Genomic DNA, 60,948 nt, shown 5'->3' with positions numbered 1-60,948 from the left:
ATGTTTCTCCAAAGTCAAGACCTTCAACTTGTGTATAGCCTTGTGCTACTAATCTTGCTTTGTTCCTTACTACTATCCTATATTGATCTTGCTTGTTTCTAAAGACCCATTTGGTTCCAATCACATTGTATCCCTTTGGTCTTTCTACCAACTCCCATACTTGATTTCTTGTGAAGTTATTCAATTCTTCATACATAGCATTTACCCAATCAACATCCTTCAATGCTTCATCTATCTTCTTTGGTTCAATGGATGACACAAATGAGAAATACTCACAAAATAAAGCCAATCTTGATCTAGTTTGTACACCTCTTGAAATATCACCAATGACAGTGTTTCAATGGATGATCCCTTGCAATATTGGTTGGTTGGAGGATTGGAACTTGATTGTTTGCACTTGCTTGATCATTGGGTTGAGATGATGTACTAGCCACTTGATCTTGTTCATTATCATGAGATCCACTTGCACTAACTTGATTTGTACCATCTTGCACATTTGAGTTAGAGGGCACTTGCACTTGATCATCTTCATCATCATTCACTTGCCTAGGCCTCAATTCACCAATATCTATGTTCTTCATGGCATTTGAAAGTTGAATACCTCTAACATCTTCCAAGTTCTCATTCTCTACTTGTGAACCCTTGGTTTCATCAAATTCAACATCATGAACTTCCTCAAGAGTACCACTATCCAAATTCCAAACTCTATATGCTTTGCTTGTAGTGGAATATCCAAGTAGGAATCCTTCATTACATTTCTTGTCAAACTTGCCAAATCTAGTGCCTTTCTTTAAGATATAACATTTGCAACCAAAGACACAGAAATATGCAATGTTGGGCTTTCTACCATTCAAGAGCTCATACGGTGTCTTCTCTTTCAATGGGTGACAATAGAGGCGGTTGCTATAATAGCAAGCCGTGTTGATAGCTTTGGCCCAAAAAGATTGACTAACGTTATACTCACTAAGCATAGACCTTGCCATATCAATGAGTGTTCTATTTTTACTCTCAACAAGGCCATTTGATTGTGGAGTGTACTTAGCTGAGAGTTGATGTTTAATTCCAAATTCATCATATAACTCATCAATTCTAGTGTTCTTGAACTCACTACCATTGTCACTTCTCACTCTCTTGATGGTTGTTTCAAACTCATTTTGAATGCCCTTAACAAATGATTTGAATGTTGCAAACACATCACTTTTGTCCACTAGAAAGAATACCCAAGTGTATCTAGTATAATCATCCACTATCACAAAGCTATATTTATTTCCACCAATACTAGTGTATTGTGTTGGCCCAAACAAATCCATGTGTAATAACTCAAATGCTTTGCTAGTGCTCATCATGCTTTTCTTAGGATGAGTGTTTCCAACTTGTTTGCCGGCTTGACAAGAGCTACAAAGCTTATCATTTTCAAACACAACATCTTTCAAGCCTTTAACTAAGTCATGCTTAACCAATCTATTCAATTGTTTTATTCCAACATAACCAAGCCTTCTATGCCATAACCAATCCATGCTAGACTTAGTGAACAAGCATATTGATAATTTAGCTTCACTAGCATTGAAATCAACCAAGTATATATTATCATATCTAAAGCCTTTGAAGATCAAGTTAGAGCCATCCACACTTATGATCTCTACATCATCTACCCCAAATATGTATTTGAATCCAAGATCACACAATTGAGCCACGGATAGCAAATTAAAGTCCAATCTCTCTACTAGCAACACATTGGATATGCTCATGTCATTGGATATTGCAATCTTACCAAGCCCTTTGACCTTGCCTTTGCCATTATCACCAAATGTGATACTATCATAACCATCATTGCCATTGGTGTTGATTGAGTTGAACATTCTTGCATCACCGGTCATGTGTTGAGTGCACCCACTATCAAGAACCCAATGTCTTCCTTTGGCTTTGTAATTGACCTACAAAAGAAGATCAATTCTTTTTAGGTACTCAAACTTACTTGGGTCCTTAAAGGTTAGTTACTAAGCTCTTTGGTACCCAAATAGCTTTCTTCTTTGAGCCCATCCATGGTTAACCAATAAACTTAGCCTTTACACCAGTTGTACCCTTAGTAAGCATATAGCATGAATCAAGCTTAAGGGAGGATACATTAGCATTTTTGCTCTTGTTGGTGCATTCATGCTCTTTATGACCCACTTGCTTGCAACTAATGCAAAATCGACCATTGTTCTTCACAAAACTAGTCTTATGAGGAGCAAAGGCCGCCTTGCCTTTCTTAGGGTTATAGCCCAATCCCTCTTTGTAGAGAGAAGCTCTTTGGCTATCTAAGCATATAAGCAAGCAGTCCTCACTACCATAGGCCTTAGCCAAAGTGTGAGTGAGCTTATTAACCTCCTTCTTAAGATTCTCATTCTCAACCACTAGTGAGGCATCACAAGTGAGACCATCACTACTAGATGAGGTGGAGGTGGAAGTACTACAAGAAGGGTTAGTGGGAATAATAATGATAGGCATAGATAATGATTCATCAATTATATTACAAGTTAAGCCTGTATTGCAAGTTTCAACATGCTTCTTTTTATTATGCTCATTAAGCAAAGAAGAATGAGCTTTTTCAAGCTTCTTGTGAGCCTTGCCTAGTTTCTCATGGGCTTCCTCTAGCCTCTCATGAGTTGCTTTGAGCTCATCAAGGGCTTGCTTAAGGGCTTTTACCTCCTTATTCAAGCTCTTGCATTCTCTTCTCTTAATGTCAAAATGTTCTTTAGCATCTTCTAGCATGTCAAACAATTCATCTTTGGTAGGCTCATCATCATCACTATCACTATCATTTTCATTTTCATGTTCATTTTCATCATCATGTTCTTCATCACTTTCATCATCACAAGATTGTACCTTAGTGGCCTTAGCCATGAAGCATGATGAAGATTCGAAGAGAGAAGGCTTCTCATTGATTGCAATGCTTGCAAGAACCTTCTTCTTGGTGGTCTTGTTATCATCACTATTATCATCATCACTTGAGGAAGCATCACTATCCCAAGTAACTACATATGAACCACCCTTCTTCTTGAATGCCATCTTGTCCTTCTTCTCTTTCTTTTCCTTCTTCTTGTTCTTCTTGTTATCATCATCATTGTCGCTATTGTATGGGCATTGAGCAACAAGATAATCTTTGCTTCCACACTTGAAGCACCTTCTTGACTCTTCTTTGTTCTTGTATGAAGACTTCTTTCTTCTAGCATGATATCCCTTCTTCACCATGAACTTGCCAAATCTCTTGACAAAGAGAGCCATCTTCTCATCATCATCATCATCCCATGAATCATCTTCTTCACTTAATGTTTCTTGCTTGGCTTTACCCTTGAATGATGTGGCCTTGAATGCCACGCTCTTCTTCTTGTCATCCTTCTTCTCATCTTTCTTCTCCCTCTTTTTTTCCTTCTCATCATCATCTCTATAAGCATCATCGGTCATAATATCTCCCAAGATTTGATTTGGTGTCATTGTGTCCAACCTGGTCCTTACTAACAAGGTGACCAACATGCCAAATCTTGCGGGTAAACATCTCAAGAACTTATTAGAGAAATCCTTGTCCTCTATCTTCTCACCAAGTGCTTTGAGATCATTGGCAATCACCTCCATCCGATGGAATATGTCCGACACACTTTCACCCTCCTTCATCTTTGTCGATGCGGGACCCATAGGATACCCCGCAAGGGAGAGAGAAGATCTAATCCAACTAAGATTCTTCCCATGTAATCTTAGTAGTATAACTATCAAGTAATCCTACTAGGAAATCTCATTATAAACCGACTAGGACTCTAGCCTCCTGACTATATAAAGGAGGGCAGGGCTCCTGAGACAGGGACGACAATTGTACAACACAACTCTTGACAATCAATCTAACGCAAAGGCTAATGCCGACTGGACGTAAGGTTATTACTCGATCCACGATCGAGGGCCTGAACCAGGATAAATCGACTGTGTCTTGCGTTAACCATCGAGTTCGTCATACGCCGAAGCCCGAACATACTGCCCCGGGTACCCCCGTGGTAGGCTATCGGTGGTGAAACATCGACAGCTGGCACGCCAGGTAGGGGCCTTCGGCGACTTTGCATCCGAGAACTCGATGGACCTCGACAACATAATCTTCCCAACAGGATCAACTTTCATCTTCGGCTCATGGATCTGCGAGGCAAACAACAACGGCAAGCTTCAGAGCCATCTCCTCAAAGATCCAGATCATCATAAAGAACTTCATATTTCACCAAATACAACGGATCAGCTCACCAGAAGATTCGCACAGCTCACAGTATCCGATTCAAATCAGATTTCACGGCCACTCGTATCCGATTCGAATTCAAACATCAAGGTGAAGTTTTATCCGAGTGCTTTCAAGAAACCGAGTTCTTTTTTAGCAAGATTCCGGAGCACATCTCAAAACAACTCGGATTACCCTCAGAGTTCTTCCAAGAAGTCGAGTTCTTTTTTATTTGGGCTCGATAACATGGCAAAATCCTATCAAGGACAGTTCGAAAGACCTTTCAATCCAAGATGCGGGATACCACTGACAGGAGCTCAGGAGGGTCTCGTGCTAACAATAACATCCCAAGACTGCATCATCCACTGGCCAGGTTCTGTTCCTGAAGACAGCAGTATCCAACTAGTCGGCACGACGACGACATCAATTCTACCCTACCAAGAAGGAGACTCGATCTATGACACCGAGGCATCCACCAAAGTTATTAGCAACTCCGACAGTGTGAAAGCTAACGCCAATAACAGAGCGACTCATGCGCGAGAAGTGCTCATGGTTCGACGACCGCGGTCACCATTAAATCCCCCAGAAGCACCCGATGTCAGATCATCAGATGAATCTGAATCCAACATATCACCTTTTGCCCAAGGCTACGACGGAGAAACAGATAGTCAGAAACAAGCTAGAGAAAGAAAAAACAAGTTGAAGCAAGGGCGTCAACACCATGCTAGGCAGCGCAGGGAAGCTTGGATCAGATACGAGTCAGAATTGGCTGAGTACGACAAAAGAAAATCGCAACGGGAAGTCGAAGGGAGACGCACGGTGAATACACCTTACGATAAGATTCGAGAAGCACTAGAAGAACTCGGAAAAACTTCACACCCCAGTGAGAAGTATGAACAGCTCCAGGACTTGCTCCGATCGACGATCCCAAAAACACACGAAGAGAGAGCTCGATCAAGACTACCCGCAAGATCAACAACCCACAGACAAGAAGATCAAAATCAAAGGAAATCCGCTTTCGAAAGACTTGGGCCAGGTGGAAGCCATGACAAAGGAAGTAGGAAGGAACATAATCAGGGCCACCGATTTGAACAACCCAGGAAGACTAGGAGTAGGGTACCTACCCAGACAATCTCGCAAGATTATCTCCGTCAGAACGACAGCTGGCCAGAAGAAGGTGCCGAATCCGAATTCAAAGAAACCAAGACACACGGTAGATTCCCCTGTTTCGCGAACAGGCTTGCATTAGTACGATTACCTCACAAATTCAAACCGTCTAACCACTCCAAGTATGATGGCAAAACCGAACCAAGGCAATGGCTCAGAATATATTCACAATCAATTGAACTAGCCGGAGGAGATGACGATATCAAAACCCTTTTCTTTCCCATGGCACTGGAAGCCATGCCTCTCCAATGGTTCGACAAACTAAACCCAGGATCTATCAGAAATTGGGAGGATTTGCAAAGAGTTTTCTGTGAGAATTTTGCAGGAATCATTACACATCCAATCACCCATGCAGAATTAAAAGGACTCAAGCAAAAGGGAGGTGAAAGTCTCATAAATTACTATCGACGATTCGGCGAACTACGAGCTCAAGTGCATGACATAACCGAACGAGAAGTAATTGAAGCTTTCTCTCACGGAATCATGGCTAGGTGGCAATTTCAAGATTTCTGCAAAGAAAATCCGAGAAACAATGAAGAATTCAGACGAACAGTAGAAAAGATGATTACTGCAGAAGAAAAAACACGGGAAAGGTTCCCGGACAGAAACAACCAGGACAACTCGGACAAGCAAAATCATCGAAATAGCAGACATCAAGAAAGAAAACGTAGACCAGACAATACTATGGCAATGGCCAACAAATCAAAGAAGTTTACCAAACCTAGAAGATATGATGACATTGAAAACATACGTTGCCCATTGCACCCTAGTGGGAGGCACACCATCGGAAATTGCTATACTTTCAAAGATCGATACACAAGAAAAAATAGTAAGGAAGACACCAAGGAGGACAATCAGAAAAGAGAAGAAGACAACCACGAGGACAAAGGATTCCAAAAACCTAGGGGAACGGTAGCAGTGATTTTCTCAGGGGCTCCGGATTGCAGAAGCAAACACCAAGAAAAACTAGCACTACGGACCATTATGACAGCAGAACCGGCTACACCAAGATACCTCAATTGGTCACAGTATCCTATCCAATTCACCAGAGAAGACCAATGGACTAGCATAGGAAACACAGGCCATTATCCATTGGTTCTGGATCCAACTATAGCTGGTATGACCGTCACCAAAGTACTAATCGATGGAGGAGCTGGGCTTAACATCATCTTTTCAGAAACTCTAAGGAAAATGGGACTACAACTCGCCGGGATGATTACACCAACAAGCACACCTTTTTACGGAATAGTACCCGGCAAAGCAGCCATACCACTCGGACAAATTACTTTACCTGTTACCTTTGGAACTCCTTCAAACTACCGAACAGAGTTTATCAAATTCGAAGTCGCCGACTTCGATTCATCATATCATGCAATCCTAGGACGTCCGGCACTAGCCAAATTCATGGCAATACCACATTATCCATACTTACTGCTTAAGATGCCAGGACCCCACGGTATCCTTTCTCTTCGAAGCGATTTAAAGCGCGCTTTTGACTGCGACGTTCAGGCGATCCAAATTGCAGCCAAAGCACAAGCTGACAATGGAAGAAAAGAAATAGCCACAATCGCGGCGAAAACAAGCCAAGAAGAATTAGAAATACCAGCTAAAAAACCCAGTATCATCGCACCACCAAAAGAAGCCGACGTCAAGCAAATCGACTTAGGCACGGGCGACACCTCCAAGACAGCAACTATCAGTGCTCACCTCTCGGAAAAATAGGAACTCGCGCTCACCAACTTTCTTCGGGACAACAAAGATATCTTCGCTTGGAAGCCAGCCGACATGCCAGGAGTCCCAAGAGAGTTGGCTGAGCACAGAATTGATGTTAACAAAAGCTCCAAACCTGTAAAACAACGGCTACGACGATTCTCACCCGACAAGAAGGCAGCAATTAAAAAGGAAATAACAAAACTGATGGCAGCCGGATTCATCAAGGAGATCCTACATCCAGACTGGCTAGCAAACCCGGTCCTTGTACAGAAGAAAAACACGAACGAGTGGCGCATGTGCATCGATTACATAGATCTCAACAAACATTGCCCAAAAGATCCGTTCGGACTACCACGCATTGACCAGATAGTTGACTCGACAGCAGGATCTGCGTTATTATCTTTTCTCGACTGCTATTCAGGGTATCACCAGATCGCACTAAAAGAAGAAGACCAGAGCAAGACATCTTTCATCACCCCGTTTGGTGCCTACTGCTACAAGACCATGTCGTTTGGACTAAAAAACGCTGGCGCCACGTACCAAAGAGCTATCCAGACTTGCCTTGGGAATCAAATCAGTGAAAATGTGGAGGCATACGTGGACGATGTGGTGGTGAAAACAAAAAACCCAGACACTCTAATTGAAGATTTATAGCAAACGTTCGAAAACTTGAAGAAATGGAGATGGAAATTGAATCCAAATAAATGTGTATTTGGAGTTCCCTCAGGGCAACTACTCGGATTTTTGGTCAGTCAGCGCGGGATTGAAGCCAGCACCAAGCAAATTCGAGCCATAACAGAAATGGGCCCACCTAGAAGTGTCAAAGATGTGCAGAAACTAACAGGATGCATGGCGGCCCTCAACCGTTTCATATCAAGACTCGGCGAAAAGGGGTTACCTTTCTTTAAACTACTAAAGAAGACAGACAAGTTCGAGTGGACAATAGAAGCCGACGAAGCTTTCAAAAAACTTAAAGAATACCTCACTTCATCGCCTATCCTGACACCTCCAAAGAAAGATGAAGATATGATGCTATATATCGCGGCAACTTCCACAGTAATCAGCACAGCAATAGTCATAGAAAGAGAAGAACAAGGGCGTGCGTATAAAGTACAACGTCCAGTATACTACATCAACGAAGTACTGTCAGAATCCAAAATCCGGTACCCACATGTACAAAAACTACTCTACGCTTTACTCATTACCTCTCGGAAGCTTCCCCACTATTTCGAAAGCCACAAGATTACCGTAGTGACAGATTTTCCACTCGGAGACATCCTACACAACAAAGACGCCACAGGGCGCATATCCAAGTGGGCAGTTGAAATTGGAGCTCTGGACATCAATTTCACCCCACGGAAAGCAATCAAATCTCAAGCCCTCACCGATTTCATGGCCGAATGGACAGAGATTCAACAGCCCTTATCAGATACAATCCTCGACCATTGGAAGATGTACTTTGATGGATCACTCAAACTAGGCGGAGCCGGAGCAGGCGTTCTCCTCATTTCTCCAGAAGGAAAACAACTCAAGTACGTCCTTCAGATATTATGGCAAGCTACAAATAACGAAGCAGAATATGAAGCCCTCATCCACGGGCTACGAGTCGCGATTACCCTCGGAATAAAAAGATTACTCGTATACGGCGACTCAGCAGTGGTCATCAACCAAGTCAACAAAGATTGGGACTGCACCAAAGAAAACATGGGTGCTTATTGTGCCGAAATACGGAAACTTGAAAAACACTTCCAAGGATTAGAAATTTTACACGTTCTACGCGATTCCAACATTGCAGCAGATGTCCTTGCCAAGCTCAGATCAGACAGAGCAAAGGTTCCACCCGGCGTATTCATAGAAGAGCTATCAGTTCCCTCTATCAAACAACCTGGTGAAACAACACATGAAATTCAGGCTAAAGGCATTCAGATCTTGGTAATCAACACTTCATGGACTCAAGTTTTCATCGACTATATCAAAGAAAACAAATTACCAGCAGATAAGGCAGAAGCCACCCAAGTCATTCGCAGAAGCAAAAACTATGTTCTAGTAGGAGATAAACTTTACAGAAGAGCAGCATCATCAGGAGTACTCCTAAAATGTGTTTCGTTTCAAGAAGGTAAAGAGATCCTAGACGAAATACACTCAGGTTGCTGTGGAAATCATGCCGCTTCAAGGACACTAGTTGGCAAAGCATTTCGCACCGGATTCTACTGGCCAACCGCTTTGAAAGACGCAGAAGAGCTTGTTAGAAAATGCAAAGGTTGCCAAATGTTTGCAAGACAAGCCCATGTACCAGCTCACAATCTTATCTGCATCCCACCCGCTTGGCCTTTTTCCTGCTGGGGGCTAGATCAAGTAGGACCCCTGAAAAAAGCAAAAGGCGGCTTCGAGTACATCTTTGTGGCAATCGACAAGTTTACCAAGTGGATTGAATACAAACCACTGGCGAAATACAGCGCAACCAAAGCAGTCGAGTTCATCCAAGACATTATGCACCGCTTCGGCATGCCAAATCGAATCATCACAGACCTAGGCTCACCCTTCACGGCTACGGAATTCAAAAGCTGGGCTCAAGACTGTGGTTTCAGTATAGACTATGCGTCCGTTGCACATCCAGAAGCCAACGGACAAGTAGAAAGAGCTAATGGACTCATACTAGCCGGATTAAAACCAAGGTTATACGAAGAACTAGTGGACTATGGGTCCAAATGGATTGAAGAACTACCGAAAGTAGTGTGGGGGCTACGAACTCAAATAAGCAGAGCAACAGGCCACTCACCTTTCTTCCTAGTTTACAGGTCAGAGGCCGTACTACCCGCCGACTTGATCTGGACATCCTCGAAAATAGAACAATATGATGAAGGAGAAGCAGAACACACAAGAAGATTAGAACTTGACAGCTCAGAAGAAGTCAGAATAAACGCTACCCTCCAATCAGCTAGATACCTACAAGGTTTAAGACGGCACTACAACAAGAGTACCCAATCTCGATCACTACAAGTTGGAGACTTAGTGCTAAGAAGGATACAAAAGACTGATGGACGACATAAGCTACTCAGTCCTTGGGAAGGCCCGTTCATTGTCACAAAAGTCACTGGACCCGGCACATACAGGTTAATGGCCGAAGATGGAAAAGAAGTCAGCAATACATGGCACATCAGCCAGCTAAGAAGATTCCATGCGTAAAAACAACTTAGGAAAAAACAGACATGCAAGCCACAAGGGACCTACGTTCACAATCAACGAAAGACAATACTCTCCAACAACATATGTATTAGTTTATACTCATGATCAATAAAGATGATATTCATCCACAGCATGTCTTGTCACGAACTCCAACGAGTTGTTTTCACAAAAAGCAAAATGGCTAAAAATATGCCTGAGCATTCCGGCCGAGAGCAAAATAGCTGAAAAGACGCTTGAGCCCGCCGATGAGGGTAGCTAAAAGCTAACACCCGAAACAAAAAGCAAAATGGCTGAAAACATGCCTCAGCATTCCGGCCGAGAGCAAAATAGCTGAAAAGATGCTTGAGCTCGCCGATGAGGGTAGCTAAAAGCTAACACCCAAAACAAAAAGCAAAATGGCTGAAAACATGCCTGAGCATTCCGGCCGAGAGCAAAATAGCTGAAAAGATGCTTGAGCTCGCCGATGAGGGTAGCTAAAAGCTAACACCCGAAACAAAAAGCAAAATGGCTGAAAACATGCCTCAGCATTCCGGCCGAGAGCAAAATAGCTGAAAAGATGCTTGAGCTCGCCGATGAGGGTAGCTAAAAGCTAACACCCGAAACAAAAAGCAAAATGGCTAAAAACATGCCTGAGCATTCCGGCCGAGAGCAAAATAGCTGAAAAGACGCTTGAGCCAGCCGATGAGGGTAGCTAAAAGCTAACACCCGAAACAAAAAGCAAAATGGCTGAAAACATGCCTGAGCATTCCGGCCGAGAGCAAAATAGCTGAAAAGATGCTTGAGCTCGCCGATGAGGGTAGCTAAAAGCTAACACCCGAAACAAAAAGCAAAATGGCTAAAAACATGCCTGAGCATTCTGGCCGAGAGCAAAATAGCTAAAAAGACGCTTGAGCCAGCCGATGAGGGTAGCTAAAAGCTAACACCCGAAACAAAAAGCAAAATGGCTGAAAACATGCCTGAGCATTCCGGCCAAGAGCAAAATAGCTGAAAAAACGCTTGAGCCCGCCGATGAGGGTAGCTAAAAGCTAACACCCGAAACAAAAAGCAAAATGGCTGAAAACATGCCTGAGCATTCCGGCCGAGAGCAAAATAGCTGAAAAGATGCTTGAGCTCACCGATGAGGGTAGCTAAAAAGCTAACACCCGAAACAAAAAGCAAAATGGATGAGAACATGCCTGAGCATCCCGGCCAAGAGCAAAATAGCTGAAAAAACGTTTCAACTTGCCAATGAGGGTAGCTAACAAAAAACAAATTGGCTGAGTCAACCGAAATTTAACTTCAAAGGATCCTCCAGCACTTCGTTCCGAAAAGCAAGAGGCTCGGGGGCTACATCCAGATAGGAATACTTTTTCCTCACAAAAGCACAAGCGCCACTCAAGAAAGCACTCGGACAACGAAGTTTGTCGAGGCAACTTTCTATACCGAGTTGTTTTCTATACCGAGTCGTTTTACACAGCGCAGGCGAAAGGTTGTTAACACAAAAGATCTACATCTAACAAGTCATAGCACGGACAAAGCACTCGACGAATCACAAAGGAAAGAAGAAAATAAAAGTACTCGACAAATCGAGGGGCCTCGTCAGAATAACACACAGAGTTGTCTTACGAAGCAGAGACGGGAACAAGACAAGGTACTCAGCAAGTCAAGTAACTTCAACCACACCCATGCAAAGAATACATCAACAAAGATAAAGAATCTTCATTTAAAAAGAAGTGTAATATTACAAGAGGACGCTCAACCGAGTCAGGCGTTGTCATCAGAAAGAGAAATATCAATATTTAGACTATCTACAACCCTACTGGCTAGATCTTCAACCTCAGGTTCCATCCTTTCAACGGTGTCAAGATATTCTTGGCTTTCAGCTTCTTCTGCTATTTTGGAAAGAGGTGCTTCTGGAGCAAGGACCCGGACCTGGGCCAGCACATTCTTGGTACATACTTGGGCACACCTCTTCGCGAACTCTTGGAAACGAGTCGGAATCCGGGGAATAAACTGCGCTCAAGATTGCCCATCATTCGCTGGAGTCCGAAGGACATCAGCCACCGAGCGAAAAGATTTCCACAAGGCATTCCAATTCTCGGTAGCCGTCGCCAGCTTCCCGGACAAGCCTTCAATGGTTTTTTGGGCCTGCACAAGATCTCTGTCAGCTCCACGCCTAATCAGCCTAGCAAGGGCGAGTTCTTCCTCAGCATGAATGTTTACCTCCTCAGCTCTATTATGACTAGAATGGACAAGGGCCTTCATTTCATCAATACTCTCTGAGAGCTTTTGTTTCTCAACTCGGAGAGCTAAACAGAACATCAAAGAACAAGTCAGCGGAAAAAGAAGTCAAAATACAAGAAGAAATAGGCAGAACCCGCGGCACCTTTGCATTCATTCTTCACAGACTCCACCGCAGCATCTCTCTGTTTCTCCGTCTCCACTACCCGGGCGCGAAGGGCTTTCTCCTCCTTTTGGTGCAATTGACGCTCCGTTTCCAACTCAACCCGGAGAAGGTCAAGATCGGCTTTCAGAGCATCCACCTCCGAAGACAACTTCCTCTCATTTTCAGATGAGAAAAAGAAGCCAGAATGATCACGAGAAAAAGACTGAGCAGAAAGAGGCAAAGAGAAACAAGGCGTAAGGATAGAAGAAAAACAAGCATGCGAAAGAGAAGTGGCAGTAAAATTTACCTGGAGCTTTTCACCAAAAGAAGTCGTGAGGGTCGACAAGCTCCCCCCGGCTGCGGTCAGCTCCGATAACCGATGAGTGGCATCAAACTGTTGCACCACGTCATCGGACAGGGAGGGGCCGCCGGAGGCAAAAGAAGGGGAAAAAGAAGCCGGCTGGGGCGAAGCAGGAGCGACCAGAGCAACCTCCAGGGAAGCCGGAGCCAAACCCCTAGAAGAACCCGGCGCGACGGCCACAATTACCTCCAGAGCGACCAAGTCCGCGACTCCGCCAGGTAGCTCTGAAGCCCCCGCCGTGACTTCATCAACAGAATGTTGTGAGTCTCGAGGCTCAGAACTCGTTGGCATGGCGGGAGGCAGAGAAGAAGTCGATGAAGAAATTAGAGAAGACGAAGCACTGAAAAGTGATAAGAGAAAGCACCAATAAGAACCAGAGGAAGGAAGATAAAAGCCAAAAAGATGAAGCAAGAATCTACTCACCCGACTACTTTTTTCTTTGCGAAGCCAAGAGAAGGCCTCGCAGGGGGAACCACGACGGCGAAGACGTCCCCGCCACCCAGCGACGGGAGCGGGACAACCGACAGCAGAGCCGCGGAAGAAGTCAGAGCTGGAGCCGTGGAAGAAATCCGCGCCGGAGGAGCAGTACAGCTCGGGGCAGAAGCAACCAAAGAACTCGACCCCGGAGCTTCGGAAGAAGTCGGCGCGAGAGCCTCGGAAGAACTCACACCCGACCTCCGATTACTTCAAAAAGTTCAAGACTAAAATTAAAAACAAAGAGGAAAAATTCAATGCGACAAGGATATGAAAAACAACTCACCGCCGCATGATGAGGGGAACTTCATCATCCTCTTCTTCCTCAGCCAGCGAAACCAGAGCACCTGCTGAAAAAGAGATGAAAAGTACTCGGTTCAAGAGAGAAACATGAAAATAAAAGAACAAAGAATACTAAATGTGCTCACCTAAGAGCATGCTAGCAACAACTGGAGTACCTGAGGGAGTACTTGGTTTGCGAGGCTTCTTGGAGACAGGCAAGCCAGATGAGGACCCGTCCATTCGCCCCCTCTTCGGGACACTGCGAGGACCGCGAGGGACTAGACGAGGAACATACTCTTCATATACATCATCAAATCTGAAAGAAACCCCAGGAAGGGCTGTAAAAGTTTGAGACTTACTAATTGCAGAAGTACCGGCTGAACGATCCCCAGTCTCCGCCACAGCAGGGAGAACATCAAGGGGGATCGGATCAACAAAGTTCCGCCCAAGCACCTACAAAAAAAAACACACAAAACACCAAGACAAGGAAAAACTAAGCAAGAACGGACGCAGAAAGAGTACATAAAGAACTCAAATAAAAAGAAAAAGGAGGATAGGCAACTCACAGCTGGGGGCGGGTTGTTGGCCGAGTACTCAGGGACGGCAGGAGGAATGACGCTCACTCCTTTCAGCATTTTTTGGAGACGCTCGAGTACCTCCTCATCAGTCAGCTCAAGAGCTGGGACCATACGTGAAGAATCCTCGGCCCCAGAATACTCAAAGCCGAGATGTCCCCGCTCTTTCAAGGGCTAAACCCGACGACGAAGAAAACTTGAGACAATACCAAAGCCGGTCAATCCTTGCTGTTTCAGCATGCTAATCCTATCAAGGAGTGGTTGGATTGCTTGAATCTCAGCAGGAGACTCAAGCTTCTTGTCCCACCGGTCGTTCGCCACAGGACCAGACCCAGAATGAACAACAAGAGAAGGGATCAAATTGGCAGCATAAAACCACTCGGCGCGCCAATCCTTGACAGAATCGACCAGGTCATAATCAAAAAACTTGATTTTGAGACCTTGGCGAAACTGAATCCCGCAGCCGCCAAGGACACTGGTTTCCTCGCGGCGGGGTTGAGGTTTCAGGCGAAAGAAAAAACGAAAAAGAGATAGAGAAGGAGGGATCCCAAGGAAGGCTTCACAAAGATGAACAAAAACAGAAAGATGGAGAACGGCATTGGGGGTTAGATGGTTCAAACTAACCCCGAAATACCCAAGAAACTGATGAAGGAAGACGGAAGCAGGAAGACAGAGACCAGCGCGGACAAAAGAAACAAAAAGGACAATCTCACCAGGACCCAGGGCCGGAACCCGATGCTCGCCCGGAACTCTCCATTTAGCGATGACTTTGTTCTGGATCAAGCCATCACTAACGAGCTCGCGCAGCTGGTCTTCGCTGGTTGTTGGAGCCGGCCAAACCTTCTGAGCTGCCCTCATGGCCACAAACTCCTGGTTTTCAATCAAAGACAGCGACGACTCCTCGTCCACGAAGGTCGCCTGAGATTTGCTTGCGGTCTTCTTCTTTCCCATGAATTGGCGGAAGCAACAAAGGAGCTAAAGAGGATGAAGCTAGAATGATGGTGCTAGGGCGATAACGACAATGACGGCGGCGGTTTTCTGAGAACTAGGGTTTAAAGGAAAGAGCTAGGTGACAAGGAAAAGGAAGATAAAAGGTCTTTAAATAGATTTCTCAGTAATACAAACGGCCCATAAGGCCCGTTAAAACACATCGTGGGAAAGCAACGGTCCATTTACCGACGCAGCTAAAACGACGGAGGGCACGAATCCACACAACGATACGAACCAACGGGCAGATTTCAGACTTATCCGCAACAACGCAGCAGGGTTATCAGATGACCACAGGAACAACTCGTTGAACCAAGAAGAAAGAAAGGGCTACCTCACGAGTAACAAAAGAACCCGGTTATATAAGAAAGAACTCGGTAGTCTCATGAATGATAAGAATCACAACAGAAGAGTCAAAGACAACTCAGAAGACAAGATTCGTTACATTACAATCGACTTCAAAAATAGAAGATTACAAACCCTACAAGACCCAACGAACTCGGCACCACGAAAAGCAAAGTAGCAAAGAGGAACACGGGCACGACTAGGCTCTGGAACGACTACGTGTCCCAAATTGCTACTCGGAAGGACAGACCGCCATCAGCTACACTGTTTTCTTCAAAGGACGAACGCAGTGCATCCAAGGCGGAAATCGGCAGCACGGCAGGGCAACATGGAGCAGAGAAGGTCGGCGGGCATCTGTCTACCCAAGACCGATGTGATGCTGGATATGGTGTTGATCTGCACCGGACGGTCTCAAGACAGGCGACGAGGATCAACCCAGAACTGCCGGATGAAGGAACGAAGCCCACATCACAAGACTTCCTCCAACTACCACCATGTACATCCTGGCACAATGCTGTCGCGGGATTAGCCTACCTCTAATCCCTATCACAAGACTTCCTCCAGCTACGACAAGACACACAGGAACTACAAAATACGCCCGGGGGCTGCTCTACTTCACAAACTACCATGTTCACAACCAAGAAGGTTTCAACAGAATGTCCAATGGATGAAAGCAAGCACTCCGGGACAGTATTTATAGGCCAAAGGATCGGCGCACATGGACCAAGAGTACCAACGAAATAAGCCCAACAAAGGACACAGTGAAAAGATAGGACCCAATAATGGATGACTCAGGCAAGAAGAAACAGTACTCGAAGACGGGCATATTCGGAAGAATATACCAGCACAGTACAACCCGTGAACAAAAGGCATTTACGCTCAACCACCACCATACAATTACATCTGGCAACAGCAGACTATCAAAGAATACGCCAAGACCTCGCATCCGAGTTCTTCCTGAAACCAAAGAACCCGGACATAAGCTCGGAGGCTGCATGCCGCGAAACTACTCGGATAACGAAATAATTCAAGTCTCGGAGACTACTTCAGAACACAAATTCTTCAAACAACATAAAGGATCAAGACCCTCCAACTTTTTATTCCAAATAGCAAGAGGCTCGGGGGCTACACTCAGTGAGTGCACTTTTTCTTTGAAAAAGCGCACGTCACCAAAAGACTTCCTCAACGCAGACTACTTCAAGACATTACGACAAAAGAACCCGGAACGATCCATATTCGAGTTCTTTTTAATAAAACTTCAGCGAACAATCAGAGCAACTTCAAGACAAGATCCTCCAGCTCCTTGTTCCAAATAGCAAGAGGCTCGGGGGCTACAACCAGATGGATGTATTTTTTCTTAAAAAAGCACTCGCGACTCAAAGATCCCAAGAAGCGCTACAAGGTTTCACTCCAGAAAGCACTCGGATGACATTTTGTTCCTACCCAACAAGACTTGAAGGAGCAAAGCGAGACTTTCAGAGCTCAACCATGAAGTGCTCGGGGGCTTGTCGATGCGGGACCCATAGGATACCCCGCAAGGGAGAGAGAAGATCTAATCCAACTAAGATTCTTCCCATGTAATCTTAGTAGTATAACTATCAAGTAATCCTACTAGGAAATCTCATTATAAACCGACTAGGACTCTGGCCTCCTGACTATATAAAGGAGGGCAGGGCTCCTGAGACAGGGACGACAATTGTACAACACAACTCTTGACAATCAATCTAACGCAAAGGCTAACGCCGACTGGACGTAAGGTTATTACTCGATCCACGATCGAGGGCCTGAACCAGGATAAATCGACTGTGTCTTGCGTTAACCATCGAGTTCGTCATACGCCGAAGCCCGAACATACTGCCCCGGGTACCCCCGTGGCAGGCTATCGGTGGTGAAACATCGACAATCTTGAAGCTTGCAAACTTCTCTTTGAGAATATATGCCTTTGCACCCTTCATGGCTTGAGTGCCCTCAAATGATTCCTCCAATTTCTTCCAAGCCTCATGAGCTCTCTCAATGTTCTTGATTTGCTCAAAGGTTCTCTCATCCAAAGCATCATGGATGGCACTAAGAGCAATGTCATTGTTTTGGAGAAGTATTTCTTCGGCGGTGGTGGGAGCATCTTCATCTTCAATCTCAATTTTTGTTTCTACCACCTTCCAAATCTTCCTATTGATTGACTTGATATATATTGTCATCTTAGCCTTCCAATAGGGATAATTTGAGCCATCAAATTGGGGTGGCTTCTTGGTGTTGTTGATTTGAGCCATTTTTGCACCGAAGGTTGTTAAGCCTCAAATCACGGCGACCTCGTCTCCGATACCACTTGTAAGGTCCTAATGGCTAGAGGAGGGTGAATAGCCTAATAAAAATTTCTACAACAACACTTAACAAAATGGTTAGACAATTATGAGGCAAAGCAAGTGTTGCGCTAGCCTACTCAAAATGCAAGTCACCTACCATAATTATAGTTTAGATAGTATCTATTCACACAATAGCTATGACACTACCCTATGTTAGTGTGCTCTCAAAGGCTAACTAAAGAGCCACACCAACCAAGCTCTCACAACTAGCTACACTAAAGAGCTTGACAACTAGTTTGTGGTAATGTAAAGAGAGTGATCAAGAAAGTTATACCGCCGTGTAGATGAAGGAACCAATCAATCACAAGAGTGAATAACAATGAAGACCAATCACCTCGGAATCAAAGGATGAACACAATGTTTTTTTACCGAGGTTCACTTGCTTGCCGGCAAGCTAGTCCTCATTGTGGCGATTCACTTACTTAGAGGTTCACGCGCTAATTGGCTTCACACGCCAAACCCTCAATAGGGTGCCGCACAACCAACACAAGATGAGGATCACACAAGCCACGAGCAATCTACTAGAGTACCTTTTGGCGCTCCACCAGGGAAAGATCAAGAACCCCTCACAATCACCATGATCAGAGCCAGAGACAATCACCACCCTCCGCTCAATCATCCTCGCTGCTCTAAGCTATCTAGATGGTGGCAACCACCAAGAGTAACAAGCGAATCCCGTAGCAAAACATGAACACCAAGTGCCTCTAGATGCAAACACTCAAGCAATGCACTTAGATTCTCTCCCAATCTCACAAAGATGATGAATCAATGATGGAGATGAGTGGGAGGGCTTTGGCTAAGCTCACAAGGTTGCTATGTCAATGCAAATGGCCAAGGGAGTGAGCTTGAACTAGCCATGGGGCTTAAATAGAAGCCCTTACAAAATAGAGCCGTTGTACCCCTTCACTAGGCACAACACGGGCTGACCGGATGCTTCGGTCATGTTGACCGGACGCTGGACCTCAGCGTCCGGTCGCCCAACGACAGCCATGTGTCCCGATCTCAACGGTCACTTGAGTTGATCGAACACTATGCTATAACTGACCGGACGCTGAGCCACCAGCGTTCAGTCATTTTCAGTAAGGTTCTAGAAACGCATTTTGCCCACCGAACGCGTCCGGTCATGCACGACCGGACCCTGCCAGCATTCGGTCAGAGACCCCAGCTTCTATGCGCTGCCCGACAATAGGACCAGACCCTAGACCTCAGTGTCTGGTCAGTCCATGACCCAGCATCCGGTCGATTGACCAACGCCAGCGTCTTCGCTGTTACAACTGACCAGACACGCCGGTTCCTCAGAGACCAGTGTCCGGTCACCTTGTGACCAGCAAGACTAACTCCTTTTCACCTCTAACTACTTCACCCTTGCTCAAATGTGTCAACCACCAAGTGTATCACCTTGTGCACATATGTTAGCGTATTTTCACAAACATTTTCAAGGGTGTTAGCATTTCACTAGATCCTAAATGCATATGCAATGAGTTAGAGCATCTAGTGGCACTTTGATAACCAAATTTTGATATGAGTTTCACCCCTCTTAATAGTATGGCTATCAAACCTAAATGTGATCACTCTCTAAGTGTCTTGATCATTGAAATAAAATAACTCCTACAATTTATACCTTTGCCTTGAGCTTTTTGTTTTTCTCTTTCTTCTTTCCAAGTCCAAGCACTTGATCATCACCATGGCGTCGCCATCTTCATGCCATGATCTTCATTTGCTTCACCACTTGGAATGTGCTGCCTATCTCATAATCACTTGATAAACTAGGTTAGCACTTAGGGTTTCATCAATTCACCAAAACCAAACTAGAGCTTTCACACGTCTACCACTGTGCTGGCGTAAGGAGGTGTTGTCCCACCTAAGCGGCACAACAGGGACATTACAACTGTCCCCTCGTATTGAAATAGATGACCAAAATTAAGAAATACATAGTGACATTTGGGAGTCAACTCAACGGTGTGCTAAGTTAGACAAAACAACACTTGGGTGATCATGGACATGACTTGACCAAGCTGACAACTCCGCCACCAATTACGTGTTTTTGTAAACCTCACCCTTCGTGTGTGTAAGTGGATGTAAGAGCGAGACGAGAGAGAATCCCCAGAGACACAAAAACATTATATTTGTAACACCTTCACCCCTACTCAAACACTCCGAACATGATAATACATGCTCGTCTGTCCCTAAATGTTTGTCACCACGATTTGCGTGTCGATAACTTTGGTTCAATTTATAGAAAATACATGCAATATTTTTATCTCTAAATAAATTTATTAAAAACTAGATTCAAATATCTATCCAATGAGACTAATTATGTATCATAAATATTAATATTTTTAATATATATTTAGTCAAAGTTGTTTCTTGAGAAGCAAAAACGATAGACATTTAGGGACTGAGGGAGTCCCTCTCTGAATAGTATAAGTAAGACGCCTTGTCCAAGGCAATATAGTTTTTTACGCCCCATGTGTTATTTTGAGAACCCCATGTGTCGACAAAAGATGCTCGGTAGTTCTCCGAGGGGTATCCTACGAAGGTAGATTGATCGGTGGAGGTGCGCGTGATCAGAAACCGGATGGTGACACAAGGCGTAGAGACAACGATTTAGACATGTTCGGGCCGTCTGATTGACGTAATACCCTACGTCATGTGTCTTTGGTGTATTATATTGAATATGAGATCTATGTAGCTGTCGACTAGGGGACCTCTGTCTCTCCTTATATACTCTGGAGGGGTAGGGTTACAAAGAAAGTATCCTATTTGGTACTATATAATATCTTGCGGTGCACGTCGACCAGTGCCGTGCACGCCTTGATCTTGTGGGTAGGGCCACCTCTGATGGTGCGGCCCATGTCTTTGTCTTGTGGATACCGGGGGCCATACCCCCACAGCTAGTCCCTGAGCCTAATAGTAGGTGACCTAGTCACGTGGTGCCAAGATCAGAAAGTAGAAGAAAGGCAGAAGACCGACCAAGCAAGCAACCAGTCCACGGGCGAAGCCCTAAATTGAAAAGCGCACATTTACCGCAAGGTGAAGTATGCACACTTAGTCCCTGAGTCTACTGAAAGATGAAGAATGAATCTTGTAGCAGGGTCAAAGAAAAAGAAGTCTGAAAGCTTGCCGATGTCGTCTGACATGCACGTATCAAGACCTCAGACATACTGCCCAAGATCAGCACCCTGATCCAAACAGCATGGAGCAGCTTGATAGCACACCGATGAGACGTAGCGAGATTCGACCATCAAGGGAGTCACCAGCGTAGTTGGTGACATCCGAGCAGTGAAGGAGTCTCTAGCGTAGCTAGCGAGGTCCGAGCACCGAGGAGCCCTCGGCGTAGCTAGCAACGTCCGAGCATCGAGGAGCCCCCGGCGTAACTGGCGATGTCCGAGCACCAAGGAGCCCTTGGCGTAGCTGGCGAAGTCTGAGCACCGAGGAGTCCCCGGCGTAGCTGGCGATGTCCGAGCACCAAAGAGTCCCTAGCGTAGCTGGCGACATCTGAACACCGAGGAGTCCCCGGCATAGCTGGCGACATCCGAGCATTGAGGAGCCCTAGCACAGCTGGCGATGTCCGAGCACTGAGGAGTCCTCAGCATAGCTGGCGAGGTTCGAGCACCGAGGAGTTTCTGACATAGCTAGCGACGTCCGAGCACTGAGGAGCCCTCGGCGTAGTTGGCGATGTCCGCAAGGTAAAGTGTGCCCACTTAGTCCTCGAGCATGAAGAATTCGAGCGCCGAGGAGTCCTCGGTGTAGTTGGCGATGTCCGAGCATCGAGGAGCCCCCGTCATAGCTGATGATGAAGCACGAGCAATGAACAGTCCGGTCAACTAGTCGGTGGCGAAGTGAGCATTGAGTAGAAATGACTGACGAATAGTCAGATCAACTGGTCGGCGATGAAGTCTATGAACCTAGCAGTCCGACCAGTTGATCGATGGAGAAGTCCGAGCACCAGGTGGTCCAATCACCTAGACGATAATCCTGTAATACAAATATGTAGAATGGGTAGTACATGATGTAAAATATATGAACTCTGGAGAAGAAATAGCGTATGTAGCTCGGTGATCAGTTGGTGTGAAGATGTATTTATATTTAATAAAAACATCCGACCAGTTAGTGTGTAGCTGAGTCTCCAGCCCTAGCTAGCCTGTTAACCATAACGCAGAGAGCGGAGCCCGTATGCGTATAGGAAGAACAAAGCGTCACTAAGGAGCCACTGCCGACCACCCATAACGCAGAGGGTAGATGCTCGTGCACGTGTAGAGAGGAGCCAAAGACAGGGCCGTCTCTAGGGACATCCGAACATCAACATGACTATTTGGGGATTTGCCTTAGACTTAGTTGTATGTCATCTTTAAGATGGTATACTTGAAAGAAAATCGTTTGGAAAGCAAACATGGAGAAAATAGCTCAGAGAAATATTATGGCGATATACGAAGATTGGAGAATATTTAGAAGAATATTAAAACTGTGACTTTGCTTGATTCGTGACCGAGTTGAGGAGTTGTTGAGCCATAGTATCCAAGTAAAAGGATGTGGGCTCGATGGTTCACTCGATGGATTGACGTAAGCAAACAGCTTGCTTCTAGTTTAGACGGTTTGATGCAGTCGGACAAGTGCGCAAAGTCATAGTCGGGCGAGTACGTAGAGCCCTCGTCAGACGAGTGCATGGAGTCTCAGTTAGGCTCAATCGAGGCAGAGTCAGCAAGAGCTAGGACCTGGGAATCGGAGTCATACTTGATAGGATGGAGTCGGCCAGGGCTGGATAGCGCTGATGTGCACATCGATCCGTTGAGATGCTGCCGTGTGTCGATGTACTTACAAAATGTTGCACACCAGCACCTGAGCGATTTGTGCCATCTTGTTGCATGCCCGCATGCAACCACGTGTAGATGCAAGTTTCATCTTGATTAGTTTGTGTGGCCTGCACACACGCTCCTTGTTGGTCATGATACATGATCCTTGATCACTGAGACCCCGAATTGGAAATTCTTGGTGCGGTTGAGGTCGTCATGCTCCGTGTCATTTCCATGTTGAACGTTGCCGCCGATTCATCGTAGGTGTTGTTGAAGGAGGCCGTCGCAACAAGATGAGTTGCCACAAACAACATTGGTCTTGAGGTACGCCATCTAGTTCGCCATGGATCAGCATGCACAGCCCTTACCTGGCACGCCAACTGTCGACAAAAGATGCTCGATGGTCCTCCGAGGGGTATCCTACGAAGGTAGATTGATCGGTGGTTCATTGTAAGGTTCAATCAGGTTGCCTGGCTCTACCTAAAGTCTAAGTCTGTCCCTCCTTCCTCCTTAGCTCTCCTCACACGAGAAGCATAGGCCACAAGTTGATCTCATGCATTACTCAACCAAGTCAGATAAAAAATGATGATCTTATCATCAAAAAGGCGCGCAGCGAGATAACAAACACATAAAAAAGGATATGCCCTAACTATATGCATGCCCCAAACTCTATATAAGAACTTTATAAATAAGGCAAAGAGAATCTCATCTCCTCACACTTCCTTGCCAGCGGATCTTAGTGCCCTTTAACTCGTACCGAAGGCTATGTCCCAGTAAGCATTTCCTCTGTTTCCTTGTTTCCCACCTCTAACCTTCCGCTATGACCAGTCCACTAAGTCAGGTATCTCTGAAAAGTAAGACCATCCTCTTCCCTTCGTCAATAGAAGAACTCCAACCATGCTTTCTTGAATCATAAACTATATCATAGATAGAATGGGAACGATCCTTTCACTCAGGTAGAACTTTCAGCACCGGGGCCATTTCTTTCATTGGTTGCTTCACATCATGTCTTTGCCAATGCCTACTCTAGCTAATCTCCGAGATATGATTCGAACAAGCAACTTCCATCGATCTACTTTTGAACTTCCTTGTCTGACTAAACATGAAGGGGCAGGAAGGCTTATTGACAATATAAAACTATCCCACCGAACCGTATATCCCAACTTTTCGACTTCCAATTCCAGCTTTCAATACACAGAAGGAAAGTAATCCCAACCTAGAGATGAAGCCAACAAACCACTATCTATATAGTATGCCGACCAACCTCGCTAACCCGCGGGCATTTCACCTATCTTTCTTTACTTTCTTTAATATTTCCATTTCTCTCCCTTAGCAAAGTGTATTGATTTTCCGATTCAAATACAAAATTGAAGTTTGTACGTAATATCGAGTATTCCAAAGATAAGAGTGTACAAGTACCAAGGACTACCAGTAAGGAGCTACCTTGGGGAATGCCAAATTCCCTATGGGAATAGATCTTGCCCTCGAAGATGGGGGTCGTAAAAAAACAGCTATTTGATTGATGAGCATTTCATTCTTGTCACCTACTTAGCTTCTCATAAACTCAAGGAGTAGCTAATGAGATATTTTTTCAAAACAACTTTTGCTTTTGATATCTGCTTTTATGACTCTATTCACCGTAGGCCAACGTTTGACTTCCAAGAAAAGAGTGATAGCGCCCCATCTCGGCTGAAATCCATGCGAATGCACGGAAAATAGAGGATCAAATAACAGGTTAAATAAGTGGGCTAGTCCTAGCCCTCCATTACGATCCTATCTCTCTCCGCAGGTTGAGTTATAGGTCGAAACATTCCCGGTTTGTTCGCTTTTGGTATGAACGACCGAAACATTGCCGAGAAGTGAAAGGTTGATGTCAACAACTCACACTGAACTTCCTCCAGTTCCTTCCTTTGTGGCAGAGTGAGTGCCTTGACTAAGATAGATTGACTCTTTCATTCTTCCAGCCTATTTTGGTTCCAATTGCGTTTGAGGCCCTTTGGCATCAATGAAACTCTGTGATATAGGAGTTCACTCATTTCATTTGAGAGATAGTGGAATTTCTTCTTTCAACACGTACATCGATGAGGGTGTCGATGACTTGAGTGAGGAATGGTCATGTGCTAGAGGTCGTACTGTTGGAGTAAGACCTCAACAAGGGGGTGTGCAGTTTAAATGTAAATGATGAGCATGGAGAGGCCAAGGTCATTTGTAATTAGGTGTGGCTGATGCAAGAAGACTAGCGAGCTGTCCATGGCGAGACTCATTGTGATGCTATTGCAGGAGGCATCCTGGTGTAGTTGAGGGCGTAGAACTTCTATGCAGGTACAACTAGCACTTAAAAGACCTTCCGTGTAGATGAGTTCTCTTGAGTGAGACTAATCGAGTTACGAAGAAACCTTTGCGATGGTGCTGTGCAGTTGGGTTCTCTATGGAGGAACTTTGTTGTGGGGACCAAGGCAAATAAGGATACTCGGTCAGTCACGTGAATAACGAAACAAAATAATGAATGCGCACAAACCACTTTTACCGATTCAAATAAGTATATAGCACTTCCTTAATTAAGTAACCTTCCACTTATAATGAACGGGTAGGGGCAGGGGACCTACCTACCTACTTACAGATGATGAATGGATTCATCAAGTTATGGATGCATTTCTCCCATCCTTGGGTATCCCATGAAGGTAGATTGATCGGTGGAGGTGTACGTGATCAGGAACCGGATGGTGACACAAGGCACAGAGACGACATTTAGATAGGTTCGAGCTGTCGGATCGACGTAATACCCTACGTCCTGTGTCTTTGGTGTATTGTATTGAATATGAGATCTATGTAGCTATCGACTAGGGGACCCCTGCCTCTCATTATATACTCTGGAGGGGTAGGATTACAAGAAAAGTATCCTATTTGGTACTATACAATATCTTACGGTGCACGTCGACCAGTGCCATGCATGCCTTGATCTTGTGGGCTGGGCCACCTCTAATGGTGTGGACCATGTATTATCTTATGGATATCGAGGGCCATACCCCCACACCACGCATGATATAAATTTACTCGTCGGTGAAACGAAACACCAACGCTTATATTCTCTGCAGGGATTATACTAGCAAGACTATTGCTGGACTGGTCAGTGAAGTCTATCCACTTGAGTTAGTGTATCTTAGGAACATTGACACAAATTTTCTCACTCAATCAGGCTATTGCTTCTAGGCCCGTCACTCCACTATTACTCGTATTTTTCCTAGCCACAATAGCATCCCTCTCTCTAACACACACGTATCTTTCTCTCTGATACCACTTCTTTCTCCTAAGTCCAAGGTAATGGTTCTTCTACAAGTCAATTCGATGCCTGTGCAGTCTACCAGTTTATCCCTTCTCTTTCTCCATTGGGGTTGATTAAAATCCAAAGAGTTCTATGAACACCACAGAATTCAGGGCATTGATGGTGCATCCACGTGTCGACACGTCGCGCTACATCTTTTGCAAAAAAACCTTTAGCTTTTTGGAAACCAACCAACAGTCCAGATCTCCTGATGTTCATCGGCCTCACTCCCACACGGGCTGGGTGGCGCCTGAAACCCTAGCTTCCCTCATCTCTTCCCTCTTCTCACCTCCACTCGTGGTGATGGAGGAGCTCATGGACCTGCAGGGACCTCCCCTCCCCTCACGGTGACGGGGCAGCGCACGGATTTGCGAGGACCTCCTCACCCCTCTGCTCATGGTGACGACACAGATCTACGGGTCAGTGGTATCTCTCCCGTCTATTTCTCGGTCTCCCTCCTTATTGCTGTTGCTGGCGCCTCCATGCCCTCTCCTCGCGTGTGCCACCTCCATGCCTCTCCCCACCTTGCCCTCTCCTCCTTGCGTCGCCTCTATGCTAGCACGAGCAGAATGTTGCTTTATCGAGACGAGGTGAGCTCCTCCGCCTCTGGATCTGGTGTAGTGGCCTCGATTCACGCCCCGATCTATGAAGGGAGGAGTGTGGTGCAGTGGAACCCGAGCCCTTGCCGGCTCCATCTCGTCCCATGGGCTAGGACGGTCCAAGCACATGAAGACGAACAGCTTCGTCATTCCCACCGGATCTGCTAGCTTCCCTGCCATCATGTTAGAGCGTTCCTGCTTCCACCGGATCTGCGAGTTCCTCATCATGTGGGAGCAGAGATCATAGAAGAGGCGGCGTCCTAGCTAGGGTGGCTCGCGGATCTCAGCCATCTAGCAGCTACCTTGAGCACTCTGACACATGCTGGAGTTGTGGACTCTGTAGGCAACAGTGAGCTGCAGCGGGTTCATCCCACTCATCAGGTACTATGAATTGGTTTGGTTTGGTGATTCGTCAATTCACGGACTCCCGATTTCTTATCTATTTCTTAGTTGATTCAGGTAGCAGTGAGAGCAAGTGAATGTAGTTTCTTAGTTGATTCAGATAGTAGTGGGAGCAAGTGAATGTAGTGGGGAGAGGTGGTTTAGAGAAGTGGGAAGATTGCATGATAATTCCTAAATTAAAATTAAAATTAGCAGATGATAGTGCTACAGTGTTGAAATGTTACTCGTTGGGAGTGGAATCCACAATAATGCCATATAGTCATTGCTTTCTTGTTTGTCGTATTAACAGCTTTGCCCATGTGAGTTATGATAGTAATTCAGCTATGCAATTTTGCAATCACTTATCATGTATCTTAGTACCCATTGTTTTGTTGTGCTTTGTCTGACACTGATCATACGCTTGGTCCTGGAGGATTTGTATTTAGATCCAACTTGGATTTTTGTTTAAAAAATTATCAAGTCCTTTGCTAGTTCCGCCCATGTCATGTAACTTGTGAAATTGTTGGTTTTGTATTGTTGTGCATTGTGCTTCTGTAGCACACCAAGAAGGGATGTTTCTTTCACGATATACTTCATTTCTTAAAGAGAGTAATTGTTCTGTATATTTCAGGAGTGCCGACACCAGTTTAAGTATGTATCACTCAATGTGTAAACTTCCATCAAATTCAGGTAAAACACTTCTGAGTTATGCGACCATATTTTTGTTCTTTGGCATATTTGCTTTCTAGCATTCACAGGTGTATCTGCTCGCAATGCTGGTGCAAAAGTTGTCAAGATTTCATAACTACACAATTACTTCTCGTATGCATAGATTTCATAACTACACAGATACTTCTCATAGGCATGTTTGCTTCAACAATAGGTTAAAATAACACGACAACATATGTTCTTTTGTTCGGATTATGTTGAAAAAAGAACAATTTAATCTGCAGTTCCGATTCCCTAATAAGTAGTCAGATGTAGTTTCTGTTTCTATGGCACCTATAACACTATACCTGCATATTGCAATATGACTATTTACCAGTGTGCTAATGCTAAGATGTAATTCAAATTTGCAAGGCAAAGCTTAGTATATTAATTATTTTCTGATTTTATTTTTTCTTCTTCTTTAGTTGTGTCGTTCACTATTTACTTATTTTCATTTGCTACCAAGACATGTAAGCAGATCATGTAGGTGTGGGATCATGAATATTTATTTACTTGGTAAGTAATGATTTTGAGAAAATACTTAATCACCAAAACTCCAAAAGAGGGGAGAGCAATCACACGATAGATTAATTGCTTAGAGTTATGATCCAGATGTTCCAATAGCCCGTAACTTTATTGCCCTGTCATAATCTATGCACTTATGCCATATTTTTCCATTTACAGACCTGTCCATGATACCTAATCACCTAATCACCTAAAGAGGAAGGCCACATCTCTTTTGCCTCTATTGGTTGCACCTAGCTTTTCTATGTGTATTTGCTCAACTGCTGATCGATGTCTGATGTTCAGCATCAAGGGAACTTGCCACTATGATGATCGACTCTGTCTTTTGCAAACCTCATGGCTGTGAACTGTGTAGCTTGTCGTTCCAAGCTACCAGCTTAAATGTTCGATTGTTGTGAATTCTTGATCGTAAATTGTACCTAATAGTTGTGTAATGTATGGTTCAACAGCACCATTAATGTAATGAAGGGTGCGAACAGAACCATGAGAGTTACAGTGGACATACAAACCATATCATTGCTTCATAATTTGTCATGTTTCTAATGGTATGATATGATATATGCTTGATCTTAGGTACTGACACTATGGTGATAGTGGCAATTACTATATATTAATGTGTGTGACTGACATCTTAGCTTTACCATATCGAATTATGGAGCCATGTCTATCGAACGTAGACTTGCTTTTGTTCTTCAAATCATGGCACCGAAGGGTGCCTGATGTTCTAGTGTGGCATGCAAATCTACTTGGCCTGACAAGGCTACTACAAGCCTGTGAAGCCCTGATCGTGGGACTGGAATGGTACAGGGGTGGAGCGGTGGTGCAGGCGGGCTCAAGCCTCCCCTTACCGCCTCTATGACAATGCAGTCCCCTTCTAATTGTTTGAAGATGATTTGAGGTCGCTCTTCCGGCTCCGGAGAAAATTCACTTTCCAACATACAAAAGCCCATTGCCATCTTATGAACTGCAAGTGTTCTAGCAGCTGTCATCCTTGTAGCGTTTAAGATATCCCACAAGCTCGTCCATGTACTGATCCTGCCGTCGCTGATCACGGAGAGCTTGCTTCAGCCTCTCCGCGTTACTCGCGAACACCTTTCCCTGTTCCTCCACCATGACGCTCCGCACCGCCGCCGCGACGCCGCAGTCTCTGCCAAACGAGCCGTCTCCCTCGTCCCTCGCCACCTCCACGCCGATGCCCCGCTCCGCCATCGTCCGTGCGATGAGGCCCTGGTCGACGACGAACGGCAGCATGACCAGCGGGCACCCGAACACGAGGCTCTCGATGGTGGAGCCCCACCCGCAGTGCGTCAGGAACGCGCCCACCGAGGCGTGCGCGAGCACAGCCACCTGTGGCACCCACCCCGAGCACACGAGGCCGTGACCCCGTGTTCGGTCCTCGAACCCGGCAGGCAGCAGCTCGGCCACGTCGGTGCTGGTGGGCGCGGACATGCCGCTCGGCTTCCGGAAAGCCCATAGGAAGCGGACGCCGGCGAGTTCCAGCCCCAGCGCGAGCTCGTGCAGGTTGCTGGCCGTCAGCGGCGCCTCGCTCCCAAGCGCGACGTAGATGGTGGACTTTGGTGGCTGCCTGTCCAGCCACTGAAGCACCTCGGAGCGGGCATCTGCTGAGCGGGAGCTGCCGTCGCCGTCGGCAAGGTCGGGCTGCAAGAGGACCCCGGCGGGGATGGCCGGTTTATGGAAGAGATCGGTGAGGAGCGCGAACACCCCGGGCTCGACCTCGTCGCAGCCGCGGTAGAAGGTGAAGCGGGTGCGCTCTATGATCTGCCACATGCGTTCTATGTCAGACACCCCGGACGCGTTGGGCCGGAACGCGTCGACGGCCCAGCCGGCCTCGTGGCGGCGGTAGGCGATGGCGGAAGGGAAGGACGGGCACCACCTGGGCGGCGCGGTGAAGTCTTCCAGCGTCGTGCGCGGGTGCGCGGCCTGCGCCCACCGCGGCCCCAGGAACGCGATCGTGGTGGGCTGCACGATCAGGAACGCGGCGCACGGCACCCCGTGCGCCTCGGCGATCGCGGGGAGCCAGTGGTGGCAGAAGTCCATGACGATCCAGTCGGGCCTCCTGCTCCCACCGTCGTCGGCGACGGCGTCCGCGAGGAACGCCGCGAACGGGGCGGCCAGGCCGTCGACCGCCTTCTTTATGAGCTCGTTCTTCTCCGGCGGCACGTCGGCCGTGGACTCGGCGCCTTCGGGCAGGCCGTCCACGACGGGCGCGGGCAGCGCCACGAGGCGCACGCGGGGCGACAGGTCCGCCGGCACGGGCGGGAGCCTGGCGACGTTCCTCGGCGTGGAGAGGACGATGACGGAGTGGCCCCGCACCGCCAGGCGCTTGGCGAGCTCCAGGTACGGGATCATGTGGCCGAACGCCAACCACGGGAACAGCACCACGTTCAGCTTCGTGCTGGCTGCCGCTTCATCCATCTTCGATTCTTCGTGCTTGAGCAAAGCTGCAAAAGCTGAAATGTGTGTAAATCATGAGGGTTTGGACTTTTGGTGGGGTTTAAAGGGACTGTAAATAAATAATAAAATACAGAAGTGGTTGATACATCGCTCTAGTTGTCGCCTTTCAGCATTTGCATAACATCTCGCGCTACACGTGGCCTCATATTTTAACTTCAAATATGAATTTATGGCTGTGGCTTTGTAGGGCTCGTGCCTCGTGGCTTTGAAAAGCGCAAGCGGTTTGAACGATTGATCACCTGTTTGGACGCCGGGAATACAAGTTTCAAACCAGTTCAGACGAAAGTCCATGGTAAAAAAAAACATGCGAGTTCGAAGTATGCAAATTTCATAATAGCATTCACAGGTAGGCAAGGCATGTAAACTTTCAAGCAATTTTCAAGCGACCTGTAAACTGAAAACAAGGTCTGGAGCTGTTGCAGATGAAGTTCACTATCGGTCGCAGATCTTCAGCATGTTTCACAGTCACATTGGTGTCCAAGTCCAAGCCTTCCAAGGTTCAGGCACACAGCCCCTGCTCGCGCAGCCGATTCGCCGGTGCGCCGCCGCCGCCTGCTCCATAGGCCGCAGTGCCTTCCCGCCTGGAATGAAGCGCAGAAGACGGCCCATTCAATCTCATTGGACCTCGCCATACTCTGAAGAAGACGCATGGTCGGCCCAGCGCATTATGCAAACGGCGGTTCTTCCTGTAGGCCCAGAACGGCTTGCATGCGGGCCCGGGATCTGTTTGCATGCAAACCTCGCCTGAGCATGTTTGGTTGCTGCCTCCCAGGTAGCTCCGACGCCAGACAGCAACCCCAGGCGTTGAATTTCGATCGCCTGAAGCTGCGATCGCTTGCCTGGCAGCCAGGCGAGGATTGTCTGTGCCTCTGTGGGCGTGCCAAAAGAACGGTCTCCGGTTCGGTGCAAGTTTTGGTTGAGTCTTGAGGTCCAGGTTTCACTATACATGATTCAAAAAAAAAGGTTTCATTGCACATCCATGTAGTCCTTTACTCCGGTCTCCGGGTGTCCGGCCACCTGGCCATACTCATCATTGGCAGGACGTGTAGGCCGACAAGACAGTACTTAGGAGATAAACTTGCCGGTCGTCTGCGTGTTTTTCTCTTTTCTCTTCGAAATAAAACAGTGAACCAGTGGTCGACATGCGATATTATCTGCGGTCCCATACCTGGTCTGGCCACGTAGGATTTTTTTTCTGATGCCAAACAAAGAGAGAGTGGGGAGAGAAAAAGGTCGTTGTTTTATAAAAACAACCACCCCATAAACTAAATTTCAGGATTATAAGACAACACCCTTATATGAGTTGTGGTGCAACTCACAACTCTACTTTTATTTAATGCATAAATTAAGAAATTTGTGAGTTACTATGACATAACTGAAAGAAACAACCATTGCACATGTTATCCATTAAGTTGTCTTAAAATTACGAAGCACAACATAAGACGACTTACTCTCTCTGTCCAAAATAGAAGACGTTCTTGGTTACTCTCTCTGTCCAAATATAAGACGTTCTTGGTTACTCTCTCTCTCCAAAATAGAAGACGTTCTTGGTTACTACAAGTCAACATTTTAAAAAAAATTAACCAATCATGTATAAAAAAATATTAATATTTATCTATATCTATACCTAATAATAAAGAGGCAAAATTTCTCTCCACCTATTTTTTTTGTCCAGTCATTTCTTAACTTTGTGTTGTGAAAAAACACCTATAGCCCTTCTTTCTGTATAACTAGGAATCATAATCCAATTAGATCTTTTCGATTTTGGGTGAATAGAAATCTTAATCAAATTGGAAAAATATAATAATATGGACAACTAGAAATCTTAATCTAATTAGATCTCTCCAATTCCGAGTAACCGAAATAGGAATCTTAATTCAAATGCAAAAATATAAGAATAGAAATTTAATAAAGAGAAAAGAAGCGTATAATTTCTTTGTTTCGTCTCTTTTCTGTTTTTTTTCACTTTTTCTGGTTTGTCCGTTTTTAATTGCTCTGAGTACGTGTTGCTTTACGTTCATTTGGACGTTTTTCGTTGGCTCCGAATATGTTCTATTTTTTTCTTTTCTAGAGTACATTTCAATTTTTGTTATGACTTTTTTCAACTTAATTGGCTTCTGAGTATGTTCAGATTTTTTTTTCTCATGGATGTTTTACACTAGCTCGACTTTTTTTATTTTGTTTTCATTGTTTTCTCCACCTGGTTTTTTTCGTGTTCTAATAAATATAATAAGGGTAAAAACAAACAATAAATAAAAGATCACAACCATTTTAATCTTTGACTCATTAAGAAACAAAGATTTTTACCACTAATTAATTTAATTTTTGACTCAAACTCATGATCCGTCCTATAACTCACTACGTATTGGATCCCGTTGCAACGCACAGACATATTTACTAGTAATACATAATTAGTATCATTAGATAGATCGTTGAATATACTTTCGTAATAAATCTATTTAGAGATATAAATGTTGCACGTATTTTTTATGAATCTAATTAAAATCGAAAAGTTTGACCTACGCACATCCAGTAACGTCTTTATTTAGGGAGTACGAGACAAGAGAACCCAGCGGGCCTGCCACGTCTGCCGACTCCTGAGCTCGTAACCACTGAACCGTGCAACTTTCAGACCGAGACGCGACAAAACTTGCTAGCGCTGAAGAAAAAGATTGATGCGAGTATGCGACGCCGACGGCGCGAGCCGGATGCCATCCACGTCCACTCCAAGGCTCCAACTGGATCCTTCGGCAAGCACCACGCATCGCATTCGCGTTCGCATTCGCACGACGACGACGCCGGCAGCCCGGCACTCCCATGGCGGGCCACCACCCCACGACCACGAGGCCACGAGGGCCTCACGCGCTCTCCGTCGCGATCCGGCAAAGCCCTCAAGACTCATGCCCAGACCAGCCTCAGCCACTGACACTCCGGCCCACCCGAAGTGCCGCGTCATAGGGACCCACTCGCCATAAGGCGGCTGGCTAGAGAGGCGGAGACAACGTGCCAGATCCGCTTGCAACTACTACTAGGGTCTCGTTTAGATTGAAAAAAATTTCAACTCGATGAATAGTAGCACTTTCGTCTTATTTGGTAAATATTGTCCAATTGTGGACCAACTAGGCTCAAAAGATTCATCTCGTGATTTTCAACTAAACTGTGCAATTAGTTATTTTTTTTACCTACATTTAATGCTCCATGCAAACGGCTAAAAATTGATGTGATGGAGAGAGAGTGAAAAAACTTGGAATTTTGAGTGTATCTAAACAAGGCCTAGTTTGCTACCCAACCCGGACGACCAGAGTAATTACGAAAGGAACTAGCGCTTGCCAACACACAACGGACAGCGCGGCGGCCGGCGACACCCCTCTCATCTCGCCCCCGTCTCTCTCGCGCGCGGCTGACGTCTCCTCCAGGGGCGGCCGCTAGAAATACTCCCACGCTGACGCTGACGCGCTCGCACGAGCCGCATCGCATCCGTAGCATCGGGATCCCTCTGGCCTTTGGGACCGGGCTGCCCAGCCGCTCGATCGACGTCGGCGAGGAGGCTGGTCTGGTCGGTTGGATCGGAGGCGCGGCGATGGGGGCGCTGTCGCGGCCGGAGGAGGCGCTGGCGCTGGTGAAGCTGCGGGTGGCGGCGGGGCAGATCAAGCGCCAGATCCCGCCCGAGGAGCACTGGGCCTTCGGCTACTCCATGCTCCAGAAGGTCTCCCGCAGCTTCGCCCTCGTCATCCAGCAGCTCGGACCCGAACTCCGCAATGCCGTCAGTACCAACTCGCTTCGCCTCCCTCTCTCTTTTTTTTCGTTCCACGCCACACGAATTCGTTTGCGCCGCCACTTGGAGTCCGATGCGTGGCGCCTATGATTTTGTTCGCTTTCGTCCCAACAATTTTGGTGTGCGCGGCGCTCCGACTCCGTGTGGTGTTTTAATGTCTGTTGTTGCGATCGCGCAGGTGTGCATCTTCTACCTCGTGCTCCGTGCCCTCGACACCGTTGGTCAGTAGTCTCATGCCCTTACGCTAGCGCTATTGGTTTTTAGCTTAAGCTATGATGTTTTTGGAATGTTTTGAGGGGGTTGTGATTACTAAGTGCTAATTATTTGACGGCTGTAGAGGTTCCCGTTGTCACAGTAATAAATAAACTATGTTCAATGACTGCAGAGGATGACACTAGCATCCCGACCGAGGTGAAGGTGCCCATCCTCCAGGAATTCTACCAGCACATCTACAACCGCGACTGGCGTTTTTCGTGTACGGAATCTGTCCTCTGAATATGCGGCTCTAGTTCACCAAAAATGGGCCTTGTTGTTCTTTTTTCTAGAAGAGATGCCGACTGGTGTGTGTGGCTGTCCTTGCAGGTGGAACAAATCACTACAGAGTGCTGATGGATAACTTTCACCACGTATCCACTGCCTTCCTGGAGCTTGGTCAAGGGTAACTTTTATTTCTTCCCTAACTCAGTTGCCTTCTTCAGACTTCCGCTAGTCATTACTGTCCTTACTTAGGTAGTTTGACAACTTGAGGTTTCGTATACACTGCTTTTCAAAGTCTTAGCTACACTGTTCAGTAAGCACTTTTACAAGAAATATTTGACTTTTCTAAATATCAAGCTTTCACTTGGTAGTACGGTAATATATTGCTTGGCTTTGAAATCATTCTCTCATTATCAGGCTGCACGAGGGAAGCAAATAGCCAGGTTCTGATAGTTACACAAGCAGACAATTTGCATGAGGATAATGTTTGTCTTTATACTTAAACAAGAAAGTGTGCAGTTCCCTAAATTAAATTCAATGCACAGTGATTTATTGTCCAATACTGGTGCTGTATCTAAATCAACCATTTCAGGACTAGTTTTTTTAATGTTGTCATAGTAATACTAATGCAGAATATGTACTTGAAGTTTTATCTCCTTTTGATTTTCTTGTCAGATATTACTTTAGTAAATAGCCTTGTGGTAAATAACTATATTTTGTTTTCAGTTACCAAAAGGCAATAGAAGAAATCACTAGGCGAATGGGAGCAGGAATGGCAAAATTTATATGCAAGGAGGTCCGTTAACGTATATCCATTAAAGTATCCAAGCGTAGTCACAGACTCACAGTGCTAATATAAATAAACTATATGATTATTTATGCTGATGAAACATTGTTGTGGTATGTAATACTGTCGTCGCATCATTTTAGCATTTTATAGGATCTGGATGTTTGTCAGGAATATCATTTGTGAGTTTTCATGACTTAAGAGTGGAAGTACGCCGCGTGTATAGTGAGTACAGTAGTGTCCTTGAATGAACGCCAATTGCATTTTACTTGCATCCAATTCATGACCAAAGACCACTTTTCATGCCAGCACACCGTTGTGCCACATTTCTCTGGTTACTGCTCAACATGCAACTCCAGTTTCTGGATGAGTGGATACTATATCAATGGGTTGTCAACTTGTAACTGTGGCCGCTTCTCTATATGAAAATATGTTTCCAGGCTCTGCGGCTTTCAAACATGTTTCCATTACATTGTATGTCATGATAAAACTTTCTCATTGATAGCTTGTGGCTATCATCAAACATGCAGATAAATAAAATTATCTGCTGTCGCATTTTCATATTATATAGTCATACATGCGTAAAAGTGATTTTATATCCTGCATTGAGTATAAGGCAGCAAGGAAACCTTTATTCTTTCAGCGAGCATTATTTAGTAGTCCTTGATTCATGGGAAAACAAGGAGAAAATCCATGCGCTGGTTACACCTACAGTTTCTATATATGTGTTGGTTCAGTATTTCTTTGAACTGACGTGAAGTGTCCTTTTTTATTTAGGTTGAAACTGTTGATGACTATGACGAGTATTGCCACTATGTAGCCGGGCTAGTTGGTTATGGACTTTCCAGACTCTTCTATGCTGCTGGGACGGAAGATCTGGCTCCAGACTCACTGTCAAATTCAATGGGTCTATTTTTACAGGTATGTTAATTGTTGTGAATGAATCAACTGAGCCATTTTTTGCTCCCTGTGTGAAATGGAATTTCTGTTTTAAGAATTTGTGTTGCTAACAATTATTTGTCATCAAATTGCAGAAAACTAATATAATTAGGGACTATTTGGAGGACATAAATGAGATACCAAAGTCTCGCATGTTCTGGCCTCGAGAGATATGGAGTAAATATGCAGATAAGCTTGAGGTACACAAAATATTCAACTTGTTTTTACTGCAATTGAGTAGCTTCACGTATGGCATATGTTCTAAGACTAAATTATCACACATCCAGCAATATTTCTTATTTCATGATATGTGTTATGTGTTCTACCTGTTGGGGCCTGGGGGAGTCCATAACTGCTGGTTATAGATAGTAGCTCAAATATTATAGTGAACAATAAATAGTCAGATGTTATCTACCTAGTCAACCTTATTATGCAGGTTGAACTTTTTGCTGTAGTAATAAATGTTTTTTCTGTGAAACCAGGATTTCAAACATGAGGAAAATTCCGAAAAAGCAGTACAGTGCTTGAATGATATGGTGACTAATGCACTAATTCATGCTGAAGAGTGCCTTCAGTACATGTCAGCCTTGAAGGATCATGCCATTTTCCGTTTTTGTGCAATACCCCAGGTACATAACTTGTTTGACTTTATTTTGCCTATTGAGGACCTAGTTTTTCAACGCTATTCTGGTGCTCCATTCGTAAATCTAGTTCCAGAAGATTGAACACTGTTATTTAGAATTGTAACTCAAATCTGCACATAAACCCTCTCTCAAAAAAGTACAATTAGATGTGTTTGTAGCTCTGGAAAACAATGTTAAAGTCTGCCAGTATTCGTGGAAACTACCTTATAGCTCAGATCTGAGTTAAAAAAAGGTTTAACTTAAGACTTGTTAATATATCTGCTTTTGTCAGACAAAGTATACCAAGATTAGCACTGTCCTTAAAGCATGTACTTGTGGTAATTGGACAAGTTTCTCAAAACTGTTATACTATCTTTTTCCTGGAAATACCCAAAACCTTTGTATTTTAACTACTTAAAGTAGTTACTGCTTGGAATAATAGTTTAGCGGTTATGGTCTTATGGAAAGCCTTTTTTTTAAATCATGTTTCATAGCTGAGGAAACTGTTAGATTTTTAGACTCAGTCGAAATATGATATTCTGCTAAGTTGCTCTGCGAACTTTCTTCTAAAAAATCTCATTTGTGGGGAAATCTAGATTGCATTCCTGGTTTTTTGACTGACCAAGAATGATTCTCCATCTATCTTGGTCAATTATTTAATTTTGTTTTGCATGTTATATACTTTGGTCCTCAATATATTCTTGAAAGTATTTCCTCCATAGGATACTAAGTTGCTATTTCCTGTTTCTAGATAATGGCAATTGGAACATGTGCTCTTTGCTACAATAATGTGCATGTCTTTAGAGGAGTTGTAAAGATGAGACGTGGTAAGCTACTTTTGTAAGACATACTGTACTTCTCCGAGACTTATCTGTCTTTACCTCACAGAAAATGCCTGTGTGTTCTCGATTATATCACCTTGTCGCACGTAAGCTTGATGAAATCTATTTTGGAGTTCTGCAGTGCTTTGCATTTGTATGTATATTAGTATATACTACATCCCGAGAGAACATACTATGTTTCCTTGATTTCTTTTGATTACTGCTATGTGATTGGTGTTTGATCACTGATGCAATGCATGTTATGCTTTAGGGAGAAATGTGTGTCTCTATCACAACCTGACACCCTGTATTTATAAGAGGCACAGAAGTGCAATTTGAAACATGCAGGGCACCTACTATTGTTTATGCATCTGTTTTGGATTTGTGGAGAAACATATGCACATGAATGGGCCTGTTTTATCCTTTCCGTACTTTTTTTTAGAGGGGGGGGGGGGGGGCATCTGGATCTGCATCTTACAATTGCCTCTGGTTCATTAATCACTAATCTAACTACTATAAAATGCAAACTCCTAGTTTCTGTATCTAATTACTCCCTTTCTTAACATCATAATTACTCTGTTTTGTGTACATAATTACCTGACACTTTTTTGCTCTTAGGTCTCACGGCACGAATAATTGACGAGACAAACTCAATGTCAGACGTCTATACTGCTTTCTATGAGTTTTCTTCATTGATAGAGTCAAAGGTACACTATAAAGTACTGATTGTTGATGCAGCCAATATGGAGTCTAGTTGCCTTTATATAAATAGAACATCCATACTATTTATTTATAGCATTCCTTTGTATAATACTATGAAATTTGATAGGATGTAGGTCGATCCGAACGAACTCCACTTAATTGGCTGTTCGCTTGCCACCACTCTTTTGGTTTGTGGTCAGTAAACCATGAGAACTATGTTAAAAAAAAGTAAATCATGAGAACTTGGGTGAATTAATCGGTCAACCCAACCTGAGCTACTTGCACCACAACAAAATTTATTATATCCATCAATATCATTGTATTGGCATTCTATCATGTTCCCATTGAATCACGCAAATAACTACACAAACATCAGTTTAGAAATTGTTCATCGGGTGGGCAGCCTGTTATTATACTACTTCCAGAGTTCCAGTCGAAATTAGTTGCTGTTTCAGACAGCCCAAATCGACCTGCAATTAGTTTATATCTTGCTGCCAGAAATGTCAACAAATCCTGACCAGTGGGGGGGTATATATGTTAACCAGTTGGCCATTTAGACTACATGTTGAGGTTTCGACCTTGAAATCCTTAATCAAGTTCTTGACTCCCACTGTCGTCTACAGAACTCGCCATTGATTTAAGCTGGTAGTGTGTTAATGCTGTCCTGATGGATAAGTATAAGTTTATTTAGAGCAAGTTGCCAGGTCCTGACCACCTTAGTACCATTCTGTCTCATTCATGGGGTCAGTCATGACCTCTAAACTCTAAAAGGCTTCTGGTTGCTGTTCGAAACTTGATGCATATCTGGTCTATGTTCCAGATTGATGACAATGATCCAAATGCTGCTCTAACACGGAGACGTGTGGATTCAATAAAGCAAACTTGCAAGTCGTCTGGTTTGGTAAAGAGGAGGTACGCCAATAAGAGTTGCACTTCTCTGTTTGGCATTTTCATCCTGAATTCCTGATTGTCTGTCTTGATTCTGTAGGGGATACCATTTGGACAAGTCACCTTACAAGCCCATGCTGGTAACCCATAATCTGTAAATTCATATTAGCATGCTGCTATATAATTTGTCAGTATTCTTCTGTGATTTCCTCAGATCATGATTGTCCTCCTGCTGGTGGCTATTCTTTTCGGAGTACTGTATACCAAGTGATGCACTTCGAGCTGGCCTTTTTTTCTATGGAGATTTGAGAGAAACTATGCCAATCTGGTATGGCAAACAATTTGAACAATTTAAACCACATTGCTTTGAACAATTTCCATTTTTCCCGAGGCTGACTATGTTGCGTTACTGGTTTTGTATAGGTCCTTTTTGTACTCTCTCTCCAAAGGATGCAGGAAATTCGGAAGCACTGACTGTAGATCGATACGGCAGCATGCTACTGCTTCCATGACTCCGCAGCTGCTCTCAATTTGTTTGTTCATTTTATTTTCTCGTGCGGTGTATCGTTTGAAGCTGTTTTAAGTAAGGGAGAAAATATCACGCGACATGTATCCTACGAACATGTGTTTCTGTTCAGTTAGCAGTGGGCACACTGTAGTTTTGTGTAGTGTTGACGTCTTCTTTTCAAAGTTGATGTGCTTGTGTTTACCAGAGTTGTGTAGTGGAGAAATTTTTTTTGCCGCGTTGACCTTGAGCAGTCACTCTGAACTTTACACCGTCAATAATACGCCGGCAGTAACATGCGAAGACTACCCCTCCTGTTTTGTTTTCATAAAAAGGATAATATGCGAAGATATCGTGGGTTAAGTATATGCATACAAGTACCTAAAATTGATGCGCAGCCTAACAGTACTTGAGCAAATATCACATCGACCTGGCCATGCTGACCACTGTACCTCTATCCCATCATGTATGGACGGCGATGGTATATTGCTGGTAAATGAGTACAATAAATAAAGAAACGGAGCCATCTCTAGCACTAACAAGTAGAGACATCAGCAATGCCCAACAAACATACAATCCTTCCTTCTGATGAATAATCAACTGCAATGTAAGGCATTTCCATTTTTATCAGTGCTATACTAATAGCAACGAGACCACCAGAAAATATTAACCAACAACCCAATAATACACATCATCCAAAACTAACATGAGCAGCAAAGAACATCCCAACTACCCCCCCACACGGGCAATAACACTCGGTAACAAATAATAGCCCAGCACGGGCAAACAGAGAGCAATAACCAATAAGCCAATAACCAACCTTCACTAAGGTATATGGAGACTTTCTCCAGCACCATACCAACCACCCTAGGGTTGACTACAAACTCAACATCTGTTTTCGGTTAATGCCAACAGAACACATTTCAGTTAAGTTCTCGCTTGACTAAGGATCAGTATCTAGTCCCAGGAACTAGTTGCACCACCACCGTAGCCGCCGCCATATCCACCACCACCACCACCACCATAACCGCCGCCACCATATCCACCACCACCGCCGCTGTATCCTCCTCCACCGCCTCCTCCCCTGAAGTCCCGGTCACGGCGGAAGTCACGGCCACCAAATCGAGCACCACCTGATCGGCGATTTCTACCACCGCCACCACCGTATGAAGAACGGGCAGCATAGTGCTCAAGCCATGTTGGAACCTCTTGGTTAGCCTCCTGCATTAGATCACATAATGGCCTTGCTAGCGATAGGTTGCCCTCATTGAAAAAGGCAGTAGCTAGACCAGATTTCCCCGCTCGTCCTGTCCTCCCAATACGATGAACATAGTCATCTATATCATTTGGGAGGTCAAAATTGATGACATGAGCAACGTGAGGTATGTCAAGCCCACGAGCAGCCACATCAGTTGCAACAAGTATGGGTGTTGCTCCACTCTTGAAGGTCCTCAATGCATACTCTCTTTCCTGCACAGACAAAGCACAATGATGTTATGGTAAATATCACGGTATTTCATCCTGTGCCATGCAAGAGACTGAATACAGATTTTAGAGAGATGTAATAAGACCAAAATGAATGAAAATATTGACCCCATGTGTGGAATGGTACGTTTAAATATCAATTGCATTTGCATGCCTTGAGAATACCAAATCTGATATCTTATTTTCATAAATCATTTGGTGCCCGATTCAAATAAATATACAACATGTCCATTATTGTAGCATCTTCCTGTTCACGCAGTAAGAAAAATGCCTACACGATGACTTGCTAATTTACCATCTAGAATGAACTGCAACTACAATTGAAGGAGGCAAGTCCGAGCTCTGCTGCACCTGTTGTGTTCGGTCACCATGAATGCTTGTTGCAGGGAACCCGTTTTTAAACAGCCAGTCCTCCAGAGCATCAGCTCCCCTCTTTGTCTCCACAAATACCAAAGTAAGAGATTGCTGCAGACATCAGAACAAAAGTTGGTGGAAAATTACTGAGATCGGATTAATTATGGTAGTCTACTGTAGTGAAATAGAATTCACGGAACGATACTACATAACTCAAAAGTAAATCGCATCATATGTTGACAAAAAGCTCTAAATATCTACTCCCTCCATTCCAAATTGTAAGACATTTTGGCTTTTCTAGATATATAGATTTTGCTATGTACTTAGATATACACTATGTGTAGATGCATAGCTAAAGCAATCTATCTAGAAAATCTAAAACATCTTATAATTTGGAACGAAGGGAGTAGTACCTTTCCATGGGTGCCGTTAGCTTTTTGTGCGTGAAAAAGGTCCATAAGGTAACTTCTTTTGTCTGCTTCAAGAACAAACTCAACCCTCTGAGCAATCAAATCAGTACTGGAACCAACTCTTCCAACAGCAAGGAATATGTAATCAGAAAGGAAATCTGAAGCCAGCCCCTGCACAACAAATTTATGATATTTTCATTAGCAAATCCAGCAAGCCCTTAGGCAAACCTTTTCTTTTCCACTTCATGCAAGAAAGCTAAAAATTATTGCATACCAATTACAACTATTATAAGGATATAACAACTGAAAAAATATATATTTATATTCTAATTGCAAGTGCAATCAATAAACTTGTACTAGTAGCCAAAAGAATTTCTGACCATATCATGGGCGTACCCAGTGCAGAGAGCTCCCGCTCTGTGCGGGGTCTGGGGAAGGGTGTCAGTGGCAAGCCTTACCCTCGCCTGTGCAATGCGAGGAGACCGCGACTCGAACCTGGGACCTTCCGGTCACAGGCGGTAAGACTCTACCGCTTGCACCAGGCCCGCCCTTCTCTGACCATATCATGCAATATTAAAAAAATGCTGATCTGCATGCATTTTTAGCTTACACAGGTTCTGTAAAATGGAAATAGGCATCACTACAGTTGCTAGGAATAAATGATGAAAAAAAAAACTTGATTTCAGGTCCTGCACATTAACTTTGCAACACTGAACATGACATATCTTCAGGGAATGATAATTTTAACAGGCAATAAGTGAGCAAAGTTCCATGTTCCAACTGCCTCAGCAATTAACCCAGATTGCTAGGCATCTAATTCAATAAATAGTAATGGAGTAAACATTATGGAATTTGACATATGATTGAAGCTAGAAGTGTGAATATGGAAAAAATACCTGGATTTCTTTTGGAAAAGTAGCACTAAACAGCATAGTCTGCCTCACACCACGAGGGGGCATATCCATCTGCTCAACAATCTTGCGGATCTGTGGCTCAAAGCCCATATCGAGCATTCGATCAGCTTCATCAAGAGTTAAGTACTTTATCATTTGCAGTGACACTCTGGCTCTCTCCAGCAGATCCATCAAACGACCAGGAGTTGCCACAAGGATTTCTACACCCCTTTCCAGTTCCCTCAGCTACAATAACAGATCAGTACACATTTAACATCTATGTTGTGCAAAAATTCTCATGCAAATATGCTATGGCCAGCACCATCCAATTAATTGCTGATAACTTAGAAGATGCATCTTTCAGAAAGATAACTTAGAAGATGCAACCACTTCTGAAATGAGTTCACTTATTTACAGCCAGTATAGTTTCTACACTAGCTTCTACGGAAGAAAGGCTATTACAACGATTTGTTAGTAATAAGAATGGGCTAAAACCCTGTGTTCTACCATATATAATTGACAACTTTATTCTAATACTAGATACTAGAGTTCTTAGATTTAGCAAAGCTGTTCCTACCCTAATCCTCCTAATTCCATACAATTGCACACACACACAAAAAAAAGTGATAGCATGGAAGTTTTTTCCCCTATCAGATGTGCTTCCTGGTCCTGAGAATCTTGCGGACACATAGCCATTAACTTCACTACAGAAAGTATGCACCACTAATTCCAGTGATATATAAAAAAAAAGAAAGGAAAAGGATCGCGGAAAGCACAACTAGGATTGTTTGGAAATTTTCCATTTCAGAGTGATGAATTAAAAACAGTGTCTATTAACACCGTGTATTGCTCTTTGGCTACTTCCTAAGAATTATAATTAATTTATGCATCATTGCAGGCTAATCAGCATAACTATCACTATGTTTTATGCTATCAGACAAGACGAGAGAACTTGATATGCCAACAAATCAAACGAAGTCAAGGAGGCGAGACCCATCATGTAATTACCAATGTGAGCAAAACTTATATTTCAAAAAAAAAAAGCTAAACCTGCTGATGTATTGGTGCTCCACCATATGCAACAACCACCCTCGCACCAGTTTGGTATGAAAACTTCCTTGCTTCTTCATGAATCTGAGGTTACATAAAATAAAGAATCAGAAATCAAATAAAAAGAAACAATAAGAAAAGAAACAAAAAGGATAACCTGAATGACAACATACTTGCATAGATAGCTCACGAGTAGGGGATAGTATCAGCGCCAGAGGGCAAGCAATCCTGGAACCTCGCCTCTGGGGTGGCCTTGAGTCCCTTGACTTCAAGATCCCACTAATGATAGGGAAACAGAAGGCTGCAGTCTTTCCAGACCCTGTCTGTGCACAAGCCATGAGGTCCCGACCTGCATTGGCGATAGGAATGGCATGTCGCTGTACCGGTGTTGGCTTCACATACTTGCACCGCCGTATGTTCTCATTCACCTGCCTCACCCAAATCAATCTCTGCAAAGGTATTGACTGGTGGAGGGACGTCATGGCCACTTGTCTCAACAGGAATATCCTCATAGGCGTCAAAATTGATGCCTGTATTCTCCTGACTCTCGAAATCAACATCTGCAGCCTCGGTGTTGGCAAAAGGGTTTGGTTCACGGTCTCTACGGTCCCACCCAGGTCGGGAGTTCCAACCGCCGCCTCGACCGCCACCACCACTACCGCCACCACCCTGTCGAGGACCAACTATGGCGCTACCACCGCCACCACCACCGCCACTACCACCAACAGTAGGGCCTGCCCAAGGAGAGCCGCCACCAACAACAGCTGCGTGACCAGAAGGCTGCACCGCAGCAGGCCTTACGTCAGCTGGTGCAGGAGCCGCAGCAGGGACTGCTTTGTTCTCAGGGAGAGGACCACCTGAGCGGCCACGAAGGTGGGGAGGAACGTACGCGCTGAGGGTGGGGCGCGAGTTCTGATGATTAACAGCAGGGGCAGTAGCAGTAACAGTAGCGGGCGCCGATTCCTCGGCGTTCGCAACTGAATCAGCCCATGAAGATCGCATAATTTTGCAAAATGTCTTTGATGAAGTCGCTACCAGTGATCACTAAAACCTGGAAATAACAGAAATAAAACAAAACAGTCAGTGCATAAAGAGATAACGTAGAGCATGGCAAACACTTCACAGAAAAAAAACAGAGGATCTCAACCAAATGGCTGCTTTTTCCTTGATAAAAAAAATAAAAACAAATAATAACAGGGGCGGATCCAGTAGAGGGACATGGGTGTACACATGTACACCCAATAATTTTTGCGAAAACTTCGAAGCTAGGAAGCTTGTCGAATAGCTAAACAGCTTTAGGTTAGGGTTTCGGTGCACAGCTTCGCACAGCATAAAGGGCAGGGAAGAGAACGAGTGGGAGTACCTGGTGGGTGCTTGTCGCCGGCGAAGAGACCAACAAAAACCTCAGCACCTGGCTTAGGGCGGCGGCGGCGGCGGCTGTCCACCAGTCGTCGGAGAGCGAGAGGGGGCGAGAGAGAGAGAACGAACGACGGATGCAGAATATCCGACGGAAGGGGGACTGCAGCTTATGCAGCGACGGCGTAAAAAAAAAAGAGCGCACCCGCCCGGGCCTTACTCTGGGCCTTCTTTTGGGCCGTTTTTTTTTTCGAAATTTCTGTTTACTTCATTTTTCTTTTGCAAACTTTCAGCCTAGGTCGGTTGGACTGGTTCGTATTGTTGCTGGTTCTCGAAGAAGTACTGCTGGCTGGTTTATGTGAGAGAAAAATACTGTTCCGGCTGAAAATTTGCAATCATTTACGATGAGCCATAGCCAAACGAACATGGCTGTTTGAGTGAGAGCTCTCGAATCGGATTCGGCGCCTGCCACTGTCCGGACATCCACACGCATGCGTGCATCTGGATCCCGCGCAGCCTGTGTCCTTGTCCGCTATTTTTCTCCCCCCGCACGCGCATCCTGCACCATAGCAGCATTCGCGCGTTCGGATAACTCGCCTCGCACGCGTAGCATGCCGTGTCCGCCTCGATTCGAGGCCGTTCGCCCCGCCTCATATGCGTACCCAGACTCCGTCACGCCCTGTAGGATACCGGCGCGCCGCGCGCCCCGTCCGCCATCCCCAGTTTGTCGCGCCCCATTACCCGCCGCCCATGTCGTACCACCATCACTCCCCACGCCCAATGACTCTTCGAACAACATGAAACACGTGCAACATGAAACACTTGAATGCGTAATACGTATGAAACAAATGAAACATATGGAATATAAACTGAAACATATGTGTGAAACATATGCAACACTAAGATTAAACGCTTGCAACATGAAAACACTCACTACAACATAAGACTAAAAAAACTGAAACATTTGGAACATATTGTTCCAACATATATGTGAAAAATATACAACATCTATATCAAAGCGCTTTGATATACAGATAAAACATTTTGAATAAAACCTCTGAAACACTTGCAACATATGCAACATCCTCGATCTACTTTTGCAACATCCATATGCTGAAACGTTTGAAACACTTAAAACATATGCTTGCAACATGCGCTTTCATCGCAATATCTTCTTGCCATCGTCGCTCATCGCGATGGCCACGACGTCGACAGTGGTCATGACCTTTTGGTGGGGAACGGCGGCGTCAGCGATACCTCGGCAACACCTCGGCGCGTGTAGGGGGATGGGGCACGACAGAGGATGGAGCGCGGCGCGGTGACGGAGGGGGTGCGGCACGGGATGGGGCACAACGTCGGATGGAGCGCGACGCTGGATGGGAGAGCCACGTGGTGAGGGATGGGGTGCGCGGTGGGTAAGATGGCAGCAGCGAGCGCACGACACAGAAGCACGCAATGGGCGAGCACGAGGATGGGAGATATTTTTAAGAGAGATGGGGAGAAACGAAGAGAAAGCAGGCATGTTGGCCCGATAGCGCGAAGGCCCGAAAAGTGCATCCGAACGAATGGACGGACGGACGGCCACTCCTGAGCATTATCGAATTGGATTTTGATCGTCGAAATAACATCCCTATTTTGAACATTTGCCTTCACACAATTTTGTTTTCCTCTTCTCTTGCCAAGTGAGAGCATGCTCGAATTGTATTTATTGGCTTTCATCCATCTCCGAGCCTGGCTCTCCATCTTGGTTTGGAACTAACCTAGTTTAATTACACACTTAGCAAAAGATTAGTTCACTAGTTGTCTCAATTACCTATAACCAACACATAGGGCTTTCACAGTGTGTACAGTGCTCGATCACAGTTGTCTAGTGAGCTCCCATACCCATCGATTTTTAGTGGGGGTCACTAGAGCATGATTGGAGGATTGTAGCCAGTAAAAAAACCTTTTGTATAGTGCTTATCTAAAAGCACCACCAGAGTTTTTTGATACTGCATTTTCAGTTGAGTGGAGTTATAACTACTAGTTTTTAGGGTAAGCCCTATATACCCCCTCCAGTCTCGTGTTATTTGGCTCTCTCGCCATTCAGGAGTTCTAGCTACAACATTTGGTATCCAAGAGAATGTTTTGACCCATTGGAGCGACTCAGATTTGCTTACTGAAGATTAAGGGCTCCATTGATACTTAGGGAGTAGCAAGCGTGCATTCAATTTTCTCATTAGGCTTGCTTAGGTCAAGCGAGAGTTTGTGCATGCTACTCTTGTTGATCGGTATCATCTATATGTCTTAGTGGTGTCGAGGAGCTTGAAGATCTCTCGGTGGTGATTGTAAGAGGCTGTCACTGGTGTACACAACAATTGGTGATCTACCATTTCGGAGTGGAGAAGGATCAACCACTAGAGAGCACTTGGTCTTGCGCAGATCAAGGGGAATAATACCCTTATAGGGGGTGCTCCAATAGAGACTAGTGGAGAGTGATGACTCTCCAATACCTCATGAAAACAGACATTGCTTTATCCCTTCCATTTACATCATGCATATACTTTATTGCAATTTACATTTCTAGAATTCGAAGCTAGTGTAGGGGCCGGAACTAGGGTGTAGAACTTCTGTACAGTAGATGTAAACATTATTCTTAGGTACATAGGTGAAGCAGGCTAGTCGATATGTTTAATTTCCATGAGAATTTTAGATCGGCCTAATTAATTACACACTTGGATATATTGATCATTTCAGAGATAAAAGGTAGAAAAATGGGACATGATGAGACTGGATTGGATTGGCCCAATTCATTACCCACTTGGATATATTTACACATTTTCATCGATAAGAAATTGGGGGTGCATGGGTGATAGAGCAACAACAAATTCAGCATAGCACGGGAGTTGGATAAATTAAGCATGCGAAGGCGGGACCAAAGAAACACTGAGGAAGAATGTTAGTGTTTCATCTACCAACTAGATTTGCGTCACACACTAGTACGTATGGCTTAGCTTTCGACGACTCAGGGGTTTTAAACTGGTCCAGGACAACGAACCCCACACCTAGTGGCGGTTCAATTGTGTTTACCGAGCATAAAGGCTCAAAGTTTGCAACAAGAGTTACAATACAGAGGTGAAAATGTGTGTGTGAGTGTGTCGAGATCATAACTAAGTAGGAGGCCCCTGACTCACATTACATAGATGGGAGGCAGAGGTTACAAAGGTGTTGAGATCCATATGTAAGTCAGAGAGGGTGGTGTAGTTGCTTCCCTAGTAAGGTTGGGTTTGATCTAACTTGTGTAAATTGCTTATGCTGCTAAAAAATATAACACAATCCAAACAGAGAACTAGAAGCTTCCTTTCAAAAGGAGCCATTTACGCATAGTATAATTTTTGGAACACCTTAAACCCTGCTTTCACCTTTTAGTTTTTTAGCTTTTCCAAATGAGTGAAAGTAGAGAGTCTGATTGGTTACTCGCACAAGAGTTGCACTGCATAAAGGGTTGTGCAGGATATGCTATGCCTGCATAAGTAAATGCAATTTGGTGTTGTTTAGTTGGGCCATATTATCCTGTTGCATTGCAAGTGCCTTTGTTTGGTTTGTTGCATTAGGTATCAAGTCTGTGGTTGGTTGTTTGTACCAAGTGAGATAAACCGACCAAACATTTCATCGAACACCCTAAGCGCGTCCCCTCCGCTCCCTATTCCTGCTCCTCTCGGCACCTCTACTTCTTGATGGGCACAACGCCTAGCGCTAGTGCTTCTCCCAGCGTCGGACCGCTCCCAACCTAGCATCAACAATGCACTTCGTGCTAGTGCTGCTCCCAGCGACGACATACATCACGACGTGCACCGTCAGCCGAGAGACACCTGCCCGTGCTGCCTCGCCGAGATGCACGCGCGGGGGCGGTGGGCATGGGGGCGGGTGCAGGAGCTTTGCACAACGGTCGCAAAGACCTTTGCACAGTGGGCTCAAGAGCTGCAGAGCGGGTGCAAGCTAAATTCTGCATAGATGGAGATTGTAAGGTGTTGTGCAAATAACCAAACATGAATAACTTGTATTATGGGAGCCTGGATAAAGAGTTATGCACCTAACCAATAAGACCCAGAGAGACATTTATCCATTGTTTTAATTTAAATTTAAATAAAGAGAGATACGCCACATAGCCTTTTAAACAAATAACATATAATTTTTTTTTTGCACCATATAACCCACTTTAGCTTTTCCACGATCAACAACCTTTTCAAATCTTACAGCTAAACTGATCAGACCATAAAATAAATAAACATTATTTTAGTGTTTTTTTATTACAAAACTGACGTGTGATTAGTTTTTTCTTTTCAAGCTGAGACGTGTAATTGGCCATTCTTCTTCCAACTACGACCAGTTCAGCAGCACGGCGAGCATTCCGTCCTGACCGTCCGCTTGCTCCCTCCTGAGAGCTAGCCTCCAAACTCGCAATTATATAACCACCGGTCCCTTGCAACTTTCCAGACCTTTTGCCCCCCTCCCTCCTCCCCACCTCTCGTTCTCTCCTCCCTCCTCCGCCTGCCCCCCTCTCACGAGCGCGCGCGCCCGCCCAGATCTAGGGTTCCATCCGCGGCAAGATGAGCAGCCCCCATGGCGGCCTCGACGACCAGATCGAGCGGCTCATGCAGTGCAAGCCGCTCGCTGAGCCCGAGGTAACGCCTTCTCCGTCGCTCTCCTCTCAGTTCGAGGTGCTTTTTCACCAGATCTGGCGGAATTGCGGGGCCGGGGGACGGGTCCCGGGGGAGATCGGGTCTCCGGACGCGTTCCGATGCTGGTTGGCGCGGAAATGGCTGGCGGGGGCGTTTGATTTGCTCTGGCGGGCGCTGGGCCTGGGCGGTTGCGAGCTGGGGATGTGGTTGTGAGCTGAGCGGGACGCTACTTTTTTTTTGAAGCTGAAGAAAAAAAAAGTTTTTTTAGCCGCCCTCTGGCGTTTCTGATGTTGAATTAATTTCTCTGCTTCAACTGAAAACAATTAATGTCTTCTCATTTCACCACGATCTTTGGTGGCCACATAACGTTTTCTCCCTCGATTTTATGCTAAAATGATAATGCTAGGGGGCCTAGAACTGCTTCAAGATGTAAACATCCCACCTTGTGATTAATGGATCTGTAGAATTAATATCCACAATTGATTTGCTCTGCTGGGATGGGAGGTTCTGATCCAGTGCAATTTATGTTTCAGGTCAGAGCTCTGTGTGAGAAGGCAAAGGAGATTCTCATGGAGGAAAGCAATGTTCAGGTTCGCTGTTTTGATTGCTTTGGCTTAAGTTATCAGCAATTTCATTGTGTGACCAATTGATATATTATCTTGCTTGGGACAGCTTAACTTTTCTTCATATCTAGCTTAAGCTTTGACCCGGCCCAATTAGCAATAAAAAAATGGTTTAAGTTCCCAGCTCACACTCTATGCCACCTTGCACAATCTAAATTTGTGTTTTGCTAACTAAATGCATAAATTTGTGACAACCTTATACCACGTCTTAATTCCTGATGTTATGACACCTTATATTGCGTCTTCATTCCTGATGAAAGATTCCTGAACCCACCTTTTTAAAGCTTTTTATAAAAAATGTCATAGTGGTGGGAAAGAAACACCTTTTGAACCTTCTGAACTGTATAGCTTTAACCAACATTTGAACACCAGGAGATAAGATGGATGCTTTCAGATAATCTATGCTGTTTAGATGCTGGATTCACAGATGCAGCTCTTATTTGGTCATGTTATTTGACTTTGGACGATTGGTTTTGTCACCAGTTGTTGCAGCCTGTAAAGAGTCCTGTTACTATATGCGGTGATATCCATGGACAATTTCATGATCTTGCTGAACTCTTCCGAATTGGTGGAAAGGTACCTCACTATTCTCTGTTCATCTGCTTCTGTCACTTCTCCGATTTAATAAAGAAACATGTTAAAATTTCAGTATCTTGAAACTTTCACTTTTACCAGTGTCCAGATACGAACTACCTGTTTATGGGAGATTATGTTGACCGTGGTTACTACTCTGTCGAAACTGTCACAGTAAGTGTAAACTCACATGTCTTTATGTTAGCACCATCAGCATATTCATCTACCCATAGTGGTCATGAGCAGTATAGGTGTGTAGTCTGCACTCTACTGAAAAGCTGATCATATCTGCCTTTTGTTGTTCCTACTTCAAATCTCTAAATTGCAGAACTTTACTAATTCTTGGCACTAATTTCATCCACTGCAAACAAACAGCTTTTGGTGGCTTTAAAAGTTCGATATCCTCAGAGGATCACCATTCTCAGAGGAAACCATGAAAGCCGACAGGTATACAATTTCTTGTTTCACAATTGTTCATGTTTTCTTGCTGCATCACTCCATTCTCTGTTATCAGCTGTACAAATTAAAGTTTTTAGTGAAATTATTTGCAGATTACTCAAGTTTATGGGTTCTATGACGAATGCTTAAGGAAGTGAGTGTCTTCTCTTAGGTTACTGTACATACTGTTTTTTTTTAAATTCTGATATCACTAAGCAGGACTTTGGAAGTACTAGTAAAGGGCTTAATGATTGCTTCACTGTCAAATCACTATGTTTTGTCCTTGAAAACTAGTGCATTCTGGAAAATTGTTGGTTAGAATAGAACACACCTAAGGATAATATTTCTGCTGGGCCCAGCTAGTATTTAAAGACATTCATATCCTACATTGCATGCCTGCAACTTATGTCTGAAGATGTATGAGGTTATTCAAAGTTTTATCTCGTGACAAATGCTGTGAGAAATGCTACATTTGTCAGGATTGCTATATTGTGATGATGATCCACAGTATCGATGAATTGCAAGGAGAACTTTTTAAGCAAAAATCTATTCTTCCAGTTACCATGTAAAGCTATTTCATGATTCTTACTGTGCATGGTCTATTGTGTGTGGTAGTTTATGGAACTTATTATTGTTCTATGCTTGTCCTATGTCCAAACAAAATTGACCATACCACCCTCTTTTTGTGAAATGTATAAGTTTACAAGATATGTCCTGTGATCATTTTGTAGGTATGGAAACGCAAATGTCTGGAAAACCTTTACAGATCTATTTGATTACTTCCCCTTGACTGCATTGGTGAGTATTATCTCTTATTTAGGATGATTTGCATGTGTATCTAGTGAAAGTTCCATTCAGTTTGTTTGTTCTTTTCATAGGTCGAGTCAGAAATATTTTGCTTGCATGGTGGATTATCGCCATCCATTGAGACCCTCGACAACATCCGCAACTTTGATCGCGTCCAGGAAGTTCCTCATGAAGGTCCAATGTGTGATCTTCTGTGGTCTGATCCAGACGATCGATGTGGTTGGGGTATTTCTCCACGTGGTGCTGGGTATACCTTCGGACAGGTACATAAACTATTTTGTTCGGACCCAAATTTTAGTGGTGTAGTACAATGTATCACCGTTTGTATTGACACCAAATATTGTTGTTCCAGGATATATCAGAGCAGTTCAACCATACCAATAGCCTAAGGCTAATTGCTAGAGCTCACCAATTGGTTATGGAGGGATTCAATTGGGCTCATGTAAGTGTTTCTTCTGGAAGCATACAGCCTTTTTGAGTCCTCATGCCCTATTTGATAAATACCTTAATTCGTTAAACAGGAGCAAAAAGTCGTGACTATATTTAGTGCACCTAATTATTGCTACCGCTGTGGGAACATGGCATCAATCCTAGAAGTGGATGATTGCAGGGAGCATACTTTCATCCAGGTAATATTCTTGGCTATATCAGCTTGTTTGTGTGAGCAGGCTTTGTGATAATTTATAACTGCAAGTGATCTTTTTATCCAATTACATGAGCAATTGTCTAAAATAAAAGAAAATGTTACCCTCACTTCAAGCGGGACAAAATTATTGAATTGATGAGATTGAATCGCATTGAGAAGATAGTTCAGAGGACGCCTGAAAACAGTACCAGGAAATCAAGTTCAAACTCTAAATTTATTCACGTATAAATGATATACTTTATTTCGACTGGTACTTATACTTGCTTAGTACAAATATAGTACATATAAGCTTTGGTTTCAGTATTTTGTTATGAATTCTAGGCCAAAATTCTGGATTTACTGTTTTTACACTTTATATAAAATATTCTCATATTTTCATGTTCTGTTGATCTCCAGTCCTTGAGATTTGTCCTTTGACAGTTTTTCTGCTATCTTGCTTCATGGTTACTGTGGTGGCATCTTATGGGTTCTGGTGTGTGATTCTGCAGTTTGAGCCAGCCCCAAGAAGGGGAGAGCCAGATGTAACTCGTAGGACACCTGACTATTTCCTGTGATGCAAAAGTGATGTGGATCTGCAGCAAAGGTTTGATAGATAGGTGCAGTTTCCTGGTTGCAGATAATTATTTTTTGCTGGAATCCCTCCGTGTGCTATTCTTATTATTTTTGCCCATGGCGCTTTGGCTGTCGTGGGCTGCTTTGCCGCATCATGATTCAAGTGTATACCTACTACAGCTGGAAGGACTGGATTGTGTTCTCACTTATCTCTAACTGGTTGATGCTTTTGGCTTGGTGGGGGCTGCACGCTGCAGTGGTGGGGTTCAAGCATCAAGCAGCAATCTGTATTATGGGAGGAAACTTTTCCCAATGTATTCATTTTGTTCCCCTTTCTTCCTCACCTGATTTTCTTCTCTCTTTCTTTTTTTTCGTTTTGTGATTCTTGTAGGGGTGAACACTTGTATGGTTCTATGTTGGGGCCATTAGTTTTTTCTGACTACCTTGATTTGCCGTATAGAATTACCTTTTAAGGGCAACTAGTCAACCTGTAGCATTCTTTGCCACCAGCATTTGAATTTGAGCCCTGGTTTCCACATTTCATTCTGCTTTGAACAAAAGATGAGGCGAGGGACATGGTACCTAGTACTGTGATCTGTACCACACCGCAGTTTCCGTTTGAAATTCTGCCCTGTATCCTGGGCCGTTGTGTCCGCTCACTGATTACCAAACATCACACATCCAACACGGTTCTGATGTACTTGCTAATCGAAAAGGATCTGTTGTGCGACACTAACGTTACGTGGTCCTGCACTCCTGCGCTTCTTTTTGACCTGGAAGTTCTACTGGAATATTTTGACAGCATCGGCTATACAAAAATCGTGTCTGCTTCTGTGGTGCTTATGCCGCCTGGACGTCTTGTTGCCCAGCTGAGGCTGGCGTCGACGTCGATACAACCTGTGGTGTCTACCAGTATTTATTTTGTCTAGTTGAAAAAGGCAGGATCCCAGCTTATGTGAGGCCGTGGCTGGTGGCCTTCTGCCGCCCTGCCCACAGAACGTGCCAGGTGCCGTGTCGTTTGGGGCAAGCGGGCAACAGCTGCACGTGACAACAGGCCTGGTTTCGTTGGGCCGCTCGCTATTCTCCCGTGTCGCTCTCGCCACCAGTTAATGCTGATGCTGGCGCAGACGCAGACGCACAGCGCGCTGCCGGACGGAGCCGGGCTTCAGCGTCAAAAAGCGATGGTCACGAATGCATCGCCACACGTCACTTCATCCGCCTTTGCACGTCGGAGATGCTTCCATTCTCTTCCTTCATTTTCTCATGCCGAATACCATCATGACAACGTATTCTGCACAAGAGCGTCCGCATCCATGGTCTACCCAACATTAGTATTAGGACACAAGGCAAGAAAAGGCATTTCTTTGATGTCAAGAATCAGAGAATCCAGTGGAAGTTAGACGTGGCGCCGTAGTGTTCACTTCTGTCATGGAACCGAACAATAACGATAGTCTCATAGTGTCAGTGTTTCGAACAAACACCGACCAGTAAATTTATGATTGTTGCGCGTTAGGTCTGGATGGTACACTAAAGGATATAAGATTTATACTGGTTCGGGTTGAACGTCCCTACGTCCAGTCTAATGCTGCTCGTGTTATTAGTACCGAAAATGGTTCGTAGTAGGGGGCACAAACCGTCAAGAGAGGGACGAGTCCCAAGTCTCTGATGGAATGATCGAAAAGATCGCCGAGAGCTTGGTCGCTGCTCAGCCGTGTGTTAAGTATCGTTTGTGTTGAACTTATTCGTCCAGAGTTCGTCCCTTTGGTGGGGGGGGGGGGGCTGCCCTCCCTTTTATAGACCAAGGGGGGAGCAGGGGTTACAGATCGGAGAAAGAGGAAAATACCAAAGGTATCCAAGGTCCTTCGAGGGAGTCGGGTCTTCCTTTTTCCCTGTGCCTGCCCTGCTTAACATGGCAGACCGTGTCAGAGGCACTGTTCGCATAAACGGTCGTTTAGCCCGTTTAAACACCGTGTAAACGCTACACAGTGGTGCGTCGTTTCCGTTTAATCACCCGTTTACCCCGTTTAATTGGCCGTTTAGCCCGTTTAATGGGACGTTTTGCCCGAATAATGGCTAAACGGTAGGTGACCGACTGTTTACCGTTTATCGTTTAGGAAAACACTACTCAGAGGTGGCGTGTTCGCTGATCTTTGTAGGTCATGCCCTGGCCTTATTTAACAAGTGGGTGCGTCCCATCCTACGCCGGCGGACGGTGCGGCGTGCTGGAGAGCCGCGCTGTGACCCCTCGGGGAGTAACAGGGAAAGTGACCATACGTTCGTCACTGTAGATGATGTGATTTCTGTCTTGGACCGTAATGGCTGTCGTATGTTTGTGTTAGTATCCACGCCCGAGGACTGAAGGCGGCGCCTACTACACTGTGGGACAAAAGTCGGCGCCTACAACACTATTCGAGCACTGTTACGTCGGAAAGGACCTAAAGCGTCCGTCCCATCGTATCCTGACGGTACCTTCCTGTAGGCGCACAGGGCATGGCCCTCGATATCATGGTTGACTCGAATGTCCTGTCGTATCCTGTGCTCGTCCTCATGAAGGAGTAGGGTGCGATTGTCGGGCGAGGCGGAGCCAGCCCTTAGTCGTCGGGCGAGGCAGAGTCTAGCCCTCGGGGGTCGGGCGAGGCGGAGCCCGCCCTTGGACGTCGGGCGAGGAGGAGCCGGCCCTCCGGGGTCGGGCGAGCCGGAGCCCGCCCTTGGAGGTCGGGCGAGGCGGAGCCCACCCCTCGGGGGTCGGGCGAGGCGGAGCCTGCTCTCGGACATCGGGCGAGGCGGAACCAGTCTTCCGTCGTTCGAGCAAGAAGCGTAGTAGCGCTCTTTGTCTGACTGGAAGCGTCAACATTCGATGGTCATTAGTCCCACCTCATTGGGTACCCTGGTATTAGGTCCCCGACAGTAGCCCCCGAGCCCCCGGGTGATTCGGATAGAATCGCCCGGGGGTAATTTTGGACCCTTCGTGGGTAAGGCTGTGAGATTTGGTTTTTGTCAACTGGAAAGTTTCAAGGGAACCCTAGTATCCCGTTCGTGGGGATTTCGTCCAAGGTCTGCCTGGCTGGGGCTCGACCGTGGAACGAGGCCCTACTAATCCTCGTGTACCTGTGTCTTAGTCGCTCGCGGTCCAGTCCCTCATTGGGATGGCCATCGAGACTGTTGGGCCGACCCTTGGGCTTTCTGGGCCCATATAGGCCGGAGGGGAAATCTTCTGACCCGTGTCCCCTCAGTGGGAAAAGAGTTCGATCCGCTCGGGAAGACGAACCGTCCGGCGCAATTTTGGTGGGAAGGGATAGGGATCGCTGGCGCGTATCCCACGGCATGACGCGGCGGTGTGTCATGGTAGGCTCGGAGATCGAGGTGGACGGTTGCCCTTCTCGCATCCGTCGCCCCTATAAAACCACGGGGTTCGCCCCCAGGGTTCCGTACTTTGCCTTTTCGCCTTCGCATCGTCAACCTCCACCGCCAAACGCCAGAGCCTTCCGTACTCGCATCGCGGTCGCCGTCAAGCTCGCCTCCGCATCGCAGCCGCCGTTGAACTCGTGTCCACCCCCCTCCCAATCGTTTCAATAGAGCTATGGGGCAGATCCAGCATCACCCCTCAGCGCCTAGAGGGCCTCGTTCGCCGTGGCTTCCTTCGCCTGCTGACTACCGCCGAGGAGTGGCAGGCTGTCCGGTGATGAGGATGAGTCAGTTACCGCCCGAAGGGTATGTTGTGTCCTTCGCTCACTTCCATGAGCGAGGATTCGCCATACCTGCTCACCCGTTCCTTCGGGGGCTGTTGGATTACTACCTGGTGGAGCTGCAGCACCTTACCCCCAATGAGATCTAGCACATTGCGGCGTTCGTCACCTTATGTGAGGGGTTCTTGGGGATTGATCCTCACTTCGACTTGTGGCGACATATCTTCACCGTCAACCTTTTGAAGAGGCAGGTCGGGAAGCAGGAGCTACCCACGCCGGTGGGATGCGCCGGTATTCACCTCCGCAACAACCGGGTAGATGCGTACCCGTTAATGCGTCTGTCCACCTCCAACAAGGGGTGGCATTCGCAATGGTTCTATGTCAAGGATGACGCCGCCGACCCCTTGCTAGTCTTCTCCGGGTGCGTCATCAAGGAGGCCCCGAGGTCATGGAGGTGGGGCGTCCCGATCAAGGAGAGGAAGAAAATCGACGACCTTCTCGCTGCCCTCCAAACTTTGAAGAACAGGGGCGTGAAGGGTTTGGGGATCATCGGCGCCTACCATGCGAGGAGGGTGGCGCCGCTGATGGCACGTGTGCTTCCCCTGCACCAGATGGTGCCCAGAGCACCGCCCGAAGGGACAGTGCTTATCGACGAGGCGCTGCCTCCTTTCGAGGTGGCGTAACGCATCAAGGAGGCGATGGAGCCTTTGAAGGACACCGCTGGCGTCGTCCTTGATTTTGTGTTCCCGGTGCTGGGGCATCCCCCAATGCGGCCAGAACCGGGGTTTATTGACTTCGTAAGTTTTCCTTCTCTGTACTCCTTTTTACTTGAATTTTTGACCCCTTGAAGCTGACCCTGGGGATGGCGGGACTAGCCGGGGGGACTATTCTTCAAGGATAGACCGGCTCCGTTGTAGAAGGATTGGACCCTGGCGAAAGCGAACCGTATCATGGCCGAGTGGGACAAAAAGTCGAGGGAGCTTAGGAAGAAGAAGCTGTTACGGAAGCGGCAAGCGCGTGATCGAGGAGAGGAGACAGGCAGTGACGATGACGATGATGACGACAACGAGGTAGCCACCGGCGTGGATTGGGACGTCCTGGCGGACGAGGATATGCTGACAGGTGCCCACCGACCCATGTAGGGACCCTTCCCGTTCCACGCAGAGGGAAGCAAGTCCGTGAGATCGGTGGAGGTAGGTCGAACCATCGGCCCGTCCGTGGGGCCGGTGGGAGCCAGAGAATCTGCCGCCCCACCCGGGGTGCTGCCGGAGGATCAGTGGATGGGAGGCGGATTGGTTGCCTCCCTCGAGGCATCAACAGAGAGGGGCGGCTCCGTCACCGCGCCCTCGGAGATAAGGGAGGCGAGCCCCCTTGCCCGAGAGCAGGGAGCAGGCTCGAAGCGGTCCCGCCCAGATGAGTCAGGGCAGGGGTCTAGGGGTTCATCCCCGAAATGTTCCCGCCACCCCAAGGCGTCGGAGTAGGCCACTGATTCCCCTATTTTCCCCCCCCTTTTTATTCTTCTCTTTCGACCTTATGCCTTTTTCCCTCTTGCAGATTCTTGCGGCGGGGTCGCTCTCTGGGGCTGGCGCCCAAGAAGAGCCTTACCCTTCAGGTGGGACGGACGGCGTTGCCCGATGTCATGCCTATTTTGGGCAGGAGCGGCGCTGATGTTGTGGCCTCGTTGGCCAATCCGGCGGCGCCCGCGGTGGTGCCCACGCCCTCGGTGGTCACCGAGCAGGCGGCGTCTTCCGTGGCGGGTGCGACATCACCAGTCAAGGGCCTGGTGTCACCGGTGGTGGTGGCCGTGGCCGCTCCAAGCTCGGAGCACCCGGACGCCGCCACGGTGGTGTCCGAGGGGGCGGCGCAATTCGTGCCTCCGGCGGCCCAAGCGACGGCGCCCGACATAGGCTGGACGGAGGAGGACGCGGCCGGATTGCCCCCAACCCTGACAAGCCAGGCGTAGTCGGATGTAGCCACTGTGGCATCCAAGGGAGCGGCGTAGTCCGTGCCACCGGAGGCCCAAGCGAAGGTGACCACGACCGCGACAAGCCCGACGGGGCTAGATGTTGCCATGGTGGCATCCGAGGGGGTGGCGCAATCTACGCCACCTATGGCCCAGGCTGTGGTGCCTAAGGCGGGCCAAATGGAGGAGGACACGACTGGAGGGTCTCCGGGCGCCGTGGCGGTGGTGGAGAGGATCAGCAGGAGATCGCCCTCGGCCCTGTTGTTAAGGGGCATCCGCTCCCCCATGCAGGGCGAGCCGCCGCTTCAGTGGATGGCCGCTGAGGACCCAACGTTGGCTCTTTTCTCGCTTGACGATGCTGCAGAGAGCTTGGAGCGGGAGAATCTTGACATCAGGGTTCTCGGCTATGATGGATGCCTTGAGCCAGGCCAGTGGTGTTCTGTGCGAAATCCTCATTCTTACTAGCCGGGTATCCGCTTAATCTTCTCCCTCGTTCTCTTTTCTTCATGTATTCTTGTGTTTTCATATTTTTGATACCGGTCCTCTTTTTAGTGTATCGTTGCTCGTAGCCAGAACAAATCCCGGTTCCTCTGTGAGCAAAAAGCGGAAAGGGATCGCCTTACCGAGGAGGCCCGGCTGCGAGGAGATGTGGGCGTGCAGCTCGCTGCCGCCCAGCAATAGGAGGCCGAGGCGCGTCGGGACACGGAGGAGATCCATGGGATGTTTAAAGACCTGTCGGCAAGGGTGAAGCTGGACGAGGAGGCAGCCGCCAGGATCCAAAAGGAGTGGGACGAGCTGCTCCAGAAGGATGCCGAGGCCAGTTAGCGGGCCATTGAGGTCCTAGCTGAGCTAGAGACGGAGCGGGATCTCTGATGGAAGGCTGAGGAAAGGTCCGCGGCACTACAGCAGAGGGCGAACTAGGATGCTGAGGTGATCTCCTAGCTGTGCGGGGAGAGGGACGAGCTGCGCCAGACCGAAGAAAGACTTCGCTCGAAGTGCAGCATGGCCCACGAGGAGCACGACCGGGCCATCAGAGAGCGCAGCGAGGCGCGTCGGGAGGCCATGGCCCTCCGGGTGGATCT

The 60,948-nt window shown here is 45.9% G+C and overlaps 4 protein-coding genes, 1 long non-coding RNA gene and 1 pseudogene across 5 annotated transcripts; 3 read left to right on the top strand and 3 right to left on the bottom strand.

The window, feature by feature from the left end:
* Window positions 1–12,540: 12,540 nt before the first annotated feature.
* On the bottom strand, window positions 12,541–14,471 carry LOC136536032 (endochitinase A-like). Its single transcript, XM_066528461.1, has 7 exons — window positions 14,349–14,471; window positions 14,142–14,235; window positions 13,929–14,060; window positions 13,787–13,850; window positions 13,450–13,710; window positions 13,213–13,366; window positions 12,541–12,588 (listed from the first exon to the last, which is right to left on the bottom strand). The coding sequence occupies exons 1-7, from the start codon at window positions 14,469–14,471 to the stop codon at window positions 12,541–12,543; spliced, it is 876 nt and encodes a 291-aa protein (XP_066384558.1).
* An 11,897-nt stretch (window positions 14,472–26,368) lies between these two features.
* Window positions 26,369–28,926, top strand: LOC136537795 (uncharacterized). The gene is made up of 3 exons (XR_010779141.1): window positions 26,369–26,583; window positions 27,776–27,834; window positions 28,537–28,926. It is a non-coding gene; the product is annotated as an uncharacterized lncRNA (long non-coding RNA).
* Window positions 28,927–29,006: 80 nt separating this feature from the next.
* Window positions 29,007–30,881, bottom strand: LOC136537794 (putative UDP-rhamnose:rhamnosyltransferase 1). Its single transcript, XM_066529761.1, has one exon. The coding sequence runs from the start codon at window positions 30,811–30,813 to the stop codon at window positions 29,353–29,355; it is 1,461 nt and encodes a 486-aa protein (XP_066385858.1). The 5' UTR covers window positions 30,814–30,881; the 3' UTR covers window positions 29,007–29,352.
* A 3,294-nt stretch (window positions 30,882–34,175) lies between these two features.
* On the top strand, window positions 34,176–40,672 carry LOC136516056 (squalene synthase 1-like). Its single transcript, XM_066509468.1, has 14 exons — window positions 34,176–34,615; window positions 34,806–34,848; window positions 35,013–35,102; window positions 35,210–35,285; window positions 35,831–35,900; window positions 36,669–36,812; window positions 36,926–37,030; window positions 37,313–37,459; window positions 38,205–38,280; window positions 38,893–38,981; window positions 39,797–39,888; window positions 39,965–40,004; window positions 40,079–40,192; window positions 40,288–40,672. Exons 1-13 carry the CDS (start codon window positions 34,433–34,435, stop codon window positions 40,133–40,135), a joined length of 1,212 nt encoding a protein of 403 aa, XP_066365565.1. The 5' UTR covers window positions 34,176–34,432; the 3' UTR covers window positions 40,136–40,192; window positions 40,288–40,672.
* A 501-nt stretch (window positions 40,673–41,173) lies between these two features.
* LOC136516046 (DEAD-box ATP-dependent RNA helicase 37-like) lies at window positions 41,174–46,062 on the bottom strand (annotated as a pseudogene).
* A 4,338-nt stretch (window positions 46,063–50,400) lies between these two features.
* On the top strand, window positions 50,401–54,580 carry LOC136516037 (serine/threonine-protein phosphatase PP2A-2 catalytic subunit). Its single transcript, XM_066509454.1, has 11 exons — window positions 50,401–50,581; window positions 51,112–51,168; window positions 51,694–51,777; window positions 51,877–51,948; window positions 52,150–52,221; window positions 52,326–52,366; window positions 52,944–53,010; window positions 53,091–53,282; window positions 53,372–53,461; window positions 53,541–53,648; window positions 54,154–54,580. The coding sequence occupies exons 1-11, from the start codon at window positions 50,507–50,509 to the stop codon at window positions 54,217–54,219; spliced, it is 924 nt and encodes a 307-aa protein (XP_066365551.1). The 5' UTR covers window positions 50,401–50,506; the 3' UTR covers window positions 54,220–54,580.
* Window positions 54,581–60,948: the final 6,368 nt, after the last annotated feature.

This window comes from Miscanthus floridulus, chromosome 2, assembly GCF_019320115.1.
Source record: "Miscanthus floridulus cultivar M001 chromosome 2, ASM1932011v1, whole genome shotgun sequence".
Classification (NCBI taxonomy): domain Eukaryota; kingdom Viridiplantae; phylum Streptophyta; class Magnoliopsida; order Poales; family Poaceae; genus Miscanthus; species Miscanthus floridulus.
Note: the sequence above shows the minus strand (reverse complement) of the source record. Positions and strands in the feature narration are given on the sequence as shown.

What these genes read in the sequence shown, in the direction of transcription:
- LOC136516056 (XM_066509468.1), top strand. Translation starts at nt 34,433, where the DNA reads ATGGGGGCGCTGTCGCGGCCGGAGGAGGCGCTGGCGCTGGTGAAGCTG. An exon ending in CCGCGACTGGCGTTTTTCGT is followed by an intron (nt 35,103 to 35,209) that starts GTACGGAATCTG and finishes CTGTCCTTGCAG; the next exon opens with GTGGAACAAATCACTACAGA. An exon ending in TTCCTGGAGCTTGGTCAAGG is followed by an intron (nt 35,286 to 35,830) that starts GTAACTTTTATT and finishes TTTTGTTTTCAG; the next exon opens with TTACCAAAAGGCAATAGAAG.
- LOC136516037 (XM_066509454.1), top strand. Translation starts at nt 50,507, where the DNA reads ATGAGCAGCCCCCATGGCGGCCTCGACGACCAGATCGAGCGGCTCATG. An exon ending in ACTCTGTCGAAACTGTCACA is followed by an intron (nt 51,949 to 52,149) that starts GTAAGTGTAAAC and finishes GCAAACAAACAG; the next exon opens with CTTTTGGTGGCTTTAAAAGT. An exon ending in AGGGATTCAATTGGGCTCAT is followed by an intron (nt 53,462 to 53,540) that starts GTAAGTGTTTCT and finishes TTCGTTAAACAG; the next exon opens with GAGCAAAAAGTCGTGACTAT.
- LOC136537794 (XM_066529761.1), bottom strand. Translation starts at nt 30,813, where the DNA reads ATGGATGAAGCGGCAGCCAGCACGAAGCTGAACGTGGTGCTGTTCCCG.
- LOC136536032 (XM_066528461.1), bottom strand. Translation starts at nt 14,471, where the DNA reads ATGGTCCCAGCTCTTGAGCTGACTGATGAGGAGGTACTCGAGCGTCTC. An exon ending in GTTCCCCTCATCATGCGGCG is followed by an intron (nt 13,711 to 13,786) that starts GTGAGTTGTTTT and finishes AACTTTTTGAAG; the next exon opens with TAATCGGAGGTCGGGTGTGA. An exon ending in CGGACTTGGTCGCTCTGGAG is followed by an intron (nt 12,589 to 13,212) that starts GTAATTGTGGCC and finishes TGTTCTGTTTAG; the next exon opens with CTCTCCGAGTTGAGAAACAA.